Below are 72,089 nucleotides of genomic sequence, written 5' to 3' on the forward strand. Positions count from 1 at the left end.
AAGGAAATAGCCACCCAAGTCCAGGAAGCACAGAGAGTCCCAGGCAGGATAAACCCAAGGAGAAACACGCTGAGACACATAGTAATCAAACTGACAAAAATTAAAGACAAAGAAAAATTATTGAAAGCAGCAAGGGAAAAACTACAAATAACACACAAGGGAACTCCCATAAGGTTAACAGCTGATTTCTCAGCAGAAACTCTACAAGCCAGAAGGGAGTGGCATGATATATTTAAAATGATGAAAGGGAAGAACCTACAACCAAGATTACTCTACCTGGCAAGGATCTCATTCAGATTCAATGGAGAAATCAAAAGCTTTGCAGACAAGCAAAAGCTAAGAGAATTCAGCACCACCAAACCAGGTCTACAACAAATGCTAAAGGAACTTCTCTAAGTGGGAAACACAAGAGAAGAAAAGGACCTACAAAAACAAACCCAAAACAATTAAGAAAATGGTCATAGGAACATACATATCGATAATTACTTTAAACGTGAATGGATTAAATGCTCCAACCAAAAGACACAGGCTCGCTGAATGGATACAAAAACAAGACCCATCTATATGCTGTCTACAAGAGACCCACTTTAGACCTAGGGACACATACAGACTGAAAGTGAGGGAATGGAAAAAGATATTCCATGCAAATGGAAATCAAAAGAAAGCTGGAGTAGCAATACTCATATCAGATAAAATAGACTTTAAACTAAAGAATGTTAAAAGAGGCAAGGAAGGACATTACATAATGATCAAGGGATCAATCCAAGAAGAAGATATAACAATTATAAATATATATGCACCCAACATAGGAGCACCTCACTACATAAGGCAACGGCTAACAGCTATAAAAGAGGAAATCGACAGTAACACAATAATAGTGGGGGACTTTAAAACCTTGCTTAAACCAATGGACAGATCATCTAGACAGAAAATTAATAAGGAAACAGAAGCTTTTAAGGACACAATAGACCAGATAGAGTTAATTGATATTTATAGGACATTCCATCCAAAAACAGCAGATTACACTTTCTTCTCAAGTGCACACGGAACATTCTCCAGGATAGATCACATCTTGAGTCACAAATCAAGCATCAGTAAATTTAAGAAAATTGAAATCATATCAAGCATCTTTTGCAACCACAACACTATGAGATTAGAAATCAATTACAGGGAAAAAAAGTAAAAAACACAAACAAATGAAGGCTAAACAGTACGTTACTAAATAACCAAGAGATCACTGAAGAAATCAAAGAGGAAATGAAAAAATACCTAGAGACAAATGACAACGAAAACACGACAATCCAAAACCTATGGGATGCAACAAAAGCAGTTCTAAGAGGGAAGATTATAGCAATACAAGCCTACCTCAAGAAACAAGAAAAATCTCAAATAAACAATCTAACCTTACACCTAAAGGAACTAGAGAAAGAAGAAAAAACAAAATCCAAGTTAGCAGAAGGAAAGAAATCATAAAGATCAGAGCAGAAATAAATGAAATAGAAACAAAGAAAACAATAGCAACAATCAATAAAACTAAAAGGTGGTTCTTTCAGAAGATAAACAAAATTGATAAACCTTTAGCCAGACTCATCAAGAAAAAGAGGGAGAGGACTCAAATCAATAAAATTAGAAATGAAAAAGGAGAAGTTACAACAGACACCGCAGAAATACAAAGCATCATAAGAGACTACTATAAGAAACTCTATGCCAATAAAATGGACAACCTGGAAGAAATGGACAAATTCTTCGGAAGGTATAACCTTCCAAGACTGAACCAGGAAGAAACAGAAAATATGAACAGACCAATCACAAGTAATGAAATTGAAACTGTGATTAAAAATCTTCCAACAAACAAAAGTCCAGGACCAGATGGCTTCACAGGTGAATTCTATCAAACATTTAGAGAAGAGCTAACACCCGTCCTTCTCAAACTCTTCCAAAAAATTGCAGAGGAAGGAACACTCCCAAACTCATTCTACGAGGCCACCATCACCCTGATACCAAAACCAGACAAAGATACTACAAGAAAAGAAAATTACAGACCAATATCACTGATGAATATAGATGCAAAAATCCTCAACAAAATACTAGGAAACAAAATCCAACAATACAATAAAAGGATCATACACAATGATCAAGTGGGATTTATCCCAGGGATGCAAGGATTCTTCAATATACACAAATCAATCAATGTGCTACACCATATTAACAAACTGAAGAATAAAAACCATATGATCATATCAATAGATGAAGAAAAAGCTTTTAACAAAATTCAACACCCACTTATGATAAAAACTCTCCAGAAAGTAGGCATAGAGGGAACCTACGTCAACATAATAAAGGCCATATACAACAAACCCACAGCAAACATCATTCTTAATGGTCAAAAACTGAAAGCATTTCCTCTAAGATCAGGAAAAAGACAAGGATGTCCACTTTGGCCACTATTATTCAACATAGTTTTGGAAGTCCTAGCCAGGGCAATCAGAGAAGAAAAAGAAATAAAAGGAATCCAAATCAGAAAAGAAGAAGTAAAACTGTCACTGTTTGCAGGTGACATGTACTATACATAGAGAATCCTAAAGATGCCACGAAAAAACTACTAGAGCTAATCAATGAATTTGGTAAAGTAGCAGGATACTAAATTAATGCACAGAAATCTCTTGCACTCCTATATACTAATGATGAAAAATATGAAAGTGAAATTAAGAAAACACTCCCATTTACCACTGCAACAAAAAGAATAAAATATCTAGGAATAAACCTACCTAAGGAGACAAAAGACCTGTATGCAGAAAATTATAAGACACTGATGAAAGAAATTAAAGATGATACAAATAGATGGAGAGATATACTATGTTCTTGGATTGGAAGAATCAACATTGTGAAAATGACTCTACTACTCAAAGCAATCTACAGATTCAATGCAATCCCTATCAAACTACCACTGGCATTTTTCACAGAACTAGAACAAAAAATTTCACAATTTGTAAGGAAACACAAAAGAGCCCGAATAGCCAAAGCAATCTTGAGAACGAAAAATGGAGCTGGAGGAATCAGGCTCCCTGACTTCAGACTATACTACAAAGCTACAGTAATCAAGACAGTATGGTACTGGCACAGAAACAGAAATGTAGATCAATGGAACAGGATAGAAAGCCCAGAGATAAACCCACGCACATATGGTCACCTTATCTTTGATAAAAGAGGCAAGCATATACAGTGGAGAAAAGACAGCCTCTTCAATAAGTGGTGCTGGGAAAACTGGACAGGCACATGTAAAAGTATGAAATTAGAACACTCCCTAACACCATACACAAAAATAAACTCAAAATGGATTAAAGACCTAAATGTAAGGCCAGACACTATCAAACTCTTAGAGGAAAACATAGGCAGAACATTCTATGACATAAATCACAGCAAGATCCTTTTTGACCCATCTCCTAGAGAAATGGAAATAAAAACAAAAATAACCAAATGGGACCTAATGAAACTTAAAAGCTTTTGCACAGCAAAGGAAACCATAAACAAGACCAAAAGACAACCCTCAGAATGGGAGAAAATATTTGCAAATGAAGCAACTGACAAAGGATTAATCTCCAAAATTTACACGCAGCTCATGCAGCTCAATAACAAAAAAACAAACAACCCAATCCAAAAATGGGCAGAAGACCTAAATAGACATTTCTCCTAAGAAGATATACAGATTGCCAACAAACACATGAAAGAATACTCAATGTCATTAATCATTAGAGAAACACAAATCAAAACTACAGTGAGATATCATCTCACACCGGTCAGAATGGCCATCATCAAAAAATCTAGAAACAATAAATGCTGGAGAGGGTGTGGAGAAAAGGGAACCCTCTTGCACTGTTGGTGGGAATGTATATTGATACAGCCACTATGGAGAACAATATGGAGGTTCCTTAAAAAACTAACAATAGAACTACCATACGACCCAGCAATCCCACTACTGGGCATATACCCTGAGAAAACCATAATTCAAAAAGAGTCATGTACCAAAATGTTCATTGCAGCTCTATTTACAATAGCCAGGACATGGAAGCAACCTAAGTGTCCACCAACAGATGAATGGATAAAGAAGATGTGGCACATATATACAATGGAATATTACCCAGCCATAAAAAGAAACGAAATTGAGTTATTTGTAGTGAGGTGGATGGAGTTAGAGTCTGTCATACAGAGTGAAGTAAGTCAGAAAGAGAAAAACAAATACAGTATGCTAACACATATATATGGAATCTAAGGAAAAAAAAAAAAAGGTCATGAAGAACCTAGTGGCAAGACGGGAATAAAGACACAGACCTACTAGAGAATGGACTTGAGGATATGGGGAGGGGGAAGGGTAAGCTGTGACAAAGTGAGAGAGTGGCATGGACATATATACACTACCAAACGTAAAATAGATAGCTAGTGGGAAGCAACCGCATAGCACAGGGAGATCAGCTCGGTGCTTTGTGACCACCTATAGGGGTGGGATAGGGAGGGTGGGAGGGAGGGAGGGAGATGCAAGAGGGAAGAGATATGGGAACATATGTATATGTATAACTGATTCACTTTGTTATAAAGCAGAAACTAACACACCATTGTAAAGCAATTATACTCCAATAAAGATGTTAAAAAAAAAAAAAAAGACACATGCACACCAATGTTCATTGCAGCATTATTTACAATAGCCAGGTCATGGAAGCAACCTAAATGCCCATGGAGAAACGAATGGATAAAGAATTGTGGTACATATATACAGTGGAATATTACTCGGCCATAAAAAGGAATGAAATTGGGACATTTGTAGTGAGGTGGATGGATCTAGAGACTGTCGTACAGAGTGAAGTAAGTCAGAAAGAGAAAAACAAATATTGTATATTAATGCATATATGTGGAACGTAGAAAAATGGTAGAGATGAACCGGTTTGCAGGGGAGAAATAGAGACACAGATGTAGAGAACAAACGTATGGACACCATGGGGGAAAGTGGCAGGGGTGGTGGTGGGCGTGTGGTGAATTGGGAGATTGGGATTGACCTATATACACTAATATGTATTAAAATAGATAAGTAATAAGAGCCTGCTGTATAAAAAATAAATAAAATTCAAAAATTCAAAAAAGAATAAAATAAAGCAGTTAGGAATCCATACGAAACACCCTCAATTTTGATGAATTCTGAGGTGGTTTGTGACAGTCAACTACGATTTCTCTAAGTGATCTCAATAGATACTAATCCTGGACTTCATGGGAAGAAAAGAAAAACGAATCTAGGCCATTCTAACCAAAATAAATGAATTAATGCAAAGCGAGGAGAGAAATCAGAAATCAACTGGGCAATGTCATTGTTGCCCATCGTTTGGGGTTATGTTCATTTTCAATCAGGGCTAATATTTAGGCCTTCAATTGCACATTGGAAGCACACATGTCCCCCAGAAGGTGAAGCAAACAGCGTGAGGTTGTAGAGAAGGGCCCATCGGGTGGTTCAGTAATCCTCAGAAACAAAGAGATGGGCCAGCAGCACAGTTTGGGGAGATTCTTTAGTAGAACAGGGTACATGAACAAACGCCCTCATTGTTGGCTATTCCTCTGTGGTCCTCAGGTGGTGATCCAACTTGTTACTGCCTTGCAAGAAACAGCCAGGGGTGGCTACTTCTCTTTGAATCACCCACTATTATAACGGCAGCAGCTAGGAAGTGCTTCTTTGTTTGGTCTTGCTCCAGAAATCAATCGTAGACATTTAAAGCTTCCAGGAATCTTTGAGGTGAGTTAGTCCCACCTCTTACTTTCGAGGTGAGGTGGATAAGGCCCAGAGGGGCAGAATGACTTTCTAAAAGTGGCCTCATCTGTTAGATGTGCTCTTTTTAATCACCGGATTTGCACTAGTCAATAGTATCTCCTCTACTTTTGACAAAATTGTCAGACCTCCAAAAAAACATGATGCTCCTCATCATGGCATTGGGGGATAGACCGAAAAATATGACGAAAGCACATGGGATTACCCAAATGCGGGTTCACCCTTTAGAAAACGCTTGAATTATGTCAATCCATTAACAAGTCAACTGGTTTAATGGCTTGGCTGGTGTTGCCTTGGCTCGTTTACAAAGTAGAAAAATAGAAGATGAAGATGTGTTTCATCTACTCAAAATACCATGCAAGCAAAATTATTCATATGTGGAAAACATAAGGAAATTATATTGTGTATCTAATTTAATCTCCAGGCAGTATGAAAGCATTTTGCCATTGATATGACTCCAAGACAGGCACACACGGAGAGTCCACAATGTCAAAAATTACTAGACTATTTTCTAGAGCCATACATTTTTTTTTTCTTACTTTAAATTTAAGAAACTTCATAATGACATGCATTCTGGAAAAGCATGACTTCCTAGCAAAGGCAGGACCAGGTTGATGTAAGTGACAAATAATCATATATACTCCTGTCTAGGAAAGTTTGGTAACTGGTATGTAGATTGCTAGTAGTTATTGCAGGAAAAAAAAATGTACATCAGCCCACAACACAATCTAGAATCCTTACAAGGAATTTGTGTTCATGCAGAGAAATCCTGGTACAAAATGGGAAACTCTGTAAAATCCGTCCTTGCATCCTTTCTCCAGACATCGAACCATGGCTGTTTTGCTGTATTAGCTGCCATTTTTCCCAATTTCCCTCCTATTCAAGCTCCCAAGTCCATTTCTTAACCAGGGCCACCTGGTGGCATCTTTGCACATGTAACAACCCACTTATTCCTCTCTCCCACTATTCCTTCACTTATCTTTCTTATCGTTTGTCTACCATCGTAGTTTGTCGCTAGAGGAAGTACATCATCAGCTTAACCACTTAGTGTGATTGGAATAGATACGTGAATGGCCTGGGAAATGTTGAGCCGTGGGTTTACGAGGAGGTGAAAGACAAAGAGAAACCCTTGACCATTTAGTATAAAGACAGACGTATGCTTTCCTGCTTTCTGAGATGCATTTAACATATTCAACAATCCTCCACCAAGTATTATTATTATTAACTGAATACAAAAGCTCACTTTATTTCAACTTTGGAATCCACCACCTACCTTCAAGAGACTACTTCAAGTTTAGCTTGGCAACCCTCTGAAAAGAGAGCAGATTCAACCGAGCCTGTTTTTAATGGCATGTCCTCAATAAATCTATTTCTAATTTTGTGTTTTCTTAGTCGATGTATACTCTTTTGGGTACACAGTGAAACAAGCCTTTTGGCCCAATCACAAGCTTTGTGATACACTGTGGAGGAGGATTTTGAAATTTTGCTAAGAATTTTTAAAAAGGTAAAACAATTGCATTTTGGAATCTCTCAGGGGCAACTTGGGTTTTACTTTGAAAGCTTTCCTTCCAGGGACTTGCACTGTTCTGCAGGCCTGAGTGAGATATTTCCCCTTTTCCCTGCAGTTGAAAGAAGCAACAATAGGACTGCTTTGTGAGACAGAAAATGATGAAGCCTTTCCAAATGTGGAGGACGTGGGAAGTGCCAAAGAGCCAGAGGGCCAATGCAGCGGAAAGTGGATCTGACTTCCTTTAGCTCATAATGAATGCAATTCTTTTGAGTTGAGGCTCAGGTAAACCAACAGAAGGAAGACAGTCTTTGAATTGGTGCAAAGAGGGGGGAGGGTGTCAGAGTATAGTGGGGAGAAGCAGACGCTTTCCTCTCTTGTGTAGCTCTGTCTCTCCTGTGTCACACCAGCTGAGTAACAATTGTGTGTTCCACAGTGACAGTGGGATGGAAATGGTGAAGAATTCGCCTTCTGTACGCTTTGGGAATGGCAAAAGAAATTCATCCTTACTTGAGTGAAACATTAATGGGATCAGACCTTTCTGACATCTGTTGTGGAGAGGAAAAGTCACTACCATTTATTAAGCACCGACCTTATAATACCATGCACTGAACTAGGAGCTTTAAATATGCTTTATTTTGAATTCACATAACAATTCTGTGATACAGTCAAGGTTTTTACAGCTTAATTTTTAGGAGAAAATTAAGTATCAGAGTTGAAGGTCATACAGTGATAAAATGTAGTCTATAACTAAAGGTCTTTGATGCCTTTTCCATTAGTCTAGGCTTTGGGGCCAACTGTCAGCATTCGATTGCTAATTTCTGGTTGAAAAGACAGTTGGCTGTTTGAACGTTCTCTCTCTCGAGACTCCAAAGGAAAAGCTGCTTTCTGAAATCCTTGAGCACTCTTGAAATCAAAGGAATTGTCTCGATATTGATATCAAAAAGTGAGAGGAAGGTTTGCAAATTCCCAGGCGGAGAAGCTAAATTGATTCAGAGCGCCAAGTATGTGCTTCTCGAGCCTGGATGTTTGCTACCACGGAGATAGTTACAAACAGCAGGCAGGCACGGTCACTGCCAATTCATCTGCATCTGCTTTTGTCGTAGAAACCTAGCCTAAAGCGTGTACCAACCGTAACTATCAGGGAAAGTGCCTAATTTTAAATCTAAAACTATTTGCTTAATCTCTGAGTCTGCGAGAGCACTAAGACCTTTTCTCTCTATTTACTCAAGGCCAATATTTTAAGCTGAAAAACAAGACCATTAACTAATCAAAGAGTAAGTATACTGAAAACAATTTGCCTGGATTTAACTGTGATTAATGAATGAGCAGGCTTTTCAGGATGTGAGAAGAAAGGGTCTTTTCTTATGAATACACAATTCTAAGTCAAATTCACCTTATGAATTTTTTTGGTGTTTGAAAAACCTTCAATTTAAAACTGGCATAGCCATGTTCAGGCACGCCTGAATGCATGTAATATCTTTATATTATTTCACTAAGAGAAATACCCAGCCCTTTATTTTAATTAATAACATCATATAGAGCAAAGATGGCGTACATCCTGGTGAACTCCTACTTTTTATTAGCCTCTGTCTAAATAGTCATTGAATCACAGTCTTAATGAGGTTGTAACATCACAGTTCCTCACCATGGAAACAACTATGACGACACACGTTATCCTGTGGCGCTCTTAGTCATCATTCAATGCTCTCTGCTAAGCTCAGCTGAATCAAATTCACCTCCATCTTCTCAAGTTACGAGATGCTCTCTCTAGTAAAGATCATGGCAACCAAAAATAAGGACGGTTTTTCAAGTAATCAGGCACTAGTAAAATTAAAAACATAGAAACAACCATTTATAGTGCTACCTTTTCATGTTTCAGTGGTTAAATCTAAGTATTGTCCAAATGTACATTTCATTTTCATGTATTTATAAACACGGCACAGTAAAATAGCCTTTAAATTTTAATATGATAAGTAGTTTTCAACAGTGCTTAGTTATCATGACTTTTTATTAAGTTCTGATGTATTTTGAAAGCAACCTTTTATGTCCTGAGAAATAGCATGGTTTGCTAAATAGGGTTTGAGAAGGAAAAGTCAAGATTGTGAGAACGTTCTGACTGTGTTTTGGGGAGGGACATACAAGTTATTTCATTTTATTTCTTCGGGTGCCACAGTCAAAAGCAAAGTTAAGGCCTTATTTCTCTTTTCATCATAAGGCAGGGAAGATTTAGAAAACAAAACTATCATGAGCTTCCTGGATGGAAATTACCAAATAAAAATTTAGATGTAATCAAGCAAACGTAAGTGCCTGAAGCAAATAAACCACAGATTGAGTTTTGTATCTTTATGACTCAACACAGAGTAGGTACTCAACAAATGTTATCGGAAGTGACTTTATAGCGAAAGATTTGAGCAAGGAAAACAATTAGCCGATTTATAATTTAGGATTCTGTTTTCATCATTACTGTGAAGGTTAAATTTGCATGACATAAGGGGAGAGATCTCTCTGAATACGTACAAACGATTTTACATTATCTTGGACAAGTTTTTCCATAGGTATCTGGTTGCCAACTAAGTGTTAAAAATTATTTTTATCCGAATTAAAAACTTTTGCTCTGGAAAAGACTTGGTAAAGAGAATAAGCTACGTACTGGGAGAAAATATGTGTAAACCACATCCGATGGAGGACTGTTCTCAAGAATATATAAAGAACTCTCAAAACTCAACTGTCAAAAACAATCCAATTAAAAGACAGGCAAAGGCAGGGAGAAACATTTCACAAAAGAGAACATACAGATGGCAAATAAGCACATGAAAAGAGGTTCAACATCAGTAGCCATTAGGGAAATGCAAATTAAACCCCAAATGAGATATCCCTATACACCTACCATAATGGCTAAAATAAAAAGGTGACACCACTAACTTCTCGGGGGTGGGGGGATGCAGAAAAACTGAATCACTGTCACATTGCTGTTGGGGATATAAATTGGTACAGCCATGTTGGAAACTTTTTGGCAGTTTCTTTAAAAAAAAAAAAAAACTAAACTAAACATGCAATTACCATATGACCCAGCAATTACACTCCTGGGCTTCTTCCCAGACAACTGAAAATTTATGTTCGCGCAAAAACCGTAGTACATGAATATTGATAGCAACTTTATTTGTAATAGCCCGGAATTGGAAATCACCCAGGTGTCCTTCAATGGGTGAATGGTTAAACAGCCATCCTGTGAAATACTATTCGGCAATAAAAAGGAATGAACTGTCATACAGAGTAAAGTAAGTCAGAAAGAGAAAAACAAATATCATATATTAACGCATATATGTGGAGTCTAGAAAAATGGTACAGATGATCTTATTTGCAAAGAAGAAATAGAGACACAGACATAGAGAACAAACCTATGGGTACCAAGGGGGAAGGGGTGGTGGTGGTGGGATGAACTGGGAGATTGGAATTGACATATGTACACTATTGATACTATGTATAAAATAGATAACTAATGAGAACATACTGTACAGCACAGGAAACTCTACTCAGTGCTCTGTGGTGACCTAAATGGGAAGGAAATCCAAAAAAGAGGGGATATATGTATATGTATAGCTGATTCACTTTGCTGTACAGCAGAAACTAACACAGCATTGTAAAACAACTACACTCCAATAAAAATTAATAAAAAAAGGAATGAACTATTGATATACACACAATCTGGATAAACCTCCAGAGAATTATGCTAAGGGAAGATCTCCAAAGAATTATGCTGAATGGAAAGAGCCAACTCCCCAAAGTTATAGACTGGATGATTCCATTTATATAACATTTTTGAAATGACGATATGAATGTTTGCCAGGGTTTAAGGTGGGAATGGGCAAGGGAAAAAAAGCAGATGTGGCTATAAAAGGGCAACAGGAGTCATTCTCGCAGTGACGAAAATGTTCTGTATCTTGACCGTATCAGTGTTAATATCCTGCTTGTGATATTGTAAATAGTTCTGCAAGATGTTAACATTGGGGGAAACTGGGTAAAAGGTACACAGGATCTCTCTGTGTTATTTCTTATAACTGCATGTGAATCTATAATGATCCCAAGATACAAAGTTTAATTTAAAATGTTATTTTTAAGGAAGATGCTATTTAAAAACTTACTAACTTAGAGTTTCTGCAAACAACGTAATATCTAAAAGAGTTAACTATCAAAAGTGCCTATCATGTTTCCAGAGTGGGATTTGCATGCTGAGAAAATGTAACTCATGAAGTGTAATAAAAATATCTAAAGAAAATGAATGTCAATCCATTTTTTTTTTTTGGTTGCTCCATGCAGATTGTGGGATCTCAGTTCCCTGACCAGAGATTGAACCCGGGCCATGGCAGTGAAAGCCCAGAATCCTAACCACTAGGACACCAGGGAACTCCCCAAGAAAATGATTTCAATCAAATGTTTCCTTTTGAAAACAGTATTCAAAGCCATAACAATAGTATAAGAAATGATGTTATTACAATAGAGAATGTGAGTAGTTAAAATTCTGAAATTTAGTTTTAAGGACAATCTTCACTGATAAGAACCCCCAGATTACAGGTTCTTGTTCACAGGGCAGTAGTAAGGTGTTTTACAAGCTAATCCTCTTCCATCCTCTTTCCCTAACCCTTGGCTTTGTGAAAAACAACCAGATGAGATGAAGGGAGACTTCCGGTGCAAATAAAGAAGCCCCTGTGGGATTCTCAAAAATATATTTAACCATCCAGTGAAAGTTTCTTCAGAGTTTATTCTATAGCCAGGCTCTGTGTTGGGCATCGGGGAGACAAGATAAACTTGGCTCAGTCCTTCCTGTTAAGAAATCCACACATAAAGGAAGGAGAAATACTTCCCTAGTAACAGACTTTACAATACAATGCAATAAGGGCAATGACAAAAAAATCACTAAGGGGAGCACACAGGAGTGACGCTGAGTTCAGATCAGGAGCCGGGGCAGGCTGGGGAAACGGAGGACTTTCCCAGATGAGTTAGGTCATGAGCAATGCATCAGTGTTAGTCAGGTTAAACAAACACATGCCCACGAGGAGTTCTAGAAAGAACCTGGAGCCTCGATTTGGATAAATTCCAAGTCTGAGTGAGCTTAAAAGGTAGACGATCCCCTGATATGACTAAAAAATGAACCTCAAATCTCTCCCATTTATTCCTGTACCCTATGATGCTTATTGGAGCACATCCATGAATATAGTCCCAAACATTTCTGCTACCTGCCTGGCTAGGACACACTGTGACAGAGTTGTAATGAGGGTGTTGGTGCGGAGGATGCCATAACACAACAGAATTTCTTTAAGTGTGTGTGTGTGTGTGTGTGTGTGTGTGTGTGTGTGTGTGTTTAATATTTGGTCATCTGAGGTCCAATGTTGGTACATGGTGACGTTGACACCCTTACGCATTTTTTTTTTCTGTAGTACTATTAAGTCACTGGACTCTTCAATCAAAGAAATATACTATCCTTATATAATGATTTATGATGATTCACACAGATCCAATACTTCATCTTGACTCAATGATGACAGCCTAATCATTGATGGTTTTACATCCAAACAGACCTTGGCATAACTCTGCCCAAGAAAGAATATCATCTCAGTGATCAGACCCATGCTTCCTTGAGCAATGTAAGACGAAGATGGAAAAGATAAACTCTGAATCTAGAGGTTCCTTTATAAATCATTGTTTGGAGAAAACAAAAGGTACTTGAAAACTATCAAGCCAACTTAAGCTTCTAATCCTTTTACAAAGCAAATTATCTGTTGAAAACTTCAGAAATGAAGATTGAGAAATAAAATGAAAATATACACACTTAGTGATAATATCAGGCTAGGACTTATTCCAGAATTCAAAGGATGGAAACTGATAGATAAATAAACATTATAAAAGGAATCTTCATTTTGGCAACAAAATAAACCATTTTGTCAATAAAAAATATTTTGCTGTAGAAGGAATGGTATGTGTCTATGAAAATAAATAACAGCTGGATTTTCCTATGTTAGGATATACTGAAACATCCCAAAGTATATCCAGAATCATTAAAAATAAATTATTTGTGAGCTACCTTGACTACTAATTTCTTAGAACTTTGAAGTTACTTGATTTTATTTTATATTTTTCAATTAAGAAAATATTGCCTGACTGTGTTTTTGCTGTGGAAGGAGAACTTTTGATCTGAATGGCGAATGTCCAACACTGAGGTTTGTAGACCATTAATCAGACACATTGACAGAACTACATTCTAACAGCATGACTATAAATATAATAGTTCACACTGCAACAGCAGAAGGGACCTAAACGAAGTAGGTGGATTATACAAAATGATGCTTCTCTGACTCTGCCAGGTGACAGAGCATTGTTTTGGTGAGTCATCTGGGGCCACCCCAATAGCAATCCCACACAAAGCCGTCCACTCGTTGACTTGAGCTAATACCATATTTGTGAACTTTATTTTCCTTCAGCTTGGCTAAATAAAGGTGATTTTAAATCCAAGTCTCCCTGGTTATTGGGAATAAGTCTCTTCAGAATACCTTTGTGATGCATGGCTATCTTTGCTCGCCCAACCAACAGGAAATCAATGAGACTCTGGGTTGCCATGATGACAGCTCCCAGAACTGGGCCGTAAGTGAAACCTGAAAGGGTCTGATTCAAGAGGCATTCACTGATAGACCTGTCTCCCACCTTGCCTACATGCTGTCTTTCTTCATCCATCCCAATTAAAAAAAAAATTTTTTTTTATTGAAGTATAGTTGATTCACAATGTTGTGCCTTAGAATGGATAAACAACAACATCCATCCCAAGTTTTAACTTATCAGACAAAACGTAGGCTTAGTGTCTCCAGAAGGCCACTGTTAAAATGCACCTGGGAAGAGATGATTCCTGGCAGTCTACCTTGCCTTATCCCTTTAACTTACGTTGTCACATTAGGTCATTGTCACTTTGGGAGGCAGAGAGTATCAGGAACTGAGGCTCTGGGCTAAGTTTCAATGGCGAACAGGGAAGAGAATGAGGTAAAAACTCAAGGAGCCTGGGTAGCAGGAAGGCTTGCTCCAGGACTGGATCCAGGAATATGTCCCGATCTGGGCTTCCGGAGGCATTAAAAGTCCAGTAGGTTAGAGGACTCTCAATAGTTTGATTCCCATCTGTCACATGTTAATTGCATAACTCTGTGATCTTCACTTCTCTGAATTTCCCATTTTTTTCACTTGTAAAATAGGTGGCCATACTCCTCTTTATTTTTTTTTAATTAGGAGACAGCACCGTGCTCTAAGCACCTCAGGGTAGTGCCTGACACATCGTGGTCGCTCAAGACTAATCCTTTTGAATGAGTAAAACGTGGAAAATACCTAGCACAGTGCCTGATTTATAGAAGGTTCTCAGTAAAACACAGAAATCCAAGTTTTACTGATGAGAAACATTCTGAAAACGGAACCTAGCTACAATATGTGTAAAAGGCCACTCATCTCTCAGCCCGAGGAAGAAAAGGCATCTGTGCTATAGGAAATTTTTCTTACTCTTGACCAAGTTTACGACCCTTCATGATCCTAGTGCCATTAAGACTGAAAATTGGCCAGTCAGAAAGAGGGGTGAATTCTAACATTCATTGTGAGTTATATAGGTGAGAATTGTTCCTTCGCGTTGCCAGGAACGGGAACAATGCAGTTTACATGACAGAACATTTTCCACTTCTCTGCTACACGCATTGAGCATTTTCTATTTTTGGTCCACTATGAATCTCTAATTATTCTCCTTTGCAGAGTTGAGAAATCATAGGAGGAGATGACATTGCTCAAAGAATGAACCCTTTCCTGAACAAGGACAATTGGAAAAAATACAAGCCCCAAAGGGGAAAATACCTTCCCATTTCCCGAGGCACACCAAGAAGGCTGCAATTAGCTCAGTTTCTAATAGTTTCCACAGCTCTGCTACTGGACATATCTCATCTTTCCGCCACGAGCCTGGTAAGAATTGCCTACATTGTTAATCTCTTTCCTACCCATTTGGTCCCTTATCAATCTTTCTTAATTGCAGGGGTTGGGGAATCTGCTGGAACCTCCTTTAGAGACTTGCATTTCTCTCTCATTCTGACACCTCATCCCAAGACCCTTCCATTTGATGCCGTCCTGCCTGGTCCTCAAATAAAGATGAAAGGCAACAGAGTCCTAATATGTCTTTCCCAGCCCACCGGAAGGAATTTTCACTCCCAGGGCCATGGTTGTTCAAGTTGACACAGCTCTGAGGGCAGACGACATATACTTATGTGCTACCACACCCGCTCTGGCCTCACCGTCTGGCATCCCCTCAGGAGTACAGGCAGTGTTGTAGACTATGACCACAAATATAACAAATATTTCCCCCCAAACACAGGCATCCCACTCTTCCCACTTCCCTTTGGCCTACGTCAGTAAATTAAATTTAATCATTGTTTAACTGACCACCACTTAAAGCGCCTCCTCCCCTAAATGAGATTTGCCAAGAATACCCGGGGTCAGCCCAGGAAGGGCAGACGGCACAACTTCAATGTAATATTAAATATCGTGTGACACGGTGGAAAACACAAGGACTTTGATGTCAGGAAAAATCTGATCCAAATCCTTCATCTGCCTTTTGACTATGTGGTCTTGAGCAAATCATCAAAGCTAAGGGTCTGTTTCCTTATTTGTAAAATGAGGATAATGAATGATACCTATTTAATAGGGTTGTTGAAAGGATTAAATAATAAACGTAAAACAAGATTAGAACCTGTTTAGTACATAATTGTTCTCTATCAATATATCAAGAAATATCAATATATTTAATTGTTATCAATATGTGTTATCTGTTTTGATGCCTCTCCTCTTAGCCTCGAATTTTCTATCACTATTTAGTGAGCTGGGCCCAGGGCTCCCTAATGATAAGAGTTATACCAGGTGCATTTTAAGAAGCCCACCTTCCCCATATACATCCTGCCAAAATACATCTACCTTTCCTGGTAAGAGAAGAGAACAATTCCGCAGTTAGAAATTCACTGCTTTAAACTCGGTTTGGTTACTTCTTCTATTAAAACACAAACGTTCTCGGGAAGGGCAACACATTCAGCCGATAAACAGTAACACTTACCATTTGTGAAGTAATACCTTCTAGGTACTTGTGGCATGTCTTATCTTAGCCTGCTTAATAATCCTGTAAGGTAAACATTAGCCCCACTGACAAAGTTCAGACATTTAGGTTTGTGATGATAATCAGAGCAAAAATGGTAACTCACCTAGTCAAGTTTTTTTTTCTTTTTCTAATAAAAGAAGTGATGGGGCTTCCCTGGTGGCGCAGTGGTTGAGAATCCGCCTGCCAATGCAGGGGACACAAGTTCGATCCCTGGTCCGGGAAGATCCCACATGCCGCGGAGCAGCTAGGCCCATGCGCCACAATTGCTGAGCCTGTGATCTAGAGCCAGCGAGCCACAACTACTGAGTCAGCGAGCCACAACTACTGAGCCCGCATGACACAACTACTGAAGCCCACATGCCTATAGCCCGTGCTCTGCAACAAGAGAAGCCACCACAATGAGAAGCCCACTCACTGCAACGAAGACCCAACGCAGCCAAAAAGAAATAAATAAAATAAATAAATTTATAAAAAAAAAAAAAAAGAAGTGATGGAATATAAACAATCTGAGATAATGATAGGCTAAGAAAGTACAAAATAAGCCTAGATCGGGGTATATGGAGACCCCCTTTCCAAGGTGGGCTCTGACCTTGGAAACAGGTATTTCTGAGGAACTCTAGGAATATTAACTGTCCCATGAGGTCTTGCCTCTTGAAGAGCAGTAAGGGGTGTGAGAGTTTTGGTAAATACGGACGAAGTTGTCACCGATGCAAAGGGATACACTGACAATGGAGTGGGGAGGGGGGTAGGGGAGGGGAGGTGCATGTTCCTGGGAATCCTGAGAAAAAGTGCCAAGCCAGGACATGGGGACTCTTGTTTATTGGCAATGGGGGAGTAGGACAGAATCCTGGTGAAAGTTATGAGCTCTACCCCGAGGCTCTGGTGTCTATTTGCTCATCAGAGCATGTACTGCCTACCATCGTAATCACCGTTCAGTCATGTTTCCTGAGTGACCTTACGTATTCCACAGTCAGCTTGATATGGAATAGAAGCAGTAAGGGCTTGGTGGAAAAAAACACAGGCTCCAGAATTGGCAGGATCTGAGCTTAAATCACAACTCTGCTGTGACCATGTAACTCATTCTATGATCATGGGCAGGTTATTTAATTTCTCTGAGCCTCACATTCATCACGTGTGCGTGTTACAATTCTGACTTCATGAGGTCGCGTGAAAGTTAAATGAGGTAATGTACCTGAGGAGATACAGTTGATGCTCAGTCAATACCTGTGATTTTTTTATCATGGAGACATCTCTAAACTGTGAGCCGCCGGAGGGCAGGAACCGTGTCTTATTCATCTTCACATCCCTGATGCCTGCTGTAAAGTGGTGCTCAATAAACAAATGTTGACTGATGCTTGACAAACCTTGGAAAAAGCGATGCTGATGTGCCAAAAAAAAGTTAAGATGGACCTAGAGATGATCACAGTAAGTGAAGTAAGTCAGACCGAGAAAGACAAATATCATATGATATCACTTCTATGTGGAATCTAATAAAAAAAATGATACAAATGAACTTATTTACAAAACAGAAGCAGACTCAGAGATCTCGAAATCAAATTTATGGTTTTGAGAAGGGGAAACATGGGAGGAAGTGATAAATTAGGAGATTGGGATTAACATATACACACTACTATATAAAAAATAGATAACTAATAAGGACCTACTGTATAGCACAGGGAACTCTACTCAGTACTCTGTAATAATCTGTATGGAAAAAGAATATGAAAAAGAATGGCTATATATATGTAACTGATTCACTTTGCCGTACACCTGAAACTAACACAACATTGTAAAGCAACTATACTCCAATAAAAAATTTTTAAAAAAGAGTGTACCAAGATACAATCAGACCGTGCATGTCTAGAGTAGTAAATGATGCCTTTTCTAGTAAGTAGAATGCCTTCTTTAGTCAATGCCTCTGTAGCTGTTTTGCCATTAGCTCATCATTTACAGAAAAAGAAAAGCACAGTCCCCATTTTCAGTGATGAAAATAATATGACAATGGAAGTTGCCAGATACTGTAAAAAAAAAAAAAAAAATGACTTCGGTTATTGGGAGGCACTTCAGCCCTGAGTTTGAAGGAAATGCTCCTATAGCAGACCCTCCACATACCCGTCTCTAACCTCACCCAGCACCTCCAAGCTCCCACCGCTTGCCCAGGCTCTGCACATGTGTTCTTTAACCGTTTCCAGGTTTGTGCTTGGAAAAAGCAGAACATATCATTCATTGCCACTCACAGATATGTTATCAGACATCTCCTTGGGCACGATGAAGCAGAGGGAATATTACAGCATCCCCTGTTTCCCTGGCAAGCAGAAATAATTCTATATTCAAGAAATTCAGAATTCTTAAGGGCATCTTGAAGAAGAGTCAGGCTCTCATCACTTGAATGGGAATTCATGTGGACTGAGAATCTGGTCTCTGGTGATTTTGTGTGGTTCATTGAATGAGTCAAGATTAGGTTGCAAAACCCACCAACAATAATAGTAGGACTGTCCTAGGGCTCGAGACACACTGATTGAAAATGAAAATTATGATAGCACAGTCAAGAAGGGGACTGTAGGATTTCACTAAGCAACTTCCTTGCCCAATGGAACCTATAGTGCATTCAATTTCCATACATACACATCACTCTCAGACTTAACCTGTTTGACCTGCAAGAAAAAGATTAGGAAAAGCAAAAATTATGCACAGACACTGCGTAGATATCTATTTTAAAATAATAACCTTTAATTAATTTACATTTATTCTTTTAAAATGTACATGGTATCCATAAAGAACAATGATAGGACACAGAATTCTGGACACGCAGGAGGTGGATGGATGGGAAACCAGGTAACAGACGTAGTATGTCCGACGTCTGAGAAGAAATGGCCACATTGTTTGGAAGAACTTCTTGTCTTGCAGTTTATGATATTTCATGCATGGGTATCAAAACAAACAAACAGAAAGAGAAAGAAAGGGAAAAAATGATTAAAATGAAGTTCTCATTTTCTTGTGTTGGAAAACAAAGCGTTACTTCTGCCTGGATTATTAATTGTGCACCTCTAGGCCAAGTCGTGTTCTAACAGTTTCCCTGGAATTAGAAACATACGTATCCGCATAAGTTATTGCCCAAGTACCTAGGTATTTTACTGGCATTAGTAATCAGCAGATGGCAGGGAAAGCACTGCCAGTGGGTAGAAGGCTTCATCGTGTTTGAGCCAATGTGGTAAAAGGAGTCCATGACCATGTATGATGAGGCAAAGGCTCTGTCCTAGGAAACCAGAGTCTCAAAACATTTACCTTCACACTTTGGTCCACTTCACCAAGCCTGAAGCCACTGCTGCTTCTGGCCAATTTCCCTGTTTGGGTTCCATCATTCTATAGAACAAAGAGAAGAGAAACTCTGGATAAATATCCTTATATATTGCTGATCCCATTCATATTGTAAAACATATAACTTGTTACTTTAGTTATTTTGGGAAAAAAAACACATTTCATTCCACTTTCATCCTCAGATCACTAAGGTCCAATATGACTCTGCGGACTTGTATAAAGTTGTATCAGTGTTGATGCAGCCAAGGCTCATTTGGGAAAAACTTAACCCCCTGAATGGAATAAATGAGTTTCCAGATGTAATATTAATCTATGCTCCCCAATAGTGGATGAAATATGACTAGGTCCTGTCCCCAAAGCAAAACAAAAACAATTAACTTACCTGGTATGAGAGAGTCTGTAGACATTTCTCTAAGTCTTGAACCAGCTGCCCCATATACAGGGCAGATCCAACAAAAAGACATCTTCAGGTGAGGTCAGGAGTCCAGGAAAACCCATTACTGTCGCTGAAACAAAAGCTGAGTTTCCATCAGGGAGGGATGTGGTCATCGGGAATTACCAGGGTGCTGTCATAGCACAGATTCTGTGGACTTGCTAAGTAGTAACACCTGGTCCCTAGTTTTGGTCACTTACTGGAGGAAACCAGCAGCTGACAGAGTTCTAGCCCTTTCAGTGAAGGGGGTTCTCTTTTCATGCATAAGTGTGGAACCCTCGAGCAGGAAAACCTCTAGTTCTGTGGGTGGTGATAGTGCTAAAACGGATCATGCATTTAAGCCTAGGGTTGAAATCTGCTAACAAGGTCAGATAACATATCCCAACAATGAAACTCTTGCTTTAGAACTAGTGAAGCTGATTTCCATAAGCACTGTTTCCAGCTTGATGTTTTAAGAGGGATCTATAAGGGTTAAAAAAAGAAATCACTCAAATAAAGAAATGATATTGGGGTTGATGGAGTGATGGGTTTTACTACCATTCTGCTCCCCTTTGTGGGAGTGGAATTATATTTTCTCAAGACACTGAAGTCAGACTTGGATTGACCTTCATTTCTGCTGAAACAGTCATGAGAGCGGCAGTGATTCCCAGGTAGAAGTTTAAGTCATGGCTTGCAGTTCACCTTTGTCTTTGCTGTAATAAACATCAGTATTAAGAGACCCCTCCATCACTGTGGGTCCCTTAGAGAAAATGACGTGGGAGCAGAGCTCCCAGCTAACAATCACTGGGCATGTAGCGTAACTGGAAAATAAACCTGGGTTGCTGCAAACTGCCAAAATTTTGGCGTACTTTGTTGTCATGGGACAATCTAGCTTACTCCAGCTGAGATAGATAACAACTTGGAAGAAAACAACTGTGTGTCTGAATCTGTCTCCATTCCTGTTGTGTATATAAGCTCATCAATATCATTAAACATTTCTCAATTTCCTTAATGTTGAGCATCTTTCCCCAATAGATGATTGAAAGAGAGATTACCCTGTCTCACACATTAGAAGTATCTCATAGTCAGTTGATAAATTGGGATTCATCAAAACCTCATTGCTCATTTTCTTTTCACCACTGCTGAAGGAGCTAGCAAATTGAAGGTAATCAAATGGATTGAAAACAGGTCTCCCAATGTGCTGTTACCCCCAAAATGCACGTGCAAGAAAATCTAATCATGTATGTCATACAATCTAAAAGAATGGCAAATTGACAAGGTTGTTGGGCTAAACTGGCTTTGTCTCTTTCCCTCACTCAAGGCTGTTTTGCTACAGAGATCTGACCATGAACCACCGGAAAGACATCTTTAAAGCTTTTTTGGTAAGAAGAGGCTCTGAGTGGCTGTGATCTCAGTGGAAAAAAAAATCAGGGCTACAGAAAACCAGAAAAAGCAGTAAGTGAAGGGAGAGAAGCCATTATACTTAACGCCATTTCTAAAGAAACAGAAATATTTAATGACTTCCTTGTGATTTTTTTAGGAAAAATGATCTATTGGAAAACAGTGTGGTAGGAAAAAGTAGCTAATGTCACAATGCCTTTCCTAGTTTTTCCATCGGCTGAAATAGTTAAAGTTACCCCAGAGGGGGAAGCACAGCAGATGGGGGCATTCCGATAACTTATAACCCTGGATAATAAAATGACCTAAGACTCTATTTAGAGAAATAGAACAGCTACACTTGGGCTGTTTACAGACTCAGAAATATCACGATAAGCAAATGCAGGCAGTTCAAAGGAATGATGAAAAAAAAGGATAAGTGGATAAATAATGACCCGATGTTGCGAAAAGGCAGTGTAACTCTTGCATTGTTAATATAAACACAGATGACCTTGCATTTGCTCAACTTTCGTCTTCAAGACAGGAAACAGCAACTGATCTTTATCGGGCAAGTAGAATCTTCCACTTGCTTCTGCTGGGCTGACAGGGTGTATGTCAGAGCCCAGTAATGTCACTATCTCTTCAAAGCCCATGCTGAAAGCCTGATAGGGGCTTGAAAGGGAAGCTTATCCTGGGGATAGGCTTTGTGTGTCCCAGAGACAGTATGGCCAGAGTCACAGGGCTGGAAGGCAGTGTGCACGTGTTGCGGGTGAGGGTGGTGATCAGAGAGAGAAGGGCCCCAGATTACAGTTCCATGTACACAGTCACCAATTCATCATTTTCACAAACTTAAACATCCTCTAGGGTAATGTTTATTACTTAACAACAAATAAACACACCCCAAGAGCAATTGTTTTGTTCGTGAGGGTAGCTAGTGAGTCCTATATTCTGGACATATGATGAACTAAAACACTCACAAAGAATTGTTTATGAATTACACAATGTTTTGCGTCAGAAGGGTTTCAAACATCTGAACGTCTTTTTCTCTGTTTCCGATAAAAAGGAATCGGGTCTTTTTTCTTTTACAGTGTGCACATAAGCACCCACATATCCATCATCGACACACACTTTAAAACTCCATGCAGGTAGTTCACGGCAACCTATGGCGAATGATGAACATTTTCTCCTATCTCTTCACGGGAAATCTGTCGCGTTGTTATTTCATAAACTTTCCCCCTAAATGAAGTCACCTAAATTGACCTTTCATTTCTTGATGTACGGTCCATTTGGTCTGGGCTCCAAAACAGAGCCTCTCAATATGAAATACATGCTTACTGTTCTTACTAATTAAATATTTCTCACCTAGCGTAACACTTGCAGAAAACACCTTTATTTTATGTTTCTCTGTAACCATTATATAGTCATACTCCTGTTTCCTTAGACATGTGATGAACTGATTTTTCTCAGGTTGCACCCACTGTGACCTGGCCAGAGACACTGTTTCTCATGGAAGGGACTTCAGTCCCACATCTTCTAGCTCCCGGTCCTACCGCTGTGTATGTATCCACACAAGAATGATTCCTAATCAATACATTTGCATACACTTTTCCTTAAGCCTCCAGACTTTAAGTAGTATGAACTTTCCATGCTGGTACCAGCCACTACCTATTCAATCAGAAACAATGCTACTATCATCTAAATTAAGGGTTGACAACTGTTTTCTGTAAAAGGACAGATAGTACAAATTTTCAGCTTTGTGGGAGATACAGTTTCTGGGTCTCTGTTGCAATTAAGCAGCTCTGCCGTGGTAGCATGAAAGCAGCCATAGATGTAAATAAATGATTGTTTCCAATTAAACTTTATTTACAAAAACAGATGGAGGTGGGTGGTTTTGGTCAGTGGACTGTAGCGTGTTGACCCCTGATCTAAATCAGACACTCTTAGCCACGCTAACAACTGCAAGTCAGCTGTCATCCTGGTGAAATCACACTCACTAATGGTCTTCACGTCCCCCCCGAGACTTATTTAAGAAATGTAAAACTTCAGTACAGTATAGTTGAAAGTTGCTAAGACAGTAAATCTTAAACGTTCTCTTCCCAAGGAAATAAACCCACATCCCCCTCGCTTCTCTTTGTTGCATCTATATAAGATGATGGATGTCAGCTAAACTTTACTGTGGTAATCATTTTGCAACATAATTAAGTCATGCTGTACACTTTAAACTTACACAGTGTGTGTGTCAATTACATCTCAATAAAGCTAAAAAAAATAAATATGTAGATAGAATTACTACTCTCTAAATAGGTCCCTACCAAAACTGTAATTCAAAAAGATACATGAACCCCTATGTTCAGAGCAGCACTACTGACAATGGCCAAGACACAGAAGCAACCTAAATGTCCACCGACAGAGGAGTGCATAAAGAAGATGTGGTACATACACACACACACACACACACACACACGTACACACACACGTACACACATACACGCGCACACGCACACACAATGGAATACTACTCAGCCATAAAAAAAGAATGAAATAATGCCATTTGCAGTGACATGGCTGGACCTAGAGATGATCATACTAAGTAAGAAAGAGAAAGAGAAAGACAAATACCATATGTTATCACTTATATATGGAATCTAAAATATGACACAAATTAACTTATCTACGAAACAGAAACACACATAGAAAACAGACTTGTGGTTGCCAAGGGAAAGGGGATGCAGGAGGGATGCACTGGGAGTTTGGGATTAGCAAATGCCGACTATTATATATAGAATGGATAAACAACAGAGTCCCACTATAGCACAGGGAACTATATTCAATATCCTGTGATAAACCATAATGCAAAAGAATATGAAAAAGAATGTGTGTGTGTGTATATATATATATGTAACTGAATCATTTTGTTCTACATTTGAAATTAACACAACATTGTAAATCAACTCTACTTCAATAAAATAAATTAAAAAAAAAAATAGGTCCCTCCTACAGCTATTAAGAAAAATGACATTCCTTCTTCTGCCCCAAAGCACTTATTCTGTAGATATTGGCTACTGATGCAAACGACACCCAAAAGAGATGCATTTAGATGTTTTCTTTTAGCCTTTTCTTTGCAGCTCAGATAGTATCATTTCATTTAATGTCCTTCATATTCAGTAGTACCTGTCTAGTCAAGATGGGCAGAAATGCTATTGATATATAGTAAATCATAGAAATGCAAAGCTGTAGAGGGATAAATCATAACAATAGCCACTTCTTAATAAGTATCTACGATGTGCCAAATATTATGCCAGGACAATCATATAGGACCTCATTTATCTTCACTACATCTTACAGATGAAAAAACCAGCACCCGAATATACGAATTGAATCACTCAAGATTCTAAAACTAGTAAGAGGCAGATCTGGGACTTAAACCTAATCTCCTGACCCACTCTTTGCATCAAAATGAAGAAGTCTCATCATGATTTCCATTTACTTGATTTTCCTGATTCTGCACCACAAAATTGATGATCAGTGCTTTTGAACCCTAAAAAGAGTACCTTTCATTAACATTCAAGATGAGGATATTTTGGGAAGCCATAGTGAAGTGGATTGGGCCAGTGGGCCTGGGAAGGAATATGGCATCTTTTAAATGGTAATAATGACCCAGCACCTCCTGGCTGGTCTGGGACTTCTCAGCTCTAGAAGCCAGTGTGTACTACTCACACTGTCCTTCACTGTCAAGTTTGTGTAATGTATTGTGGATGCCACAGGTGAGGAAATGAGGGGAAAACAAAGGACACAAAAGTTGAAGGAATAAACTGCAGAAGACAGTGCTCACTGTTGAGCACAGAAAAGAATTTCAGAAACAGAGTAGGGCATATGGATGTACTGCCCAGACCCAACTAACCAAGTTAGCTGCATGTACCAGGGTCATTGCTGGATGGTTATCTAGAAAGAGGGCTTAGGAACTGGGCAGCAGATATAAACTTCTAGAATTCCAAATACCAGGTTTCCCAATACTGGCTCAAGATAACTTCTCATTCCTCATTATTCTACTATCTTAAAGGGATTTGAGGAAAATATGTTATGTCAGGGTTCAAAACTGATTAGTTGACAACCAATCAAAAAGCTTTCGGTAGATGAACTTGCCAGAAGGTAATTCAGAGTAAACCAATCACAGGTGTCTTCATAAAAAAAAAATGAATCCAATATTTGAAAACAATATTTTAAGCAAAGAAAAATGAAAAACAATTGTGTGTGTGTGTGTGTGTGTGTGCGTGTGTGTTGAGGGGTTGGCCTCTGGTGCAGGCAGAAGAGGGGAAAGTCCTAACTTTTGTATTAGAATAATGCTGACCCTATAGCTTTGAATTATTTGAATCTTTGCCCAAACATGTGTTTGCTTTCATGTCGACCAGACCTAGTAAATTTTGGCATAATCTGTCAGTGAAAAGAGAAACATGTTGCCTTGTGTGTGGCTGTGTGAAAAAGATGAAATGCTTCTGATGAAGTGTGAGGTCTCCTCAATTACCTGTCCTGGTCCTGAAGACGATAACCTTTAAAACATGTCAAAACTGTGAAACTATTACTGCTGAAGGCAAAGGCCACCCGATGGATCAATCTTCTCAGTTGTAGGGTAGGGTTCCTTCCAAGATGCTTCTCTCGAGTGTGGTCTTTGGGTCAGAACAATCTCTCCTCCGTGAAGAGTGCAGCTAACAACTTGTACTGGGTCATTGGGGGCATCTCCAAAGGGTTTCCCTGATGATCTAGCACGTCAGGAGTGTGAATGAGTAAGTAATTTAAACCACGTGAAGTTTGGCTTCTTTTTCAAAACTACAGGAAAGCCTCATTATATCATAGTTGGTTATTACACAGATTCAAACAGTGTGCTATGAGTTAAACCAGGTCCCCGAAACATAACAACTGCATTCAGTTATAGTCTGATACGCCATGCCTAGAATGTAACATAAAATCATCAGACATTCCATTCCCCTATCAGTCCTGCGAAGATCAAAGACATTGACAATACCCAGTGTTGGCAAGGCTGGGGGAAGCCGGCAGTCTATTACAGTGTAGGTGGGAAGGAATCTGGTATGACTGTTCTGGTGCATAGATGGACAAAATGTTTAAAGATACATAATCTCCAAATCTTTTCACTCACTAATTCAACCTCCAGGGACTTATCACAGTGGGAAAATTGGTCAAAAGCTCAAGGTTCATCAGAGCACTGTTAAGAGAGCAAAAATATTGTAAACACCCACAGGAGATTAAATGGTTTAACGAACAGTATATACCATCCATGAAATATTTTGCAGATAAAAACAATACTGATATCTGACATGAGAAATCACCCATGATACTGTTGTTTATGAGGAGTAGAAGAGGAAAGGAACAAACAACAAGGTTAATATGTAAGTGTATAATGTACATAGCATACAAACACTAGCTGCTTCAGAGTAAAGGAATTTGGAGTAATGCTTTACTTTTTTCCTTCTACTTTTTATGTCTTGATTTTTCCATGTATCTGTATTAATCTTTGTAAATCAGTAAAAACTAATGAAACACACAATCAATTTAGTTGTTTTTCCCTCTCCAAGCACCTGCGTGATAAAGATGCCCCACTGTGTATGTTAAATGATTTGCTTTTTCCCAAGGAAAAGCGCCATCACAAAGTACAGGCGCACAGGAAGAGGAAAGGTTTTTTTGTGTCTGTGGCCTGTTGGTACGCACTTGCATTAGCTACTCTAAAGATAGAGGAATCAATAACTTGGCCCTAATAGCTTGTTAATCATCACGCTGAACTTAAGGTTCACTTTTATAAAATAATCTTGGAACGGTAATAGCCCTGCTGTTTCACGTTGCTTTTCTTTCCAAGGGCTTTATTAACGTGACCTCACTCATCACGCGGTGTAACTGTGAGCTCTAGCCACCAGCAATTACCTTCCATTTTAAAGCTCCAGGCTCAGAGAAGGGCAGATGTTGGCCAGAACCTACAAAGGCTATAGCAGAGGTGGTCAAGTAAACTTTATTTTTCTGCACTCTGGCCACTGCTCCATGGTCAGGATTTTCCATTCGCTGATCCACTGACCAGGAACTCGACGTTTGAGCAGCTCACATTTGGCCCCTCCCCTGTATGACTCCTCACAAATAGTAATTTTGATTCAGATCGATCGATCTCTCTTTCTCTTTCTCTCTCAATTCTGGGAGGTCTATGGTAAAGGATTTAGACGGGTCTGGTTTGGTTTGGGAAAACTGTTATACTTCGCATAATCAAAAGATGAGCAAAGGCATCTGGTAGCGTAATAATATCAGAGAGCTCTACGTGGGTTAAAAACGTGACAGGGCTTCCCTGGTGGCGCAGTGGTTGAGAATCTGCCTGCCAGTGCAGGGGACACGGGTTCGAGCCCTGGTCTGGGAAGATCCCACATGCCGTGGAGCAACTGGACCCGTGAGCCACAACTGCTGAGCCTGCGCGTCTGGAGCCTGTGCTCCGCTACAAGAGAGGCCGCGATAGTGAGAGGCCCGCGCACCGCGATGAAGAGGGGCCCCCGCTCGCTGCAACTAGAGAAAGCCCTCGCACAGAAACGAAGACCCAACACAGCCAGAAATAAATAAATAAATAAAATCAAAAAAAAAAAAAAAAGAAAGAACAAGGGTGTCATCTCTTTAAAAACAACAACAACAACAAAAAGTGACAAATTCCTACATGCCGGTAATTCCATTTTCAGTTGGGGTTAAAAAAAGAAAGAGGAGTATGGCCACCCATCCATCATCAGGCATCAGAAACTCAAGGATGGAAGGTGCACCTAGAGAGCTTTTTGATGGTAAAGCCGCAGCTAGGGATACCAACTCTTTGCCAGCAATTCCGGGTGAGCCCCCTGGGAAAGGCTGGTTGTAGAAACTGCTGGATCTTCAAGAGGAAATATGAAAACGAAAGTGTTTGGAGTGTCTTCTTCTCTTGAAACATCAAAATAAAATGTTGATAAATGTTTCCTCTTCTACTGAGAGAACAATAACCAAAAACAACCCCCCTCTCCGCAGGGCAAGTGGACCCACCACCTCCATTAAAACACAAGACAGCACAACCCTCCCCACGGGGAGCCATACTCTCCTTGCCTCTTGCAGACGAGGGTCCACACCTGAAGTTCTCTGCATGCATCCTGTTAGCTGGTCACAAAGAGGGAGCAGGAGGCAGTGACGTGGATTCTGGACCCTGACCCTTATAAGAGGATCGCCTTCCGGTGGGAAGCGTCATCAGAATCAGGCATCCTGAGTTCTCTGATGCCATTGACTTGACTACGTGAATCGTGTGCTTTCATGCTTCTATCTCTTTACTAGGACTAGTACAATAGAAGGAACTCAAGATTAGCAGGGTGTGAGGACACAATGAGAATTTACTACACAGATTTTCTAGACGGTGGAGAGGGAGACCATGTTCAGTCTGCATATATGTAAGAGAATAGATTCGAGGGTCCTAATAAGGTATTTTAGCCAAGCTACACGTTGTAGTGATTCTAACCTCTTATTTACCATGGCATGCAATATTATTGGAATTGATGTTTTTAAAAAATGTTTTGAACTCTCCAAAAGACAAATGTGAGATGTATAAAAATTGAGTTGAACCATTACCACAAAAGATGAATAGTTTTAAGTAATTCAATAGACTTAGAACAAACTGTAAATTTGTCTCTCTATCCCAACCACCATCCTTGGCTCCTTTATCTCTCTTGCCTGAAGGGATTTAAGAACTTGGTCTAATAGGATAAGTTGACTGGGGGTCTAGTTCTGTTTTTACATGAATGTAGGCCAGCCACTCTCAATGTCTCTTGGAGGAAGGCAGTGGTACAGAAAACACATTGTATTAGCTGTTGTTTTGGTGTCTTTTTAGAGAATACATTCACCATCCAGAGATCCCTAGCTCTTCTACCATAAAAATGGGAAGCTCAGGTACAGCAGCCTCTGCAGAAAAGTATGTAGATATTAACAAGGTCAAATACCACAAGATCTTACTCATGTATATTCCCTGGGACTGAAGTAGAGCTAAAATTGAAAGCTGTTCTTTATCTCACTCACCTCTGCTTATCCAAGGCAAGTACGTTAATCTCACTGTTTATTTGTCTCTTCCCGCCTTTTAGTTCTGATCTTTCATAAAAACGCTAAGAAATTCATCTCTCAAGTGCTGAAACATATTCTCAAAAAACACAACCACACAATGTCCGACGACAACAACTCCTTCTATGTTGGGAAGGACATAAATTTTCAGGAAAAGAAGAAGTACAACTATATCAATAGTCCACATTCATTGTAAGATGTGTTCTGTGTTCAAATATGTTGAACTATGAATAGCATATCTCAAAATCAAGGACATCTAGTGCTTGGGAAAGCTCATCAAATTTCAACACGGATGGCGCAAAAACATTTTACTTTTAAATATCTGTACTTGTCAACTGAACCACAATGCGGTCCTTTAAGGAGAGTTTCGGAGTAATAGGAATAACTGCTTCTTAACATATAGATTTACCGACAAATCAATAGCTTTACATTCAACACACTTCTCTTTTAGCGACAATTATTTTGGGTGTATATATTTCCATCTGATGATCTGTTATATTTGGGGGAACTTTATTTAAGAAGGCATCTTACGTGGGATTTATCCCAGGGATGCAAGGATTCTTCAATATACACAAATCAATCAATGTGATACACCATATTAACAAATTGAAGAAGAAAAACCATATGATCATCTCAATAGATGCAGAAAAAGCTTTTGACAAAATTCAACAGCAATTTATGATAAGAACTCTCCAGAAAGTGGGCATGGTGGGAACCCACCTCAACATAATAGAGGCCATATACGACAAACCCACAGCAAACATCATACTCAATGGTGAAAAACTGAAGGCATTTCCTCTGAGACCAGGAATGGGACAAGGATGTCCACTCTCACCACTATTATTCAACATAGTTTTGGAAGTCCTAGACACAGCAATCAGAGAAGAAAAAGAAATAAAAGGAATACAAATTGGAAAAGAAGGAGTGAAACTGTCATTGTTTGCAGATGACATGATACTATACATAGAGAATCCTAAGGGTGCCGCCAGGGAACTGCTGGAGCTGATCAATGAATCTGGTGAAGTTGCAGGATGCGAGGTTAATGCATGGAAGTCTCTTGCATTCCTATATACTAATGATGAAGGATCTGGAAGAGAGACTGAGGAGGCACTCCCATTTGCCATTGCAACAGAAAGAATAGAATGCCTATGAATGGACTTACCTAGGGAGATGGAGGACCTGTACACAGAAAACTGTAGGACACTGATGAAGGAAATTAAAGATGATACCAACAGATGGAGAGATATGCTATGTTCTTGGATTGGAAGAATCAGTATTGTGAAAATGACTATGCTACACAGGGCAATCTACAGATTCAATGCAATCCCTGTCAAATTACCAATGGCATTTTTTATGGAACTAGAACAAAAAATCTTAAAATTTGTATGGAGACATGGAGGACCCTGAATAGCCAAAGCAGTCTTGAGTGAAAAGGGCGGAGTTGGAGGAATCAGACTCCCTGGCTTCAGACTATACTACAAGGCTACAGTGATTGGGACAGTGTGGTACTGGCACAGGAACAGAAACGTAGATCAGTGGAACAGGATAGAAAGCCCAGAGATAAACCCATGCACCTATGGTCAACTAATCCGTGACGAAGGAGGCAAGGATATACAATGGAGGGAGGACAGTCTCTTCAATAAGTGGTACTGGTAAAACTGGACAGCTACATGGAAAAGAATGAAATTAGAATGCTCCCTAACACCATACACAAAAATAAACTCAAAATGGATTGGAGACCTAAATGTAAGACTGGACACTATAAAACTCTTGGAGGAAAACATAGGAAGAATGCTCTTTGACACAGATCACAGCAGGATCTTTTTTGATCCACCTCCTAGAGTAATGGAAATAAAAACAAAAATGGACAAATGGGACCTGATGAAACTTCGGGGCTTTTGCACAGCAAAGGAAACCATAAACAAGACGAGGGGACAGCCCTCAGAATGGGAGAAAATATTTGCAAATGAAGCAACGGACAAAGGATTAATCTCCAAAATATATAAACAGCTCATGCAGCTCAATATTAAAAAAACAAACAACCCAACCCAAAAATGGGCAGAAGACCTAAATAGACATTTCTCCAAAGAAGACATACAGATGGCCAAGAAGCACATGAAAAGCTGCTCAACATCACTAATTATTAGAGAAATGCAAATCAAAACTACAATGAGGTATCACCTCACACCAGTTAGAATGGGCATCATCAAAAAACCTACAAACAACAAATGCTGGAGACGGTGTGGAGAAAGGGGAACCTTCTTGCACTGTTGGTGGGAATGTAAACTGTTACAGCCATTATGGAGAACAGTATGGAGGTTCCTTAAAAAACTAAAAATAGAATTACCATATGATCCAGCAGTCCCACTACTGGGCAAATATCCAGAGAAAACCGTAATTCAAAAAGACACATGCACCCCAATGTTCATTGCACAACTATTTACAATAGGCAGGTCATGGAAGCAACCTAAATGCCCATCGACAGACGAATGGGTAAAGAAGATGTGGTACATATATACAATGGAATATTACTCAGCCATAAAAAGGAACGAAATTGGGTCATTTGTAGAGATGTGGATGGATCTAGAGACTGTCATACAGAGTGAAGTAAGTCAGAAAAAGAAAAACAAATATCGTATATGAACGCATATATGTGGAACCTAGAAAAATGGTACAGATGAACCGGTTTGCAGGGCAGAAATTGAGACACAGATGTAGAGAACAAACGTATGGACAACAAGAGGGGAAAGGGGCGGGGTGGTGGTGGTGGTGGGATGTATTGGGAGATCGGGATTGACATGTATACACTGATGAAAAAAAAAAAAAAAGGCATCTTACAAACTTATCCTTTTAATGTCTAAAACTGCCCTGTCCCTGGTCACAGGTGGCTACTGAGAACTTGAATGTGGCTAGTCCAAATTGAAATGTGCTGTAAGTGTAAAATGCATATGGGGTTTCAAAGACTTAATGTGAAGAAAGAATGTAAAATCTTTCATTGATATTTTTTATATTGAAAATTATTTATATTTTTACATGTTGGATATATTGGGTTAAGTAGACTATATTAAAATTACGTTCACCTGTTTCTCTTTACCTTTTTTAATTTGGCTATTAAAATTTTTTAAATTATATATGTAACTCACACTATACTTTTATTGGACAGCACTAGGCTAGAAGAATTCAATTTGCATTGAGGTACTTGCAGATGAGCAAATTTATCATTCTGATCCAATAACTGCAATATTGTTGAGCATTAAAAATAAATATTACAGTTATTTTAAAATGCTTCAAAAACATTAAGTATGAGAATCTTAACTTTCAAAAATGATGCATATATCTCATTTTCTTGCATTTCCTCTGTTGGCTTTGGTGACTGTGACCTTATCACTAGGATTTATCTTAAAGTTATTATTTAAGTTCTTCAAGATAAGTACAATAGAGTTGATTTGGAAAAGGTGACAAGAAAAACACACCTATGACTAACAACAAATACCGTGGTGAATATACTTTCCAAAGCGTAAAAGGAAAAAAAATTCCTAAGAGGAATGGCATCAGAATTTCGCCACAAAGTATTTTAGCAAAAAATTAACTCTTTAGCTAAAGGATGTGTAGCTTCTTCCATTTTCTTTGCTGTGGCCAGAACAAATCTTGAGAATATACTAACAGGTTCTTCTCTGAAAAACCGAGAAAGGAAGTTCAGGTTTGACATAAATACACTACCACGTGTAAAATTGATAGCTAGTGGGAACCTGCTGTATGGCACAGGGAGCTCAGCTCGGTGCTCTGTGACGACCTAGATGGGTGGGATGGGGGCGAGAGTGGAAGGGAGGTCCAAGAGGGAGGGGATATATGTATGCATATAGCTGATTCACTTCACTGTACAGCAGAAACTAACACAACATTGTAAAGCAATTATACTCCAATTTATAAAAAAGAATAATGTTCATATATCAGATAGAGACGTGTGTGAGGGGTTGTATCCAACAGAACGTTGTGTATAATCATTGAACATGGAAGGTTCATGGAGTCTTCTGTGTCTCTGCATGTACGTTAATACTGTCATGCTTGTTATGATACCAGACAGGTCTCCTCTCAGGTCTCATCCTCAATGTACATTTCATTCTATAACATTCTCCGGAAAACCAAGAAATACACCCCTCAAGGAAGACTACGAAAGATCATCCATTTAGCTGCTCCCTGTTAGTCACCGATTCTCGCAGTCGTATTCTAATATTTATTAAACTGGGGAGCGTTCACACCTTCCACTGCCAATTACCCAGGAGCATGTTTGATCAACACTCCCAGGCTGTCTAGTTACCTGAGAGCGACTAAATAATTATGGAGCAGCTGATACTACCGCTGTTTTTTCCATCTCATTTACATCTTGAGTAGAATGCGCACCCCCGACAGACTGAACTGCTCAAGACCCCGCTTTTCTAGTAATTCTAATAGTGTTTCTGCGTCCTGTCATCCTGCCCAATGACAGTGTAAGCCAAGGCCTTTCCCTTTTTACCTTAACTGGAGGCAGAGATTCATTTGCATGACTTAAAACCTCACACCAGAATATTCATATTCAGGATCATCTGGTAGGCTGGCTACAACACAGAGAGCTGGGCCCCAAACCCAGGGTTTCTGATTCAGGAGGTCTGGGGTCAGGCCCGAAGATCTGCATGTCTAACAAGTTCCCAGGTGATGCTGCTGCTGGTTAAAAGACTACACTTGAAAACCACTGCCTTAGACACCCGTGCTGTTAGTGCTCTGCAAATGTCCTCATGCAGTGGGGGAAGGAGGGAGGGAGGGAGGTGGGAGGGAGGGAGGGAAGGAAGAAGGGAAGGAGGGAAGGAAGGAAGGAAGGGAGGGAGGAAGGGAGGGAGGAAGAAAGGAAGGAAGGAGGGAATGAAGGAAGGAGGGAAGGAAGGAAGGGAGGGAGGGAGGAAGAAAGGAAGGAAGGAGGGAAGGAAGGAAGGAGGGAAGGAGGAAGGAAGGAAGGAAAGAAGGAGGGAGGAAGAGAGGAAGAAAGGGAGGGAGGGAGGGAGGGAGGAAGAAAGGAAGGAAGGAGGGAATGAAGGAAGGAGGGAAGGAGGGAGGGAAGGAAGGAAGGAAAGAGGGAGGGAGGAAGGGAGGAAGAAAGGGAGGGAGGGAGGGAGGGAGGAAGGAAAGAGGGAGGGAAGGAAGGAAGGAGGGAAGGAGGGAAGAAGGGAAGGAGGGAAGGAGGGAAGGAAGGAAGGAAGGAAGGGAGGGAGGAAGAAAGGAAGGAAGGAGGGAAGGAAGGAAGGAGGGAAGGAGGGAGGGAAGGAAGGAAGGAAAGAGGGAGGGAGGAAGGGAGGAAGAAAGGGAGGGAGGAGGGAAGGAAGGAAGGAGGGAAGGAAGGAAGGAGGGAAGGAGGGAAGGAAGGAAGGAAAGAGGGAGGGAGGAAGGGAGGAAGAAAGGGAGGGAGGGAGGGAGGAAGGAAAGAGGGAGGGAAGGAAGGAAGGAAGGAGGGAAGGAGGGAAGGAAGGAAGGAAGGAAGGAGGGAGAAAGGGAGAGAGGAAGGGAGAAAGGAAGAAAGGAAGAAAGGAGATAATTATCCAAGTCTTACTAGGGTCTGGTACCACATTTAACACTTTATATCCCAAGGTCATTTAATACTTCTGATAACATGAAGATAGGTATTATTATATACTTTTCCAGGTGATGGATATGAGGCTTAAAGTGGATAAGTAACTACCCAAAAGGTTATATAGTTAGTAAGCAACAGTCATCACATGAACCCAAGCAGGCTGATTCCAGAGCCTTCACCATGATGCCGTGCTGATCTTTTGGCAACTTACTCATGGAAGCGTCTGGAGTATGTACCATCGTCCTGATCCTTGCCCTGTTAGAGATCACAGTGTAGTCTCTCTGCTACCAGGCTGATTATACAGCAACCACCAGAAACTGAAAATAAATAATGAGGTAATGTACAAGGGTCCGCCTAGAATTCTGTTAACTCGTACTTGGCCAGCCATAGTTTTCAATAGGGTGAGCAATTTTAACACATCAGACGCAAAAACTGTGGATTGTGATGATGCAGGGATTAAACTGAGTGAGAATGAAGGTTGCAGGGGCTGGGGAGTGATGCAAGGAAAAATTAAAAGGAAAAAAAAGTTGTAGGATATTGGAATAAACATGGAAACTTGGGTATGTGTACAAAGGTAAAGGTTAGAGAATTTGCAGCTATTCCTACGAACTTTATATGGTTTTAAGTATCCATGCTCATGTATTGTTTTCCTGTTAGAACTACCAGCAAGTCTACTAGAGAATGAACATAGGGCTAACTGTTCCCTTCATATAATAGACATAATGATTCAGATATAAGGAAGAAACTAGAAAAGAATCACTAAAGAGAATGTCAAATTCAAAACATTCAACTAAACGTAAACTGAGTGTGCATTTTGCGAATTCTTTCCCTTCACATTTCCTTTCGTAAAGTAAAATCTGCCTTTTATAGAACATATTTCCCATAGAAATACACTACAGAAAACAGACCCAATAAAGCAGAGTTTTGTTCAAATACTTTCCTTCAATAGATGCTTTAATTTGCTGAGGAACGTATGACTGATCGTAGTTTATCTGTTCCGGGAACCCACCAAGACTTTTTGCAAGGGCGTTTCTTCTCATTCTTCTCCTGCTATATAGCTGTTCTTTCCGATAATAAATGATGCCCAGGTTGTCATGGGGTTCAGGAGAGAGAAAAGAGGGGGATTATTTATGCACCTGAAGGTTTTAGAGATTTGGCCTCAGCTCAGCTTGGATGCAGAGGGACGGTGAGATGAGGCGTGGTCTGTTCTTATTGGCGGAAGTCCTAAGATGTTCTAGCAGGCTCTCGGGCATCCCTGCTCTGAGGGGCTCAGAGTGGCTGAATTAGTTTCAGGGCCTCTGCAAGTGCTGTCACTGTTGGCTCAGTCCACTGGTCCTCTGGCCTCTGTCTGTCTGCATTAGGGTTAGAGCTGAAATGTCAGGAAAAACACAAGATCCCTCTGTTCCGCTCAAAGCTGACTCAACTGGTTCAGACCACCTCCATTCAAAAGGAGAGTAAGGCGTTTGTCCTCCTCGGCTTGTTAAGGCAATAAATCTCCCTAGCATATGTTTTCCTGTTTCTTGCCATTCTAAATACCTATTTCTCAGAACAGTTTGTAAAAGTTTTGGGTTGTCACTAACTTGGGCTGTCCTTCCAGTTTGTGAAGCCGAAGGATTGGGTTGCAGGTTTTCACAGGCCATGTGAATCATAACAGAGTTGCCTGAAACAAAAATGCCTTCCTACCTCACCTCTGGCAGAGAGAGAAAGGGATGTTTCAGAGACTCTCTGGGCAGGATATTTTATTTTTGAAACCACCTCAATCTGATTTTGCTTCATTTGGTAGCCGTTTTCTCTCTTCGGACAGTATCGACAATGGGTCTGAAAAATGGATTTTTAACCTGGATTCCACTTTAAGCCATTTTTCAGAATCTGAGGATCACTGAATGTTAGAGTTCAACAAAATCCCTGCATTCAAACAGAACTGTATACAGAAGCCCGAGATGTAGCCCACGTTGAGTGTTAAGGTACTTTGGTTGAATCCAGGTAAGTTGTCCAGAGAATCTAATCCAAACCTGGCCTCTGGAAGACTTCCTAAGGAACTTCTAGGGCTTCGTAGGACACAGTGTGAAAACCAGTGATCTCGTCCAGGTTCTTCATTTTAGTGACGAGGTACCTAAACTTGGTGGGTTTTATTCCATGGTCACATGTTAAATGAGTGGCAGGTTGAAATGAGAAACTAAGGCTTTTACTTCTTTTTAGGCCTTTCCACAACACAGCACAGCAATGTCGCGAATAGGCAAGGTATGTTGACAGATCTAAGGTTGTCTGTGTTAAGAGAATTATTTTGGTAAAAAACAAAAAACAAAAAAAACAACAGCATTTCTTGTTGCCTTGGATCAAACTATGGAAAAACATCCCACCTAAGCAGAAATCACCCTGCACACCTTGATCACCTGTGTACAGGTAAAGAAAGGTGTCCTGCCCTCTGGGAGTCACTGAAGGCTTTAGCTGGGGCAGGGACTGACAATCCTAGGTCCTGGCACATGGCCGTCCCTCTCCTCCCTTTCTGGTGTCCTTCTCCACAAACTCTCTGAAGACACTTTTGTCTGTTTTCCCACATGACAGTCAGTTTATTTGCCCAACTAATCCTTGCAAATGGAATAACACGGAATAAGGTTGTAAAGGGTTACTCTCCAGGGAACATATTTTCTAATTATTCTTAAATTAAAAGAGTATTTTAACGGCCAGAGTTTCAGACACTATGGAAGAAAATGGGAGTGATCAAGTTAAAGCAGCATTTATTATTTTCTTTAAATGAGATAATCATATTCAATGTCAAAAACTTGGAAAACACAGAAAAACAAAAATTACCACATTCACCAATCCAAAATAATTCCTGTTAACATTTGATTTCTTCCCTTTCATTATTGCAATGCACCTACATACACATTCTTTTTCTTTACAAAGAGGGTCCCCTCCTAGATATAATGCCTTGTAACTTTTTAAAAATAATTTTTAAATTTTAGAGTAGTTTTGGATATACAAAAAAATTGTGAGGGTAGTAGAAAGAATTCCCATATACCCTAAACCCATTTTCCCTTCTTATTAACATCTTGCATTTGTATAGTATATCTGTCACAATTAATGAACTAATTTTGACACATTATCATTAACTAAAGTCTATAATTCATTCAGCTTCCTTTAGTTTTTACTACTTTAGTTTTCCTGTTCCAGCTTAAAAACATGTTACAAACCTAGGAAAACATGATAACTAAATGCAATTCCAGGATCCCATCCAAAATACCACATTACATTTAGTCATCATGTTTCCTTAGGCTTGTAACATGCTTTTAATAGTCATATATTGTGAACGATTACCCAGGTAAATAAACAGTCTTTGAAAGCACGGTTTGTAAAGAATGCAGTATTTCACTGAGGAACACTATCATAGATCATTTAACCAATCACTTACTTTTCAGCATTTAGGTTGTTTAAAAGTTTTTACTATTAGAAATGTTTAAAGGTATACCATTATACACTCATGCTTAACACTTAGGGTATATTCTTAGAATTGGATGGCTAGGTCAAAGGACGCTCATATGCTTCAGGTTTTGGAGACACAGTAAGAGACAGTGTGTCACAGACATGTAGCATGATGACCCTGAGGGGAATTCAGTCTCCGTCCAGACATAGGGTGTAGCTCTGGGCAAGTGACTTAACCAGTCTGAGTGTAACTTCCTCATGTTTAAGATAGAGTAATAATAATAATGATAGCAACAACAACAGTATCTATTTCAGAGGGTCTTTGTGAGGATTAAGTATGTGTGTATTAATCAGGGTTCCCCAGGCCAATAGAACCAATAGGATGTGTGTGTAAACATATTTTTAAGTATCTAAACATTTAAATATATGTATTTTATGTAATATGTATTTAAATATAGAATATATATTTTAAATATAGAATATATATTTTAAATATATATATATATATATATATATATATATATATATATATATATATATATATATGAAGAGATTCATTATAAGGCATTGGTTCATGTGATTATGAAGGCTGAAAAAAGTCCCAAGGTCTGCCATCAGCATGCTGGGGACCCAGGAGAGCAGAGGCTATAGTTCTAGTCTGAGTGCAAAGGCCTGAGAACCAAGAAAGCTGACGGTGTAAGTTCCAGTTAAAAAGCCAGCCGGCCCAAGATTCAAGAAGAGCCCATGTCTTAGTCTGAGTCTGAAAGCTGGAAAGGATGGATGTCCCAGCCGAAAGCCATCAGGCAGTAGGAGTTCCCTCCTACACAGCCTTTTTGTTCGATTTAAGTCTTCAATTGATTAGATGAGACCCACCCACACTGGGGAGGACAATCTGCTTTACTCAATCCACCCATTCAAATGTTAATCTCACCCAAAGTCACCCTCACAGATACACCAGAATAATGTTTGTCCAAACGTCTGGGCACCCTGTGGCCCAGTCAAGTTGACACATAAAATTAACCATTACAGTATGCAAATAGCTTAGCATTTAGTAACTACCTGCCCACAATGCCCTGGTAAAGATCAACTATAGAGGCACACAATACATTGAGCCTTTGCTGAGTGACTGATAAAGAACATTCCTTTCTTTTATTTTAGAACTTACACTCCTTGGATACAAAATTGGAATGAATTGAGGTACACGGCCCCAGCCTCTGAACTGTGCAGAATAAAATTTCGATACTCCAACAGTGGATTCTGGAGCACTATGATACCTGGTACAAACGTGATTTCTTTTTCTACCTTATAAAGGTTCACCCTACAATGACTTCTCTCTACTTTATGTCCCACATTGTTAAGCTTCCATAACTAAAGAAAAGCCCAGATGGGAGTTACAGGCCCTGGGTTCTCGTTCCTTCTGTGGCTTTGAATAGGTATGAACATGTGGGTAAGCCACTTGTTTTCTCGGGGTCTCAGATTCCTCATCTATAAATAGAAAGTGTGGACGATGACCTCTCTAGCTTGTTCACGTCTACATTTCCATGATTCTGTGCAGATATATAGATTTCCCTGAATACGCCCACATCCAGAGAATAAGCAGACTGTGGAAGGCTGGTGCCCCATTACAAAGCAGATCCCTCAGCCTTATAGCAATTGGGTGGGCAGATGGGGTAATCAACAGGTTGATTCAAAGTCCCAAAGTACTTAAATTCTCCCTTGAAGGCAATACACTCTGGAGTGAAGAAAAGTGAACAAGAAGACCTATGATGACGTGCTGAACATGGGATTCCTCAGGCAAGGGTCATGCATGTTTCTAAGAATTTTGAATGCCTGTGTTACTACATTGTTCTCCAGAAAGTCTAGAAAAGGTATACTCAGGAAAGAATATTCTTGAAAAGCTGCTCTCCTCAGGATGGGAACGGGAGGCATCACTGATAGCTTGGCCAACATTCCTGTCTCCCGGATGTCTTTCCCCAGACAGAGGAAAATAAGTCTTGCTGCTCCTGCCTGGGAGGGATGGTTGGAGGGTGGGGACAACCGAGCAATCATTTCAGTAAATAGTTCAAAGCTCCTCAGAGGCAAGGGTTCAGGGGGGGGAAGGCTTGAGGAGCCCGCAGAGCTAGCGGTGGTACATGGTGCTGGGAAGACCCAGATGAAAGGAGCACTGAAGGGTCCCTCCCCCTGGGAGACATCCATCAGCGATTTTATTGAGCATTTCCATCACCCTTGCAATTTGCTCTCATTACTTAGTTAATCCTCACTGAGTGCTTTCCTGTGAAGAGAGTCAATGTCATCACCCGGATTGCACAAGAAGAAAACAGAGACAGAGGGAAGTCGGCTATAAAGCCCACGTCTTAGGAAAAAGCTAAGGGGGAAGGGGGTGAAGCAGGCAGTTACCTGTGACCTGCTCTGTCCGCCTCCCCTTTGCATTCTGGGAGACAGCTCAAGTCCTCAGACGGCTCTAAAGAAACAGCCTTCCACTCAGGGACTTTATGCTTTCTTAGTATGAATTAAGGATTAACAGCCCTATTTTCCAAGGAAGCTTAACTGAATCTCCTTCCCATCTTAGAGACCCTTTCCCCTTTCCCCACCTCCCATACACACACTTGCCCGAGGCTTTGGAGAAATTCCCCTCCTGCACAGGCCACCAGACCACAGAAGCTAATTTAAGGTAATGAGCTCAGCAGGGATCTAAGTGCTTTCTCTCAGCCCTTCTCCAAGCAGCCAGAGAGCTTCGGGGTGTCAACTAACAGCTCACAGATGTTAAGGGTGACGGCTTCCATTCGGAACCAGTCGACCTGGCTCTGTCTCACAGTTGCAAACTGTTCCTGAACCTCTGGACCGGACTCCACATCCCAGCCAGCTGGCTCACACTCCCCGATCACTGGGCTTGAAGGGAATGAGGCAAAGATGGTGAATGGTTCAGCACAAGGTCATCGTCAATAGGTTCAGTGAGAAACGGCCATCACCTTGCGAATGAGTCAGGGTAGCATCATTTTTCTATCAATAAGGGAACACGTCATTACTTTCTCATAATAAGAGTCCTCCGTTGCCCCTGGCCACCCCAAGTATTTTCAGTGACCGCCAAGTAACATCATCTCAGAAATGACCTAAGTCCATGATGAGTTATGGCGGAACATCTCTGGGCTTCAGAGTCTAAGGAGCATTCACTGAGTTCCAATAAACATTTTGTTTTCAGGCACACGAAGGAAACGCACCAGGACGACTCCCTGTACTAAAATGAAGCGTTTGAACTAGGTGACTCCTTTAATTCGTCCATCCATCCTCACGCATTCTGCAAGAGAGTTTTATCAGCTACACTTCGCCTAGCAATGCGTTGAGACCCTTACGGTCAGATTCTTCTTCTTGAGGCTACTTGATGGAAAAAAAGTCACACAGTGTTTCCAATTCCCCTATGATCAGAATTTAGAGGAACGTACCTCATGGTTGTCACCAAGGCTGGAAGTAAGCATGCTCACCACTTCTCCGCTTGCCCTACACTTCGGACAAGGCTGCAGCTGGAGATATGGTTGGAGGTATGTTGGAAGGGATAGGGAGAAAGGCAAAGAGACTGGGTACATCAGACTCCATCCTGAGGGCTAAACAAAATTAGGGTGACTGCGTGAGAACACGGGGCAGGGCTAGTTCTTCCTCTGTGTTTAGGCTTCAGCTCCACTGATGACACACATCCCTCTTACTCGAAGGGTAAGATTTTGGAATTAATTATTGACTCACCTAATAGATCCTTTATTCTAAAGGACTAATGGATTCTAGCCTGTACTCTTCAGAATGAATTCAGTAGATAAGATTAAGACCCATCCAGCTTAACAATGAACATGGATATATAGTTGGCAAGAAAAAGAGTTAGTATCTTCTTTGGAATCTTTGGCTTGCCTCTCAGAATATCCATAACGCTAATATTTGTACATTAATTTTATGGCTTACAAAGCATCTTCCTATATATTACCTCTGTTAACAGTGTTAAGCACCCCTGTGGAATAGGTAGAGGGGATATACGGTCCTCACATTACAAATGGGGAAGCAGAGATACCATGTAGTTACTCACCCGAGCTCATGCCCAAGGTGATGGGACTCCAAGACTAAAGACGAATCCCACATCCTTTCCTTTATATCACGGCACCTTTGGATTTCAAATTTTGAATTTACACTGAATTCCATTTCTCTCCATGAATTCCCGTTACCGAATTCAGTTTTAAGATTGCTGTTCACCCCCTGCCACAATGATCTGAGCCTGTTCATTTGCTGCTAGAATTACTTCCAAAAATGGTTAACCAATTTCACAGTCAAGAAATGTATTAAACACAAATACTTATTACCAGCAAGGCACTCTTCTAAGCACTAAAAGCTATCCAAAGATGAAGGCAGCCCCTGCCTTAAAGAAAGTGCCAGGAAGAAAGATAAGACTTGTGTATGAGTATGTTTAATAGTAAAACACAAAATAAAATTGTAGGAAACATCAAAATTAGGCTCCTCTATACCTATTACGTATCCACTTGTTTTGTATTATAAAATCCGACTAAATCTGTATAAAATAATCCATTAAATAAATATATAAAATGGTGCACAGAACCCAGATAATAGGTGAGGAAGTATATTAGGATTTATGCAATGCTGGCACATACCATATAATAGCTAATTTTTAGTGAGCATTTATTATGTGACAGGAACCTAAGTGCTTTACAGTATTAAGTCATTTTAACCCTCACAACAACTTTTGAGTAAGATCCTATAATTATCCCCATTTTACAGATGATAAAACAGAGGCATAGGTGTGTTTAATCTCTTGCCCAAACCGCACAGTTCAAATCTACACAGTCTGGCTCCTGAGACTGTGCTCTTAAACATACAAGATGCATTATCCCATTTAATTCTTGCACCAACCGTAGGAGAGAAGAATTATTATATCCTTAATTTTGTAACTAAGGGCACTGACGTTTAGAGGATTGGGGTTCCTGACCAAGAACGAACACAGAGCCAGTAAGTTGAGGAGCTGGAATCCAGGGTATCCTTCTCTAAATCCTATAACTCAGGGCAGAGCATCTCAACCCAAAGACATAAGGCCCAACTGCCCTGGCTGCAGAAGGGCTATTTTATGATTACCTGAAATAGCTTATTCACTATATGTCTCTTCCTTAACTCTTGACAATGACAAATTCACATTGTACCTACTACCTTTCAGATTATTCTTAGGAAGAATTTGTGAGGATATTCCTCCCACTCAGAAATCAGATTCTCACATAAAAGTACATTTTAAAAAGCCTACTAATGAAATGAGAACTATAAAATGTTTAACCTAAATGCCAGTAAATTGAAACTCACATCCAGCAAATATAATCAAGAGGGCATTATGCAGATTAATGTGCAATACTTATCACTGTAAAGTGAGATTAGAAAATTGTATAGTAATAGCTTCATAAATTATTGCCCACACAGGCAATAATTACATGGGGTATGTGGCATTACAATCAATCGTTTTTGTCTTTACGTGAAGCTAAGTGCGAGCTTTGAGGAAGTAACTGGCTGCTGGGTGAAAAAGATGAAAGAAAATCCAGCATTTGTGTTAAAATAACCCTAAAAAGGACATTTGTCATACACCCATCAGAGCAGCCAAATACTCAACTACTTGTATACCAGACACAAAATCATTGCACAACCTTTAGGGGCCTTCTTCTGCTTGCACTTTTGTACTTCTTGAATTGTGAACCATGTAAAGACAAAACAAGTTAAAAAAAAAATCAAAGTCCCCCCTCATCATGATCCCCAAAGCTCCCTTCCCCCTTTCCTTAATGAACTCTCACTCTCTGAGATGTTGATCTGATAAAAATAATTGCCAGTTCTGTGTAAATTATCCATCAACATGGAAGTGTCGTAAAAATCTGAAATCCGTGGAAGGTGAGAGTCTAAAAGAATTTTTAAGCAGGGAGTGATTCAAACACTCTATTCGAGATGAAGCTCTCCTTATCAGAGTCAGACAGACCTGGATTTGAAAGCTAGTTCTTACAAGTTTCTTAAGTTTTCTGAGACGTGAGTTTGTTTGGAAGAGCAGGGATTATAATTACTACCTGGTGGGAATGCAAGGGGGAGTAAATGATGAGACGGATACAAAACACTTTGCACGGTGCCTCGTACGTGGTAGGTGCTCAGTGCTTACTTGTCTCCTTTCCTTCTATGCCATTACTTTCCTCAAGACTAAGGAGAAGTAATGTAAGTAGCATCAGTAGTGTAAGGATATGCAGATGCACGCTTTCCCTTCATTTTTGTGAATGGCGTTGCAAGAGATTCACAGTTGATGGGAGGGACTGACCTTTTAGATAGGCAACGGACTACGAATGGCAGGGCCACAGTGTTCCCCTGTTAGTTAAATTCAACATATTTTATTGAGTGTCCACAGTATGCTAAGCATTGTAAGACATAAGGGTGTAGCCGTGGACAGAACAGATGAAAATTTTTGCCCTCATGAAGCTTATACTCTAGTGGAGGGAAACTGGTAAGAAATAAAATAGATGAGTCAGATGTAGCACTGTGCTACTGACAAGTGCCGAAGAGAACACTGTAAAGAAGTGAGGGGGCATAAGGTATTCCAGAGAGTATGAAGAGTATTGCAGTTCTAAACGAGGTGGTCAGCTAAGGCCTCACCGATAGGGAGATGTTTAGCAAAGACCTGAGGGAAGTAGGAGAAATGAGAGCCATTGCATTTGACCTTGGAAGGGCAACGTTTTCATGATTCATCAGTAATTCTTTGAATCATCTTTGCAATACAGACACACAAAGATACTAACCACAAGCTCCTGATTTCACATCATGTGGTGATTTAGTCAGACGTGAGCATTGGAATGCAATGTCTCAAAAATTCCAATTTAACATGTTCCATGGCTCCAAACACATGTGTCAAAGGCCTCAATATGTCTGTTCTTCTCATCTCCATCGGCTTGGAGTTTCACCAGGGGTAGCCTAAACAGTATCACTGTTCTTGGAATTCTCCCAAGCTCCTAAGTTCAAGCCCGAAACTTTTTTTGTTATAGACCCCTTAAATCACTAGGGGGGGTGGAGAATCCCTGCAGTACTGTGAGAAAACTCTTCGGTATCCAAGAGGATATTACAGTCATCAGTAATACATTCACGAGAGTTAGTCAACATTAGTTTCAACACTTGTTGTGATGGGGAGATTGCTGCTTTGTTTGTTTGTTTAAGATTTTTTTGACATAGACCGTTTTTTAAAAGTCTTTATTGAATTTTTTACAATATTGCTTCTGTTTTATGTTTTAGTTTTTTTGGCCCCGAGGCATGTGGGATCTTAGCTCTCTGACCAGGGATCGAACCCTCACCCCCTGCATTGGAAGGCGAAGTCTTAACCACTGGACCGCCAGGGAAGCCCTGAGATTGCTGCTTCTGATGGCAGCTCATTCCGTTCTCTGACTGCTTTAATTATAAGAAATAATCACCTTTTTGAATAAAAGTCTGACTTACTCTACCTTTAAAATTTTACTCTTCTAGGTAATTAATGAGTAGTTAAACTTACAACAATATTTTTCATGTTGAATGTCCTCTATGTTGAGGGTTGAGGGCATATTTTGTTAAGTTTAAGGTGATTAATTATGGAGAAGACTGAGATCCTGGCCTCGACAAGCTTGCACTCCATTCACACACATTCAGGAACATATGTCTACCTCCTCGTCCACATAATTGTTCCTAAAATACTGAAGACAATGATCATGCTTCTTCCAAGTCTTCTCTTTTTTTTTTTTTTTTTTGCTATAAATATCTCCAGAGTCCTCAACCTTTCCGATTATTATCAACATTATACTTATATAGAGGAAACTCCCAAAGAATAGACAAAATGATATGCAAGAAATCAGAATTCAGAAATGATTCTCTTGACATTATTAACTTGCCACTGATCTATTATGCTTTCTATATAGACATTTGAAGCAATGCTACAAATTTATACTAAAACTAATATCCAGCATTTCCTTTTTCACAGAATGGCACTTTGAGTATTTATGCTCTTTAATAAGAATATGCCAGAGAGGGTGGCATTGGTACTTATACACAGTTTATAGTGGTGCACTTCTATAAAACCCACACACATGATTGGAGTGTGTTAATGTGGCAGCAGGGAGGTGATGTGAGGAGGAGAAAAGAAGGCTTTCTACAAAGTAAGGTCTGCAATGTACTTGAATGTACTTAACTTACAGAATGAATAGCTATTCACTTTCCAAACCTCGTAATTCCAAATGCACAAGAGATGGCAAATGTAACACTTCTGGAAATGATATGGAGAAAGAATACTGACTTATAGCTTATAATACCTGATGCCCAGTTATAAAATGAACTGCAGGAGAGGAAAACCTCTACAAAATCTTATGACTTTTTTTCTCTTTTAAGTGGCTCCAAAAACACTTTTAGAAATCACTTTGGAACAAAGATCAAAATAACAGATTATCAGTTAAATAGTGGAGAATTTTAACTATTTGTCCCAGAAACGACAAACAAGAGGTTCTAATTACATTTTTAGGGACACATTTAATTTATTTATTAACTTATTATTGAGATGTAATTTACATATAACTTTGTGTAAGTTTAAGGTGTACAATGTGTTGGTTTGAAAAAGACATAATTAGTCTTTATAGTAACTTTATATCAGAGGTTTTAAACCCCTTTATATTTTCTCATTACCCCCCCCCAATATGTTTCTTCACATGCAAATACATCTCCTACAATACACAAGACTCTAATATACAAATAATCAGGGCAAGATATATAAGATTTGTCCGTTTCTGTTATTGTTTTAGATTTCTGGCTTTACCTTCTTGAAGTCTCACTTCAGTCCACAAAAACAGCCAATAAGAACTACACCGCTTTACTTTTGTACATTTGTATTTTAGTAAGTGAAGGCAGAAATAAAAAAGACTTCTAGTAACACAGAAAAAGCATCTCTACTATAATGCAATACATGTAACTCAAAAAACCTCATTTTCTGCAAAATCACACACTATAAAAACAGAACTTATGAGAAAAATCACAGTAAGGATAGATCACGTCAAACCTATGGAAATTTATAACCAGAGTACAAACGAAAAACAATAAGTGGTAGCCAGGGAGATAATTTGGACTTCCCAGGCAGGCAGCTCAGCATGGCTGGCAGCAGCCACAGTGGATGTTATTTAAAAAATAGTACAGTGGAAATGCAGGTTACATGTTAAATAGAGTGGAATTAGTAGGAGCAGAGATAAGGGGTAGAAATGGAGTTTTCAGCCAGTGGGCCTGCTATCAGGGTGGGCACAGGAGGAAGTGAAATCTGCTAAACCTTCTGTAAACTACAAACTATACAAGGCTGAGCTGCAGTGCTCTGTAGAGAAGGCATTGAATGGAGAAATTTTTTATTTCTTTTTTTGCTAAAGATTATAACTCTACTCTAGTAATCTGGCTTCTCTAGCCCAGAACAATCCATAAATAAACCAAAGGAAACTCTGTAGTATACCTGTTTACCAATCCCATACCAACTCATTCTCCCTGCAGAATCAGGTATTTGTGTGTTATGGCAGAATAAGATACATTAAAAAAACCAAACTTTATAGAAAAAAAATTTAATGAAGGGACAATGATAAAGCTAAAAATAACATGACGAGTATGGAATTTGTAAGGCACTTGTCTTTAGTAAACTCATGCTTTTATTTCTAAACATAATTATATAAATGACACTTTAGTTGAACACGTCAAAATAACAGTATGTAAGGCCAATACCAAGAAAAAATATGAACTTGTTTTCACTGCAACTCAGAAAGAACATAAAGAAACTGCAATAGACATTACCACTGAGGGGAATGCCAGCCAGGGAGAGGAGGATGTATCTTAGGACCAGAATGCACTTGCTAACCAGTGGCTCATCCACTGGTTTTAATAATGTTGGAAACTAATATAGTAGTAATATATACTATATAGTGATATAGTAATATATTGATAGTAAACTAATATAGTTACTAGAACAAAGAGTCAGAGGCTCCAAAATAAGATGGTACCAGTGTCCACAGAACCAAGTAGAGGAAAATGTCCTCCCATAGGCTGGTATTGGCCACACCTTACACATTAAATTATGACTTAAAAAAAATAAGTTAAATTGGATCCAGCCATATGCTGTCTATAAGAGGCTTGCTTTAGATTCAAGGACACAATACACAAAATAAAAGGATGGGAAAAAATATACGGGGCAAACAGTAACCCAAGGAAAGCTGAAGGGGCTATGCTAATACCACAAATAGACTTTAAGACAAAAATCATTACTAAAGATAAGAATATTTTATAATGAAAAAAGGATAAAACCATCTGCAAATATAAACATATATGCGTCTAACAAAGAACTGAAAAATGCATGAAGCAAAAACAGACAAATCGAAGAGTGAAATAGACAATTCAAAAATAACTGTTGGAGACTTCAGTACTCCACTTTCAACAACCAGGCAGAAGATATCAAGGAAATAGAAGATCTGAACAACACTATAAACCAGATAGACCTAACAGACATCAACAGAACACTCTATCCGACAACCACAGAATATACATTCTTCTCAAGCACACATAGAACATTATCTAGGGTAGACCATACGTTAGTCCATAAAATAAGCCTCGGTAAATTTAAGAGGACTGAAATCACACGCAGTATTTTTCAGGCCACAATAGAATAAAATTAGAAACTAATAACAGAATGAAATTTGGAAATTTTATAAATAGGTAGGAATTAAGAAACACACACCTAAATAACCAATATGTCAAAACAGAAATTTGAAAGGAAATTAGAAAATACTTTGAAATTAATAAAAATGAAAACATAGTAAACCAAAACTTATGGGATACAGTCAACCTTAGAGGAAATCTCAAGCTATAAGCACCTTTATTAATAAGAAAGAAATGTCTCAAATTAATGTTATTCTTTCACTTTAAGAAACTAAAAAAGAAGTACAAAATTCAAACAAGTGGAAGATAGGAAATCACAAATATTCGAGCAGAAATAAATTAAACAGATACAGAAAAATAATAGAGAAAACCAAACCAAAGATTGGTTCATTGAAAAGATCAGCCTTTAGCTATACTGACCAAAAAAATAAAAGAGAAGACTCAGATTATAAAATCAAGAATGAAAGAGGGAACGTTACTACCAATCTTACAGAGAAAAAAAAGGCGGGGGGTGGGAGATTATAAGGCAGTACTCCGAAAATTGCATATCAACAAAATAGACAACCTAGATGAAATGAATAAATTCCTAGATAGACACAAACCAGTGAAACTAACCCAAGAAGAAAAAGAAAAACGGAATATACCTACAAGTAAAGAGAGTAAATTAATCATCAGAAAACTTCTCACAAAGAAACCAATTCCCATATGGCTTCATTGGTGAATTCTACCCAACCTTTAAAGTGGAATTAATATAAATTCTTCCCAAAAAGAGAAGAAGAGGAAACACTCCAACTCAATGAGGTCAGTATTACACTGGTACCAAAACCAGACAAAGACATCAGAAGAAAGAAAACTACTGAATAATATTCCTTTTGAAATAGATGCAGAAATTTTCAGTTAAAATACTAGCAAACCAAATCCAGCAAAACAGAAAAAGGATTATACACCATGATCAAGTGAGATTTATCCCAAGAATACAAGATTGGTTCAGCACACAAAGTCACCATATTAATACATAATACATCAACATATTGATGTAATACACCATATTAATAAAATTAAAGCCACAAACCACATGACCATCTCACTATATTCAGAGAAAGAATTTGTCAAAATCCTATATCCTTTCATAAGAAAGACACTCAACAAACTAGAAATAGAAAGGAACTTCCACAACTAGATAAAGAGCACTTACCAAAAAAATCTACAGCTAATAATACTTAATAGCAAAAGACTGAAAGCTATCTCCCTAAAATCAGAAATAAGACAAGGGTCTCTGTTCTCATCACTTCTATTCAACATTGTCCTGAAGGTTCTAGCCAGGAAAATTAGACAAGAAAAAGAAACAGAATACAACATTCAGATTGGAAGGGAAAGACTAAAATTATATCTATCCACAGATGACATGATATTGTATATAGAAAATCCTATAGAAGCCACAAAAGTACTATTAGAACTAATACTTGAGTTCAGCTAGGTTAGAGGATATAAAATCAATATGCAAAAACTAACTGTATTTCTCTACATTTGTAATGAACAATCCAACAATAAAATTAAGTAAATAATTACATTTATGATAGCATCAAAAAGAATGAAATATTTAGGAATATATTTTACAAAAGAGGTGTAAGCCTTATACACTGAACACTACAAAACACTATTGTAAGAAATTAAAGAACACCTAAATAGATGGAAAGACATTTCGTTTTCATGGATTGGTCAGTTGATTTTCAAAATGCTGCCAAAACAATAAAATGGGGAAACAATTGTCTTTTCATACATGGTGCTATGACAACAGGATATCTACAATAAAGTTTGACCTTTACGTCACGGCACATACAAAAATTATCTAAAAATGGATCAAAGATCTAAATGTGTGAGCTAAAAATGTACAACTCTTAGAAGAAAACATACCAATAAATCTTCGTGCTCTTGGAATAGGCGTTTTTTTTTTTTTTGATATGACACCAAAAGTGTCACAAAACAGATACATGTGACAAAATAGAAATAAATTAGACTTCAGCAAAAATTAAAAACCTTTTGTCCTCAAAACATACCATCAACAAAGTAAAAGACATTCCACAGAATAAGAGAAAATGTTTGCAAATCATATATCTGATAAGGTACTTGTATCCAGAATATGTAAATAACTCACCACTCAGTAATGAAAAGACAACCCAATGTGGTGGGTTGAACTGTGTCCACCTAGAAGATGTTGAAGTACTAACCTCTGGTCCCCAACTTTATTTGTAAATAGGGTCTTTGCGGGTGTAATCAAATTAAGATGAGGTCATATTTGATTAAGGTGAACACTAAATCTAATAACTCGTGTCCTACAAAAAGGCCACGTTAAAGCCACACACATACATTCAAAAAGGGAAGGAAGGAGGGGGAGAGAGAGGGAGGGAGAGAGAGAGGGAGAGAGAAGAGCCATGTGATAAAAGCAGCAGAAATTGGAGTGATGCAGCTGCACGCCAAAGAACATCAAGGATTGATGGCAATCACTAGAAGCAAGGAAAGAGGAAAGGAAGGATTCTTCCCCAGAGCCTTCAGATGGACCACGGTCCTGCCAGCATTATGATTTTGGACTTCTACTCTCCAGAACTGTGATAGAAAGAATACATTTCTGTTGTATTAAGTCATCCACTTGGTGGTAACTTGTTGTGGCAGCCCCAGGAAGCTAATACAGATTCTGACATTGGGAAGTGAGAATACTCTACCAAATACCTAAAAATGTGCAAGTGGCTTTGGAAGTGGGTAATAGGTAGGGGCTGGAAGAGTTCTGAAGTGCATTATAGAAAAAGCCTGATTGCCTTGAAGAAACGGTTGGTAGAAATATGGACGTCAAGGGTGATTCTGGTAAAGGTTCCGAAAAAAGTGAGAAGGACTACAGCTTCCATTGTCTTAGGGAATATATATATCACCGTGAACAGAAGGCTACTAGAAATATGAATGTTCGAGGTGATTCTGGTGAGATGTCAGTCAGAAAGGAGGAAGATGTTATTGGACACTGGAGGAAAGGCATTCCTTGTAATAAAATGGCAGAGATCTTGGCAGAGTTGGGTTCTACTGTTGGGTAGAGGTAGAACTTGTAAGCAATGAACTTGGGTATTTAGCTAAGGAGATTTCCAAGCAGTGTGGAAGGTCTGGTCTTGTTTCTCTGTGATGCTGATAGTAAAGTCATCTATGCAAAAAAAAAATTTTTTATGTGATCTACAAAAAAGATACTAGAGCTAATGAGTGTGTTTAGCAAACTTTCAGGGTGCAAGATAATCAAAAATCAAGTGTATTTTATATAATACAAATTTAAATGAATAAATCAATACCATTTATAATAGCATCAAAAACATGTAATACTTGGGGTAACTGACAATATATGAGTAAGACGTATACATGAAAATCTAAAAAAATACTGTTGAAAGAAGTTTTAAAAAACCAACATCCATTTGGAGATAAGACTCCATATTAACTTGTTGGTTCTCCCCTACTTGATCTTTAGATTCAGCAGACTTCCAATCAAAATCCCAGCAAATGGTTTTTTGCAGAAATTGACAAGCTGATTCTAAATAAACATCTTCTGAAAATACTTCAGAACTAGAAGAGCCAAAACAACTTTTAAAAAGAACAATGTTGGAGGACTTACTTTACCAGACTTCAAGATTTATTATAAAGCTAAGGCAATCATGTCAGTGTGGTATTAGCATAAAGATAAGTAAATAGATCTGTGGAACAGAAAAGAGATACCAAAAATAGACCCACATGTAAATAGTCAATTGATTTTTTTACAGATTCAAAGGCAATTCAGTGGGGAAAAAGTCATTTCACAAAAGATGCTGGAACAATTCAAGACCCACATGCGGAAAAAAAAAAAAAAAAAAGGAACTTTGACCTATATCTTGTATCGTATATAAAAATTAACCTAAAATGGATCACAGACATAAAAGTAAAGCCTAAAACCATAACCCGTCCAGGAAACAGGAGACAATCCTTGTTATCTTGGTAAGGCAAAGCTTTCTTAGATACAATACCAAAAGCACAATCCAAATAAAAAACTTGATAAACTTGACTTCGTCAAATTTAACATCTTCTCTACAAAAAAATATTGTTAAGGAAATGAAAAAGTAAGCCACAGACTAGAAAAAACATATGTAAATCACATATCTGAAGAAAAAGAAACTTGTATCTAGAATACATGAAAAACTTTTCCAACTCAATAATAAGAAAACAACTCAATATATGAGCAAAATACCTGCAAAGTCACTTTACCAAAGAAGATATACGTATACAAACAAGAGGTTCAACATCACTAGTCACTAGGAAATGAAAATTTAAACCACAATGAGATACTACAACACACACATTAAAATGTCAAAAATTACGAAGACTGACCACACCAAGAGTTGGCAAGGATGTGGCTTTACTGGAATTCTTGTCCACTGCTGTTGGAAATGTAAAATAATTCAATACCTTGTAAAATAGTTTGGCAATATCTTAAGACGTTACATATACAACTACCATATGACTCAATCCCAGCTCCACCACTTCCTAGTTGATCTTAGACGAGTAAGCAATTGGCCTATGTTTGCTATCATTATTACTAACAATAAAATATCCTGCCTTATTCCAGAAGCTCACCCAGGCAGTGGTACCCACATAACCCAGTACAGAAGCTTATACATACAGGTGGGAAAAGGGAAGAAAGTCAGTAGTAGGAAGCATTACGATTGGAAGGGAGGACAATCATAGTTTGAAATAAATATTCCCTAAACTCTCTACTGTTGAGAGTGACAGCAATTGTAGAGCCCATACTTCTTTTTTTTTAAATTTAGGTCATGGTGTTTTGTTTTGCTTTGCTCTGTTTTGTTTTGTTTTGGCCGCACCGCATGCAGCAAGTGGGATCTTAATTCACTGACCAGGGATTGAACCCCGTGCCCTCTACAGTGGAAGTGCAGAGTTTTAATCACTGGACTGCCAGGGAATTCCCTGTAGAGCCCAAACTTTATAGCCATTCTATTTATCTCTGATTTCATACCATCTTAAACCATCTTCTTAGCCCGACAATATTTCCTCTTGTGTAAGGAGCCACTTCAGGGCTCACCCATAACAAAGCACAGCAGGGCAGAAACAACTCTCCTCGTTGTTATGTCACCCAGTCAAAAATGGCACTTTTGTGGGGTTTTTTGGTGCCAGACGGAATGGTCTAAATCTCTCAAGCTCACATGAAGGCTAAGCTGAAGTCAGATTTTATGAAGGAGAAGGAGAAGAGGGGGGAGGAGGGAGAGAAAGAAGAGGAGAGAAGAGGGGGAGGGAGAAGAAGTACGTTCAAAATGTTCCATTAAGCTTAGTCTCTGGGAATTGACCATAAGGTGAAGGATATGTGATCCTTGAGGATTTGGAATGTTTTCTTGGTAAATCACTCTGTGAAAACATCCCCAAATTCCAAAAGAAGGAAAAGACTGAAACAAGAGAATATTCCACAATGCCAGATCTACTTTTTAGACTGCTGTCAAGGATGAGGCAAAATCTCATGGGACCTGTAAAATGTGGTTTATGTCAGAGTCCTATTTTTCTGTGCCTGTCTCAAGTGACTAAAGGTTAGAGACACAGAGGACATAGATAAAATAGGGCTTAAGTGATATAAAGGGGTAGGTGGATCTGAGGAGGGAGACTAGGGGACGTGGATGACAGGAAAGAATTGCAACAAATTCAAGAATATTTGGGGAACATTCTATCCCCTGGTTTACAAACCACTTACCCAGCAACGAGGTAAGAGGCATGCTATACCTCTGTTTTCCCTGGAAGTATTGTCACCTAACAGATGTAGCCAAAAGCAGAAGCACGTAGTTCATTCTAGACCATGATTAATTGATCACACTGTGTCTGGTACATTGAAAGGAGTAGGAAAACAGAAGCAGGTAGAGCGGACCAGGAGCAATGAAAGGGATGTGGAAGCTTTAAGGGAGGTAGAATAAAAACTAAAGAAGGCAGACATTAGGACAAAGTAGCTGGTCGAATGGTAAAATAGTTGGATAAAGGAAATTAGGATGACGTTGAAGACTGAGTGTATAACACACTATCACAAGTTTCAGAGAAGAAGATGGTTTTCTCCCACTGGGGCAGGAAATTGTGAATTTAAGCAAAAGCAGTCCATTGTAAAGCAATTATACTCCAATAAAGATGTTAATAAATAAATAAATAAAATACTAAGTGTAAAAAAAAAAACCAAAAACCAAACAAAAGCAGTCAAATAGTCTCATGCCCCATAAGAGTAAGATGATATTCTGTGGACTAAGGGAGAAGAAAACCATGACACATTTCAAGCATAAAGGAGAAGAAAGTATAAGTATAGTTAGCTTAAAAAAAAAAAAGCAAAATACTTCCTGAGCTGTAAGGTGTGTGGTCAGGGAAAATTACTATGTTTCCCAGAAATCCCTGAAAAGATTCTCAGTAAAAACAATCAGTAATGAAATAGGCAGAGTGAAAGGAGAGCCTTGCTAGGCCAGTGTAAAAGGGCACCTACCTTATAATCTCCGGACCCCTGGGGCTCTTTCTCTCTCTCTATCTCTCCACACAGCATCATTCTGCACTTAAACCACAAGGACTTGCTGATGGACCGGTTTCCCGTAAAAGCTGATCCTTTGTTTGTTTTAATTAAAAGATTTTTACTTAAGACTCATTTTATCACTCTCAAATCACTGAAAACATGATGAGGTCAAGAACAAAATAACTGAACAACATGTAACATTAACAGAGAAAAAAACTGTTATCAAATCTATATTACCAAGTAGATCCTAGGAATCCCCTCTGCTAGGGAATATCCAAAAGGAAAGAAATAACTTGAATAAAGATACAGGAATCTTTCACATAAAACAGGGCTTAATGCCTAAGGCAATTAAAAGGCTCTACTTTCGTAAATATATTGATGATGATGATTAATTGGACATATTAAAATAAATCAACATCAACAAGAACTCCTTTATTTAAGTAAACAGAGGACAGAAAATAGAGAAACGTTAGATTTGTCAAACTGGACAGAACATTCCAAAAGTACTGCTACAACATGTTTGTACTCTTTTCATGTTGGTGAACTACACGTCACCATTCTTGCTTTTATGGAATGTAAGAATCTTTCAAAGTTCACATTTGCTTGTAAATGTTTCAAAAAAGGCTTTAACTAAATGAAAACTATTTAGAGTAAGAATGTGTTTCCAGTTTCAAGCTGTCAGGGGATGGGTTTACAGTGACTCATAAAGTCACCATTCTGCTCTATATGGTTCCCTTGTATCCAGTACCTATTAATGCTGCAGCCTGCCAGCTTCCTAATGGCCACCACCAGCCTCCCAGCATTCCTAAATGTTATTTTAATTTTTTTTTTCAAATGACCATCTCACTTCCATCATTAGCATAATGTTTTATTAAAGTGGCTCTTGGCAGCCAGGGCCCAATGGCTCTCTTCTCTTTTATAGACTATGGCTGGTTTTCAAGTCTTAATACTTCCTAATGATCTGTGACCTGTGTCTTGACATCCACATATTCTGTCCACATTTTTAAATGACTATTTTAAGTCGGCCAGATTATCCTTTGAACTTGAGAAAATTATGTCTCAAGCATCAGCAGCTGAATCTCTCCCTTTCTTCGTCATTCTGTGGGCAATTGTTTTTGTCAACTAAAATGTGCACACACACAGACACACCAAGCTAATGTATTTATTTTAACAAGGGATGTATTTTAGTGTATTAGTGAAGAGAGATAAAATGGCTTTGTGTGTGTGCTTGTGTGTAAGAAATCTATAATACTGAAAAAATCTAATATCCAATTTTATTTCCCATATTTGACATTTTGTAATAGTTATCAGAACATCTTGGCAAGGTACTTCTTTACAATTGGTTAAGGGAGTGTTGAATTCTCAGTTTTTAAAAATTCAACAAATACTTATTTAGCACCTACTCAATGCCAGTCACTTTGTGTGATGGTGGTGATACAAATAAGCACAAGATAAACACAGGCCCTGCTCTCTAGGAGCTCCTGCTATGGGGAAGGAGCTGGATAGATAAACAGGCAATGATCACAGGGCCATGACCATCAGTACCATGATGGTCATGCTCTCTAGGAGCTCCTAGGAGCTCCTACTATAGGGAAGGGCCACTATAGGGCCATGACCATCAGTACCATGATGGAGGAAGTGGGCATTGCGGGAGCAGAAAGGTGGGTGCCTGATCCAAACACAGATGGTCAGAGAAGGTTCTCTGGGAAAAGGACTGCCACCTAAAATGAAATCTCAAGAATGAATAGGACTTATCTGAAGGACGTTGGGTGGAGGCAAGAGGTAGTAAAAGTACTTCTGGAATGAGGGATCCCAGGGACCTCCAGGGAATACAGCATCTTTAAAGGATGTGGCCTAGAGTGGGGAAGAGTGGAAAGGATAAGGGGAGAAAGGACAGGGGAAAGAGCGGTGAACAATAAGACTGGGAGAAAAGCAGCAGCTGTACTGGGAGGAATTTGTAAGAACTACCAACGACACACTTGAAGCAATATCACTCTAATTACAGACAAAGGGTTGAAAAGGCATAGGCCAGAAAGAGGGAGACCAATTAGGCAGAAGGTTTAGAAAGTCAGGTGATAAATAACAATGGCCTGGACTAGGGTAATGTAGCAGAGATGTAAAGAAATACTAACAGCTATTAGGAGATTCAGCAAATATCAAGTCTGATCTTTACAGAGTAAAAATGTCTTATCTCAACTGACATCGTTCTTTGTAGGACAATATAAAAGCAAAGCATGACAAGCATTACAAGAGAATCACAACTGCCTCCTAGAGTTTATTGAAATGGCATGTGGGCTGTTTTCTTGCATCTTTCCTTGGGATCTTGACTCTTCAACACAGCGGGAGGGACAGTACAGCCTACAATGATGAGCTGGGTGGATACTGTAAGACAGTTTTGCAATAGAAAGAGCTTACTGATTTTGACAAATAAATAAAACGCCCTTTGTAATTTTGATTGCTAAACGAACAATGTGAGTTCAAGAGGGTCAACACGTGGCTATTTCCTAATATAAGTTTTAAAGAGTATGGGTTTCGGTTGCCTTGCTATGAGGGGAGGCCCGTAAACATTTATTTCTCAGAAGCCAGAAAGGTACATTTAAAGCAAGAGAAAATTCCACCTTCAATGTTCCCTTTTCCCTAACATAAAACTCACTTCTATGTTCCAAAAAGAAAACTTTCTCTTTTTTTTTTTTTATTGATTTTTAGTATTACTAATTTATCATCTAAAGGTCATCATGAGAAAAGTCAGAGAGCTAAAAATAGAATTGGTGAGGGAAAACCCAGTAACACTGAGATAGTATTCTGAGAAATGAAGCATTTTGGTTGGGGGAGAAAAACACTCTTGCGATTGGCAGCCAAATGGATAAGCAGAAAGTCTCAAAAACATAAGGTATATCCCCTTCCTCGGGTGGTCTCCAAGTCCCTGCATCTGGAAACAGAGCCTGAGGAGACAACTCCATTCTGTGACCATATCCCTTCTTTTTTTGTTCTTGTTTCTTTGTTTGTTTAATTAGTTAGTTATTTATTATTTTATTTTTGGCCACGTTGGGTCCTCGTTGCTGCACGCGGGCTTTTCTCTGGTTGCAGCGAGTGGGGGCTACTCTTTGTTGCGGTGCGCGGGCTTCTCATTGCGGTGGCTTCTCGTGCTGCGGAGCATGGGCTCGAGGCTCGCGGGCTTCAGGAGTTGTGGCTCGCGGGCTCTAGAGCGCAGGCTCAGTAGTTGTGGCACACAGGCTCAGTTGCTCTGTGGCATGTGGGATCTTCCCAGACCAGGGCTTGAACCCATGTCCCCTGCATTGGCAGGCAGATTCTTAACCACTGCACCACCAGGGAAGTCCTATTTGTCTTTTTGTTGTTGTTGTTGTATATGGCCTTTATTATGTTGACATAGGTTCCCTCTATGCCCACTTTCTGGAGAGTTTTTATCATAAATGGGTGTTGAATTTTGTCAAAAGTTTTTTCTGCATCTATTGAGAGGATCATATGGTTTTTATTCTACAGTTTGTTAATATGGTGTATCACATTGATTGATTTGCGTATATTGAAGAATCCTTGCATCCCTGGGATAAATCCCACTTGATCGTGGTGTATGATCCTTTTAATGTGTTGTTGGATTCTGTTTGCTATTATTTTGTTGAGGATTTTTGTACCTATATTCATCAGTGATACTGGTCTGTAGTTTTCTTTTTTTGTAGTATCTTTGTCTGGTTTTGGTATCAGGGTGATGGTGGCCTCATAGAATGAGTTTGGGAGTGTTCCTTCCTCTGCAATGTTTTGGAAGAGTTTGAGAAGGATGGGTGTTAGCTCTTCTCTAAATGTTTGATAGAATTCACCTGTGAAGTCATCTGGTCCTGGACTTTTGTTTGTTGGAAGATTTTAATCACAGTTGCAATTTCATTACTTGTGATTGGTCTGTTCATATTTTCTATTTCTTCCTGGTTCAGTCTTGGAAGGTTATACCTTTCTAAGAATTTGTCCATTTCTCCCAGGTTGTCCATTTTATTGGCATAGAGTTGCTTGTAGTAGCCTCTTAGGATGCTTTGTATTTCTGCGGTGTCTGTTGTAACTTCTTTTTCATTTCTAATTTTATTGATTTGAGTCCTCTCTCTTTTTCTTGATGAGTCTGGTTATCAATTTTGTTTATCTTCTCAAAGAGCCAGCTTTTAGTTTTATTGATCTTTGCTATTGTTTTCTTTGTTTCTATTTCATTTGTTTCTGCTCTGATCTTTATGATTTCCTTCTGCTAACTTTGGGTTTTGTTTGCTCTTCTTCCTCTAGTTCCTTTAGGTGTAAGGTTAGATTGCTTATTTGAGATTTTTCTTGTTTCTTGAGGTAGGCTTGTATAGCTATAAACTTCCCTCTTAGAACTGCTTTTGCTGCATCTCATAGGTTTTGGATCATCGTGTTTTCATTGTCATTTGTCTCTAGGTATTTTTTGATTTCCTCTTTGATTTCTTCAGTGATCTCTTGGTTATTTAGTAACGTATTGTTTAGCCTCCATGTGTTTGTGTTTTTTATGTTTTTTTCCCTGTAATTCATTTCTAATCTCATAGCGTTGTGGTCAGAAAAGATGCTTGATATGATTTCAATTTTCTTAAATTTACTGAGGCTTGATTTGTGACCCAAGATGTGATCTATCCTGGAGAATGTTCCGTGCACACTTGAGAAGAAAGTGTAATCTGCTGTTTTTGGATGGAATGTCCTATAAATATCAATTAAATCTATCTGGTCTATTGTGTCATTTAAAGCTTGTGTTTCCTTATTTATTTTCATTTTGGATGATCTGTCCATTGGTGTAAGTGAGGTGTTAAAGTCCCCCACTATTACTGTGTTACTGTCGATTTCTTCTTTTATAGCTGTTAGCCGTTGCCTTATGTAGTGAGGTGCTCCTATGTTGGGTGCATATATATTTATAATTGTTATATCTTCTTCTTGGATTGATCCCTTGATCATTATGTAGTGTCCTTCCTTGTCTCTTGTAACATTCTTTATTTTAAAGTCTATTTTATCTGATATGAGTGTTGCTACTCCAGCTTTCTTTTGATTTCCATTTGCATGGAATATCTTTTTCCATCCCCTCACTTTCAGTCTGTATGTGTCCCTAGGTCTGAAGTGGGTCTCTTGTAGACAGCATATAGATGGGTCTTGTTTTTGTATCCATTCAGCGAGCCTGTGTCTTTTGGTTGGAGCATTTAATCCATTCACATTTAAGGTAATTATCGATATGTATGTTCCTATGACCATTTTCTTAATTGTTTTGGGTTTGTTTTTGTAGGCCCTTTTCTTCTCTTGTGTTTCCCCCTTAGAGACATTCCTTTAGCATTTGTTGTAGAGCTGGTTTGGTGGTGCTGAATTCTCTTAGCTTTTGCTTGTCTGTAAAGCTTTTGATTTCTCCATTGAATCTGAATGAGATCCTTGCCAGGTAGAGTAATCTTGGTTGTAGGTTCTTCCCGTTCATCACTTAAAGTATATCATGCCACTCCCTTCTGGCTTGTAGAGTTTCTGCTGAGAAATCAGCTGTTAACCTTATGGGAGTTCCCTTGTATGTTATTTGTAGTTTTTCCCTTGCTGCTTTCAATAATTTTTCTTTGTCTTTAATTTTTGCAAATTTGATTACTATATGTCTCAGCATGTTTCTCCTTGGGTTTATCCTGTATGGGACTCTCTGCGCTTCCTGGACTTGGGTGGCTATTTCGTTTCCCATGTTAGGGAAGTTTTCAACTGTAATCTCTTCAAATATTTTCTCGGGTCCTTTCTCTCTCTCTTCTCCTTCCGGGACCCCTATAATGTGAATGTTGGTGCATTTAGTGTTGTCCCAGAGGTATCTTAGGCTCTCTTCATTTCTTTTCATTCTTTTTTCTTTATTCTGTTCCGCAGCAGTGAATTCCACCATTCTGTCTTCCAGGTCACTTATCCGTTCTTCTGCCTCAGTTATTCTGCAATTGATTCCTTCTAGTGTAGTTTTCATTTCAGTTATTGTATTGTTCCTCTCTGTTTGGTTGTTCTTTAATTCTTCTAGGTCTTTGTTAAACATTTCTTGCATCTTCTCGATCTTTGCCTCCATTCTTTTTCCAAGGTCCTGGATCATCTTCACTATCATTATTCTGAATTCTTTTTCTGGAAGGTTGCCTATCTCCACTTCATTTAGTTGTTTTTCTGGGGTTTTACCTTGTTCCTTCATCTGGTACATAGCCCTCTGCCTTTTCATCTTGTCTATCTCTCTGTGAATGTGGTTTTTGTTCCATAGGCTGCAGGATTGTAGTTCTTCTTCTGTTTGTCTTTTAATTACCTTTTATTAGAGTACAGTTAATTTACAACACTGTGTTAATTTCAGGTGTACAGCAAAGTGAATCAGTTATACATATACATCTTTCCACTCTTTTTTAGATTCTTTTCCCATATAGGTCATTACAGAGTATTGAATCGAGTTCCCTGTGCTATACAGTAGGTCCTTATTAGTTATCTATTATAGTAGTGTGTATATAGCAATCCCAATCTCCCAATCTATCCTTTCTTAATGCCATTGTAGCCACTGAGAAGATGCTTATTGGTGCATTCATTAATTCAACAAGCATTCATTAAATACCTCCAGAGAGCCAGGCATAGTCCTAGGCTACAGGAATGTGATATATGATGGAGGGCAAATCCCTACATCAGAAATTTTGCTTAATAATAATCAGTGACACATCCTCTCTTGGCTTTGGATGCAGGCATATATTGAGAAAGTGATTAGATCAGATCTTGGTCTAATAACCTAACTACTTATGACAAGAGTGAGGTTTTTCAAATGTACTTTATTCATTATATAGGTAACATTCATATCCCTTAAAAGTTCTGCAACTTATTGTAAGGAACAGATTTGCAATATTTATGTAGTTGAAGCTGCTGTAGCAAATACATCAAAACAAATGATGTTGAGATGGGTCACACTGATTAAGGCTGATGAGAATTCTGATTGGAAATTTCATTTCATATTTCTCATTCACTGAGTTATACCTGTCTTCCCAGGTCTATTGGGCATTAAAATCATCCTCTAGGAGTCTTTTTTCCCCCCAGAGTGGCTCAGTCACAAGCTTGGAGAGACAGGTGGCTTTCTAATGCCAGCTCAATGTAGATCTACATAACGATGACTGTCACCAGGCTAACAGCTGCCGTTTTAGCACAAGAGCACAAGTGGCAAATTCATTCTCCACTTTTATTTCAATTTACACAGACCTATGAGGAAACATGTCAAGACTCAGAAAACCCCCAGGATCTTTATCTTGGGAACTTTTCAAAGTCAACCATGACATCTAGCTCTTTTTTCTTTTCTATTCAAACATTTCTTTCATCATGTGACCGTGGAAAGCAGTGGCAAAATGAAAACCAAATTAATTGTTGTAGGAACAGGGTGTGGGTTGGGGCATGAACTTCCTTAGGGTTAAGAACCTGTAGGGACACTCTTCAGAATAGGCCTAGTAGGAAAATATCACTTAATCTGAGACGTGCTTCCCAAAAGGATTCCTAGGAATCACACGTGGTCATAAGCATGGGCCTTGGTGTGGCTCAGAATATAGCCAACCACTATGGTAATCCAAGGAGCTTCTCTTTGAGATCAGATGGGCCCAGGTCCAAGGCATAGAGGTGTTGTGTACACCTTTTCAAACTTTCATCTTTTTTGTCAGCTGGACATTATTTAATAATACATTAGAAGGCCAATCATTGTTCTTAAAATACAGCGTCTCAAGTCAATCTCAAGTCAATCCGATTAGCTCTTTCTCATGTTCTGTACTTCAAAGCCCTTGCTGATGACCTCACAATAGTCCCATCAATAAATCTTATCGATAAAGCCATGCTCTGCATACTTGATTGACAGAAGAATAAGAAACTTGTTTTTCTATATCCTCCTCTTATTTTGTGGACCATATCTTTTCTTGCATTTAGAGATAATTGATTTTTTAAATCTAGAAATTACCTGTATTCCTCAAATTTAAGTTCTACATGCAATAAAAAGTATTCCTGAAGTCCATCAACTCTTAGTGAGGTCTCAGTTTCTAAGTGATAGCGCATGTAACTGTCTGTGCCACTTCTCTGGCTCTTAGCCTGTGGTATTTTAAACTAGCATTTTCTTTTTTATACATGAGTTTTGTTTCTACAATTAAATTGCCAGCTTCTTGAGGGCAGGCAGTACATACATCTTGATTTCCTTTGCATCTTCTGCTCACAGTACAGTTTAATCACAGGGAGATAACTATTTGCTGGTAGCAAAAATTGTAAAATTTTGAATCTGTGTTGTTCTAGGACTAGGTCAAGAGAAGGGAGTAAAGAGAGATGGTAAGGAAAGGACAAAATTATAATATGCCATGAATTCCATTTGCTTTATTCTTCCCTATTTCTGCTGGGCCCTGCAGAAGTCCTGACTCTGTCAAAATCAGGAGGACACATTTTAAGTGTTCAAGTAGACACACTATTTTTTTTTTTCTTGTGTGATATTGTGATTTTTTTTTTGAATTTTTGAATTTTATTTTATTTATTTTTTTATACAGCAGGTTCTTATTAGTCATCAATTTTATACATATTAGTGTATACATGTCAATCCCAATCTCCCAATTCATCCCACCACCAACACCCCCCCCGCCCCCGCCACTTTCCCCCCTTGGTGTCCATACGTTTGTTCTCTACATCTGTAGACATACTATTTTTATAGGCACTAGAATGTAAACCCCATGAGGGCTGGGGTCTTCTCCATTTATTTCTTGTTGTATCCATAATGCCTAGAACAGTGCCTGGCACATAGTAGGCCCTTAATGAATATTCGTTGAATAAATACAAAAGACTGAAATAAGACTCTTTCATTGGACCCCCAAAGAATCACTCAAGGCAATACTTAACATCATAGAATAGCTGAGCATGTAGAGGTTTTAAAGATAATCTAGTCTTATTTCCTTATATTACAAAGGCAGAAACTGAGGCAACGGAGGAAGGAGACTCTAGATATCCTAACTCTTAGTTCAGGTCGCTGATTTAGTTTCCCTTTTACATAAACGTTAATGGACTAAAGAGACAGGTTTCTCATACCATCTTCTTCCAGTGGGAGCTACAATTGCCTGTGAAGACGTGTGCCAGTATAGGTACAATGATGTACTAGGCACGAGGAAAAAGGAAAGAAGAAAAGTGAGGAGGTTATTTTGGAGACAGAATTCAAACTTCCCATTAGGTAATATGAATCGGTGATCTTTTATTGTTCTTTTATTGTTTTCAATTAGCGACGTTTTGATCTACTGTATTATTTTCCTCTTTGACAACAGCAAGGTGGAAAAGACTGGTGTCAAGTAGCTGATTTCATTTGTGAACAGAGTGGGTGCTTTCCCTGAAGGCGAACATCATCAGGCTGTTTACTCTTGGTTGTTTTGCTTCTTGTTATCTTGCTCAAAAAGAGACGATAAAAGCTATAGATAGATAGGCACCAAATGGTTTCCTCTACAATGAGGGGTATGTTCAGAAACCATTACGTTCTAGACTTGGAATAACTATTGGAATTACTCTCTAGAATGGGGTAACTTTCAAATCCCATCAAGGTGAAAAGGTAGGCAGAACAAAATAATCTAGATTCATAACAAGCCTAAGGTAAAACTGACTTAGAAAAAAAATGGTGGTCTTCTTGGGTTTTCAGAAAGACTGTCCATCTTACATTTGAAAGCTAATTTTGTCCCCCACCACACCCCCCCCCCAAACAAGACATCTTCATATTTGAACCACTGGTTTGGGAAAGAGAATCAAAAGGTGATAATGTATCTGCTTTAATCTCTACTCTCCAAGGTTACCATAGAGAGTTCAACTTTTGGACAATGATGTTAATCAGTATCAAAGAGCTTGGCCCAAGAGCAAACTAAAATGGCAGATCTTCAGACCAGGCTTTGGACCTTGCATTAGTCCTACCAGGAGAAAAATCCCTGTGAAGTCTAGACTGAGCCATGGGCTGATTAGTCTTCATTACCTCTGAGCTAAAGAATCCCTTCTAACTTTCACTATTATGATCAGTGCATTCATTGTATTGATTGTTTGTCATTGGTATTACTCTTTTATACTCGTAGCATCACTTATAGTTTACAATGCACTTCATATACATCTCATCCCGTCGGTGAAAACAGAACAGGAATCATCATCCAATTTTCCAGACGAAGAAAGTGAGGCTATGCATTCACATCGCATACCCAGCTCACATGGTTGGTAAACAGCTGACTTCTAATCTGGAAATCTTTTTCCTACCCTTCACTGTCCCCGATTACCATGGTTGATTCTGTAGGCTGATACCCTGTGACGGACCAATCCATTGCCAGATGGTGTCTAAAACCACAAAGGGTGGTTTAGTGAAAAGGCACTGAGTCTAAGTTCTGACTTTGCAATTTTCTCTCTGTTGCCTCAGACAAATCACTCAATTCCTGCTTCCCCATTTATGAAGTTAGAGATTTCCACCAGTGGTGGTTCCCTAACCTGACTGTGTATCAGAATCATCTCAAGGGACTTTTGTAAAATGTAGATTCCTGGGTTCCATGTTAGCCTCTTGAATTTGCGGCTGAGACTTAGAAATCCATATATTCAAATGTTTTCAAAGGCTTCTCATGAAGCCAGTTGGGCGGCTGAAAATCACTAGGATCCCTTTCGCTTTAACAGTCTGTTATTGTGGGTTTATTATCCATTAGGTACGACTAGTTTGTAAGGGTCGCCAGTCACAGACGAGGGAGAAATTCACCATCCTGGGAAGTGGATGGAGTCAGGAAGGAACTTTTAAGCTAAAGTTAAAGAAGAGGGTTTTGTCATATACACAAGGAGGGAAGGGAGAAACACCTCATGGCAAGTTGGGGGAAAATTAAGGAGTATGGTTTGACTAAAGCATGTGCTTTATCCAAGAAAATGACTGGAGTGAGAACAGAAAAGGACACTGATACATGTAAGATCACAGTTTTACGAGTTTTAGGTCAAATCAGAAGGTCCTTTGTGCACATCTTTATCTATCAGCTATCTTCTTCACTATGTCCATCTCTAATTGAAAAACAAAAACAAACAATAAAATTTTAAAAGTCAGCACCATTAACCATAAAAACAGCAACACATCATGTCTGGTTCAGCCTGTGGACAAAAAAGGTGGAAACCTCATCTAAGACAATAGCAGGATTTTTTTTTTTTAAGAACACTGAATACAATCTTTAGAACAACAGACAACTTTCCTTGGCAAAGCTCCAAAAAAAGAAAGAAAAGAAAAAGGCTGACAGTTACATCCATCTGACTCTGATTTATGGCTCTGGAGATAGTCTCAATTCCTGTCTTGAAAGATGAACCTACTGTTTCCTTATAGTGGCTCAGGGGCAAAAATGATAAATTTATCTCCATTTGGATATATCCATTTAGATAATCTCCATGCTAAATCTCAGTGTGTTAAGTTCCTGGGTGGGAAGAAGGAAGAGGTAGAAGTTTGGTGTCACATTACCTCACCAGGTATGACTAGGAAGCCCTCTGGTGGCTACCCTCAGCGACTAGTCTAGGTGGAAAAAACATGTTTACCTGTTCCTCGTCCCCTCCCCTACTCTGATTTTTTTTCTTTTAAATACATAAACTCTTTCATTCCACCAACATGAGCTTCCTGAGGTGTTTGTTATCTACTCATTTATTGCTGAATATCCAGTGTCTACAACAGTTGTATGGGATAGATTCAAGAAGTATTTGTTGAATGAATCAATTTAAGTCACAACTTGGAGCACTTCTCACCATGGTAGGGAGAGCTCTGTTGGTTTACAGAACTAGCTTTTCAGGTCAGGCTGTGGACATTCTGCAACCAAAATTTATTCCTTGGTAGTTTGGTATCTAAAACTTAGGTGGCAAATATTTACAAAGAAGTCAGTTAAAATCTTGAGAAGCACTTTCTTAGGTGGATTTGCAAACCTTAATCTTATCTCCAAATAGATAGGCTCTCCCAAGGGTGGAAATTCTAAGAATTGTGGGTAATTGAATCACTCTGGAATGATATCCCAGTTAAAGAAACTCCACTTTTTCAGCCTAGTACCTTTCTTTAGACAAGATGCAAGCTCTATTGTTACAGAAGGCATTGTCTTCTGAATCAATTTTCAAACAAGCACAAAGGTATTTTGGCTTTAGGCAGGTTGTATAATTTATTCAGTTATGAAAAGTGAATTGTAAACTATTTTACAAATGTTAGTTATTATAATTATCTAGTCCCCAACTGATCCATCTTTCTCTTCTGTTTGTTTCTTCTGACAGAACTGGATTCCGCCACCTATTAACTTGGTCACCTTGGTGAGTTATCTGTTCTGTCTCAAGTTTTCATGTGTAAAAATGGAAATGATAATGATGATCCCCACCCGATAGGGCTGCTGTGAGGATGAAATGACATAACTCGTGCAAAGCTTCTAGAATGTCTTTCGAATTATAAGAACATAGAGTTAATTTATTGTTATTCATCACACCCCAGCCACCCCCTGCCACTTTCCCCCCTTGGTGTCCATACGTTTGTTCTCTACATCTGTGTCTCTATTTCTGCCCTGCAAATCGGTTCATCTATTTGCTGTTGAAATAGGAAGGTGGCCCCAATTCATGTCTAGAATACAATTTTATCCAGGGAACCATCAAGAGCTAAGGTCATACTAGAAAAGAGAGTGTGATCTTCACTGTTTTCAGGTCTTCAGAGCAGTATCTGGCATTAAGAGTCAAGTGATTTTAAGGCATCCCCACTGCTCTTCTATTGATTGGTGTTATAATCTCTTTTACTTTATAGAAAAAATATGTCAAGAAGCACCTAAGAATGTTCGGAGATTTCATTGATCTTTCATTGGCTATTCGACCCAGTAGGTGGCAAATAGCCATATGCTAAATTGTAAAGGAGTAATGATACGTTCTCAACGATTAAAAGTCTTCAAAATCTATATTCCTTCAAGAATCAGGAAAAAGCAGGAACAATCTTCTACGTGTGGAAACACTCTCAGGTGGTATGAAATGGAGCCATGTTTTATTTCTCCTTCATTGGAGCTTTTATCCTAATGCTGGGTTATTGCTTTTAGGGTAAAATTTAGTGCCTACCACAGTGCCTGTCACAGGGTAGGCATTTAATGCAGAAATGAAAGTGCCGCTGCTATAGGGAACAGAGGCTGTTTCATCCTAAGAGCCGGCTTCATGAGCAAGAGTCCTGTACACATTTAAAGGGCTCTGTGCTTACTTTAATGCTCTATCTCCATCTCGAAATTCTTAATAATTTTTGAATAAGGGATCTGGCATTTTCATTTTGCCCTGGGCACCTTATTTAGCTGTCCTGTTCATTCTTCTTTCTCCCTTCTCTCTCCATGTCATCAATCGACCTCCTAAATATCTCTCAAATCAGCACAATTCTTTGAGTTTTCATTGTTGCTGCCTTCATTCAAGCCACAAGGGACCCTCATCTGGATTGGCATGAGATCCACTAGTTGTGTCATTGTCCAATACCCAGAATCTACTTGTTTTAAAACATAAATCTGATTCTATCACTTGAATGATTAAGTTATTAGTTCAGCAAATATTTAATGCTTGTTCTAGGTATCGTGCCAGGCACAGGAAGAGCAATGGTGATCAAAATCAGACACAACTAGAGGTAACTTCAAGAGAGGATTAGTACTGACTTCTTTCAGAAAGAATGGCTTGATATTAGCCACGATTAACTAAAATGCATTTCTCTCTGATTACATCACTTTGATAAATCCATTGGTTCAGATACTAGGTGGAATTGGGGAGGAGGGAAAAAGAGAAATAAACATTTAAAAAAAATTTCACTCTGAAGACCATACTAAGAAGCCAAGTCCCTCTGTGGCTTTTCTATATCACAGTGGGTAACTACAAATTCCTACTATGGGAAAAAATTCCAGGCCAAAACCATTTTGCTCTATGACTGTAGATCTAACTGATGATTTGATGACTTGCTTTAGTGTTGCAAACCCAAAGCTTATTCCTGAAGGAAAAAATCTGGATAATCTTATAGATATCCCCAAGGGCCACGTGGGTCACATCTGTGCAGAGGCAAAATGGTCTTCTATTTAGATAAAAGTACTGTAACCATTTACATTCCTCTAATTTCACCCAGCCTCCAAAGCATTTAGCTCCATTTCTCACCCACAGAAAATGTCGGTCCTGGTTGGAAAGTAGAATCTCAGTATATTTGTTATGCATCGCTTATCAGAAGCTTGGGTAAATGCAGAAAGAAAGGACACAGGTGAAGACTGTCAAAGTTAGAAAGTGCCCCTCTATTTCTTGAAGCTCTATCCTTGGGTGAAGTTGGACCACTAGACTACTGAACACACCGTGTACACTAGGCAAGTCCTTACAGAACTGCTTTAACTCAATTTTGCTTTAATGTTATGCCCTTGGCTTTCGTTCAAGGTTTATACTAGAAATCATCACATGAAATTCACTTCTGCATTTACTGTAAACGTGTGGTTGAGGGCATTGTCTATTACATCACTCAATATGCGCTATTAAGTCCCATATGAGAAAACACTTTCAAAATTAATTTTAGGAAATAAAACGGGCTCCTTGTTAAATTGATATTCCAATTCCTTTCCAATAATGAAAGATGTATTAATTAGGATTTTTTTCTATTTTAAGTGTCAGAGCCCTACTCAGACTTACTCATCAAAGAAGGGAATCTGCTCGCTCTCATTGACGGGAATGACTCTTGGGTCATGGACAGAATCTAAGAGCTGCAGCCACCAGGCTTCAGGGCTCAGGGACAGGAGGCAGGACTCAGGACACAGGACTGGCTCGCTCTCCATTGGCCCGTCTTCTCTGCTTCATTTTATTTCTTCCCGTTAGAGACAGGCCTGTTCCTCGGGGCAGGGAAGATGGCCAATAGCTTATCCTGATTCATATTTTTCCAACTTAGTATCTTAGTATCTAAACTTTCCCCCCCACCAAAGTCTGTGTATCAACCCCTGGGAAGATTCTCATTGATGCCAACTCTCTGAGATGGCCTGATTCCCACTTCTGGATAATCACAGTGTCAAGAGGATGGGGTACCGTGCAGAAGGGTAGGTGATGCGGCATGCTGATTGACAGCCCCAGACAGAGGGTGGAGAAGAACCCCCATAGTCACCACCAAAAGGGAAGAGGAAGCTGTTAACAGAAGAAGAGCATAAGAAAAAATGCAGGGCAGACGAAAGACAACAGCCAGAGCCGTCCATGAAAAGAGCTAGGACATACAGTTTGTTTTCCTTTTTGCTCTGAGTACTAGGAAGCTTGCAGGCAAATATGAAGCCCAAACCAACAATTATACTGACCTTTCAGCTTAGATCAGTTTTACCTCTGATTTTCTATTTTATTTTATAGCTTTATTCTGTTTTTACAAGCTTTTAAATGTCTTTTTGAAAAGAAATGACAAATAATTTCAACAAACCATTCTGATTACCTCATACAACAGTATTTTGTGTTAGTTTGCTGAATCTTAAGATGCAAATGTGAAAGCAGAAGTACCTTATTCTTGAAAATACAGCTAAGAATAAGGTTCATAGTAGGGTAGCATGTCTGTTAAAAAGGGAAGGAAAAGAATTCCCTGGCAGTGCAGTGGTTAGGACACAGTGCTTTCACTGCTAGAGCCCAGGTTCAATCCCTGGTTGGGGAACTAAGATCCTGCAAGCCACGCAGGCAGCAAAAAAAAAAAAAAAAAGGAAAGAGAAGAATAAGTAAAGCCTTGTCCTTAACGACTGACTGGACGACTGTTGCACCCCTAGGCCACGAAGGTACTTGGGGTGGAGGCTTCCTTACAATGAAAGGAGAAGCTGTTCCTTGATAGAGTGTAAGGTACTTCACAAAAGAAGATGACAAAAATGTAAGAAGAAAATAAACTATAAGGTCTACAGTAAAGAGTTTTTTGTTATGAAGTGCAATTGCAGAACTGCCTGAGGAGTTTTAGAAGAATTTCCAGAAGTTCAGAGGCAGTGGATGGAGTCACCTGGCCCTGACCCTGGAGGTCTTTCCTTCCCAGGGGACTCCCACCACCACTGCCCCCAATCCTAGGGTTTTCCCTTCCGAACTCTGGCCCACACAGGGGCAAAACCTTCTCTCCTGATCACAGCTGAAACAGACTTGAATTTCCAGGAAACTTTAATAATAATTAAGCGTAACAAAGAATGCTA

The 72,089-nt window shown here is 39.0% G+C and overlaps 1 long non-coding RNA gene across 1 annotated transcript; it reads right to left on the reverse strand.

Moving 5' to 3' along the window:
• Nucleotides 1-7,049: 7,049 nt before the first annotated feature.
• On the reverse strand, nt 7,050-32,004 carry LOC309651756. The gene is made up of 2 exons (XR_014258367.1): nt 19,759-32,004; nt 7,050-19,368 (listed from the first exon to the last, which is right to left on the reverse strand). It is a non-coding gene; the product is annotated as an uncharacterized lncRNA (long non-coding RNA).
• Between the last annotated feature and the right edge of the window lie 40,085 nt (nt 32,005-72,089).

This window comes from Balaenoptera physalus (assembly GCF_965194825.1).
Source record: "Balaenoptera physalus genome assembly, chromosome: 21".
Taxonomy (NCBI): domain Eukaryota; kingdom Metazoa; phylum Chordata; class Mammalia; order Artiodactyla; family Balaenopteridae; genus Balaenoptera; species Balaenoptera physalus.